Below are 70,877 nucleotides of genomic sequence, written 5' to 3'. Positions count from 1 at the left end.
TTTTTATAATAATGGCAATTAAATGCATTTTGCATTTTTTTATTGATTCAATAGAAAAAAATTATTGTTGTTCTTTATATAATATAAAGATCTGTTCGATGTGAGACTTGAGCATAAAAATAAGTATATGAATATAATTTTTTGACTAATAAACTATATAACAAGGCACCTATTTTAAGTGGTATATTTAAAGATATTATATATATACATATATATATGTTAAGTGACATAGTCATACCCCTAACTAATATATAATGTTGTGCCTACACTTCGACACTACCATTTTTTATTGTAAACAAAAGTTCAGTAGAGCAAAGGTTGGAAATGACGCCTGCAAATTGCAAGCCCAGCAATAATGTATCTTTTATGAAACATTGCCTTTTATGGTAATGTTCAGATGCGAAGCTGGAAGTGATACTTAGATCATATGGTTTAGACATGAATTATTATTTTCATGATATACATTCAATAAAGACGAATCAAACTATTCGATTGTGTTTTATTTTTATTTAAAAGAAAATACAATTTGTAACATATATTTTCTCATATAATTTCAATATAGATATATATTACTTTATGAGAATAATGATTATTAACTGAACTTAATAAGCATAACAGAACCACTATGCATTCGCTTCTCTATCCATGTAATCATCTTGTATATCCTTTGAAGGATATACCTTGAAATTTTGTTACTAAAATAAAATTTTAAATATACCAATTTCTTTTTTTAGTCAAATTAATATTTTTAGATTTAATATTTTGTAATGCAAATAACATAAAATGGCTCCAATTTACTAAACGTACAATATTGAATATATCAACTTATTTTAATAAAGAACGGTGTCGTTTAAAGACTATTATAAGTTTATTCTCTACAAAACTACTACTACATTTATTACAAATTTAAACTGAATAAATTCATAAAGTTCAAGAACTTGTATCTCAACAGAACAAAAACCAATAATATATTTGGAACAACTGCATGTTAGCCCGATAAAGAATAATATTTGATTTTTTTTTAATCTATGTATTTCAAAATCCTTTTAATTCTTATCAAAAAGCAATTATCACTGAATGGGTAAAAATAAATTAGTTTCACTGTCAACCAAGCCAATAATGTAACCTTTAAACTCGTATCTATGACAGTCAACATTTTCTTCACACTTGCTTAATATTAAGAGTTATTGTTTAATATTATTATAATGTTATGATATTATATTAGGTTTTATGCTCTATTATGATATTGTGTTTTATGTTCTTTTATAATATTGTGTTTTATGTTCTATTATGATATTGTGTTTTATACTCTATTATGATATTGTGTTTAATGTTACGTTACTTACTTATTCCAAAACTATTCCATATTTTATATAACTAAATTATTTTTTTGTGTGATTGTATTATATTATATTACGTTATTATATTATGTTTTATGCTCTATTATGATATTGTGTTTTATGTTTTTTTATAATATTGTGTTTTATGTTCTATTATGATATTGTGTTCTATGTTACATTACTTACTTATTCCAAAACTATTCCATATTTTATATAACTAAATTATTTTTTTGTATGTTTGTATTATATTATATTACGTTATTATATTATGTTTTATGTTCTATTATGATATTGGGTTTTATGTTCTTTTATGACATTGTGTTTTATGTAACATTACTTACTTCTTCTAAAACTATTCCATTTATAATATAGCTAAACTATTTTTTTTTATGTCTATATGTATATGATTACGATTTTTATTGCTTTTTGTTTTTGTTAATAACAGAGATTAGAACTCGATACTAGTGTACATCAATAATAATAATAATTCAATGAACAAAAAAAAATCAACTAAAATTTAATAGAATTTTTCTGTTCATTTGTAAATTTCTAAATAAATTGTTTTTTTTTTCACAAAAACTTTAATTAATTTTAAACTTATAATTTAATTTATTTGTGTCATATATTGACTTCACTAAATCGAAAATCGCTTTTATGTAACTGAACTCGGTCGGTTGGCGTATCTGAAAAACTGGCAAAAACTGAATGAGTTAACCGCCGCGCACACCATACACTGCACTTAGCCGTTCTAACCGAAACACTGAGTGAAGTTATTGCCCGCTCTTTCAGTTCCTTCACTGAATTACAGAATACTACAACTAAACGAAGTCGTTCGTAAATAGAAATTTGATAACAAATTAAATGTGATAAAAGAATAAAATTAAAATAAAAACAAAAATAAAAAACTTATTAAAAAACTGTAATAACAATAAACAAATTTGTATGAAAAATTCACTTAAAACGACTGGGTTTGTCGCTTGCTCTGGCATTCCATTCTGAAGCGGCGATAAGTACGTGAACTAAACTATTTTCAATTTCATTTCTTGTTTCTTGTTCTTGTGAGTTGTGGGTTTCGAGTTGTGGCAACATTTCGATAAGATAACGAAAATTGAATTCTGTTGTTCACTGCGAGACGAAAACGTAGATATTGGATATAACGTGAAGTGTTCAGTGTTCAGTGTTCGAAGTGTTGGAGATAAACGAGTACCTATTGGGGAAAACTGGTGCTATCTGTGGGAAGTGAGTGTATCTAAGGTTGATAGCGCAATCAAAAACTATTCAAAATTTCGCATAATTAAAGATTTGATGCTGGAATTTAATTGAAAAAGTTATAATCTACCAAACATATACATAAGAGATAAATTTTCAAGAAAATAAGAAAATAATTTGAAATTTATGAGAGAGAATGTAGAACATATATGTAACAAAATTAATCAAAAAATATTTTGGCGCCAGTTTTCATAAAATTATGTCACCTTTTTTAGTTTTTGGAGTGAAAACTTTTAAAAGAATATTATTTTCAAAATTTTTGATATTTTTTATATGAATGTCACAAGTTAGGGAATGTACTTAAGGAAAATTTATTATTCTGTGTAAGACACTTTTTACATTTGACTACTTAAAAAACTTTCCCAAAGTTGGTAGTATTATTAGTAACATTCATGTCAATTTATAGTTCTATCTCGCAGTTAGTTTTTTTATAGTAATTATATTTGAGAGTTAAGCACAAAGCTTTGTTTTATTCGTAATAATTCTTTGAATAAAGGTTTTTTTATTAGAATTTTTAAAAATACTCGATATTAGAGTTTAATTTGTTAGAGTTCAAATAATATCAATTTGCAGTTCATTTAAATAGTTTTTCTAAACAAAGTAATCAACTAAAATAATAAAAAAAACCAACTTCTTCGAAATATCATGATTATAACATTCAAACTACAAATTCATATTTTCTGATTGATATTTTGGTTGCAGTGGCTAATCGGAAAATACCCTTATTACTTATTACTTAAATACTTATTTAGCAATTATTTGCCATTTTAATACCAGATTCATGGCTAAAACAAACCTCTGTGAATAAACTAGATCCATCAATTTAAGTTTATGTCGATTAACAGATTTTTAACCGAAATTTGTAAATAAACTAGATCCATTGAGTTAAGTTTGCGCATTTTAACAGATCTTGAAACAAAATTGTAATTTCTACTAGAAAATATTGGATTACAATTTTTTTTATTTAACTTACATAGTCTCTTCAGTTGAAATATATGGAGACTGCAAATTTTTAGTTTTGTTCCTTGACTTTTGAGAGAAGAAAAACCGAACCCGCTATAATCACCAACATAGTTTTTCTCCTACACCAGTAGGTGGAAAGCATCGAAAGCCACAGTGTGAGACATGAATTCGCTTTAACCCAACCCCCTTCACCAACACGCTATCTCCCTTATTTACGTCCCTGCTTTCTGGCTTAGATGAACCTAGCTCGCTAGGTATTAAACCTATATGTTCGCATCTCTCTCCACTGATTACTGAAATAAAGTTACCTCAATGCTGTGGAAATCTTCTACATTCACTCCTAAGAGGTAGTTTTAGTGAATGCATGTTTTTATTTTTTACATTCTGTATTATACCAATAAAACAAAAATTAAATAAAAATTTAGTAAATACAATATAATATAAATTTTTGATTTTAAAGAATATTGAAATGTTCACAACAGCAAGTTTGAAACACAATATTTAATAATTTGTTTTATATTTGATGTTGAAACTTCTCTAAGTATTTCATTTATATTAAAATATCCGTTCTTCTGTTGTTTTCTTAATGTAAAAATACTTGTTTCAAATTTTTCTTATGCTTTTTGTTTATTAATTCATAGCTAAACAGTTTTGTAGTTAAAGGACAGGATATCGCAATTCGCATATCTCATTATTTCAGAATTTCCATTTCAGAGAATAATAAATGAATAAATGGAAAGCTATTTAAGACTCTTGTCTGACAATACCTTAAATAATATCTCAACAGCTGACTTTTTACGCCGTGCACTTCATTCCCAACGGTCTATTAGAATTTCCATTACTTCCGTGCTTTCGTACATATTTCATGAAGTCTAAAAGTTTTAAGAACTTCACGATACGAAATTTAATTACAACACTATTATATCCGAAATGGCATAAATTATGCCAAAACTTACAGTGGATTAAAGAACAACAAAGTGTTGAAATTTATTTTAGCTCTGGCCTGAGTGAATTTAGTGGATTTATATGGCGCGTCAGCGCTGGGGAATATTCTCGCAGATGCAGCTGTGAAAATAATTGCTTGCAAAATAAATTGTTTAAAATTATGAAAATTGCTTTTACTTTGTGTTGCATTTTGTCTAAATTTCTTCAGAAAACCAACAAAAATGTAAATTATGCCGTAATTGGTTTATGAAATTTAACTTTGCCTCACTCTACTTCTTGTCGCTTTACCCAACCACTTTCGAACGACTTCAAAACTTTTTAGAAACTTTAAGTAGCGAACTTTCCACGGAGTACATTTCAAACCAAAAACTTCGAAGCCAAATGCAGTTATAATCCGCAGTTTTGTTTGACATAAATCAGCCAATTTTTTAGTTCAAATTCATTAATTGTAATTTATCTCTATTTCTTACCTCATCTTACCTTACCTTACCTTGCCGTACCGTAAACAGGATATCATAAACTTTTAACCCATTTAAGACAATTTTGTACAAGACTAACTGTAAAATTTACAGTTGAACAAATGTTGTACGTGCATAATTGGTAGCAGCGAAGCATATTTTATCAATACGAAATCAAGTAGGTGAGTTGAATCAAGTCAAGGAATCAAGTTGCTGCATCAAGACGGGGAAATCAAGTTTGACTCGCTTTACGGAGAAGACCAACTTGAATTATTGATACGAGTTTATACAAATTACAAATGTTTATGGCTGCCATTCTGTGCATGTGGGTTTCTCCTGATTAAACCGTTTCTTCCAGCTGCCACAATGAAGCATTTCAAACCGGAGCCACTACTAACACTGCCAACTTTACCAACTTTGCCAACTTTTCCAACTTTGCAACTTGAATCTTCAATAAATGTGCAATTGCCATTCACAAAATATTTTGATTAAATTTTCACTGTCAAGTGCTGCCACAGCAGCTTTCTTTATTTTCTTTTATCTGTTGCGAGCTGCGAGTTGCCGGTTGCCAGTTGCCGGTTGCCAGTTGCCAGTTGTTTCAAGCCAAATATGGATGATACTCGTTAACGGCTGGCTGTTGCCTGTTTCATGTTTATGTGCCATAATAACATTTACTCAAATATCTACTCATTGTTTCTCAATATAAACGAGCCAAGTTTACTCGTAAAGCGGCATCAACATGGTAGCATCGTTTCCTTGATTTTATGGTTATGATGAGATACTTTTAAAAGGAATGCCACAGTTCCATTGAAAACTGCTGTTGCCGCACTTGAAACAGTTAAAACAGTTAAAACATTAAAAACAGTTGAATTTGTTTAGTACGAGTTTCTTAATGTCTTGCATGTACACATTTTTCCTCGGCGCTTTCGAATGTTTCCTCTGAAATGTCTTCTTACATCTTAATTGCAGCACTTAAAGATTAATTTGGCATGATTAGAAATAACAGTGCTTTAATGGAAGCATCTATGAACAAAATTACTTTTTCAATTGTCTTCTTTAAAGGTTTTGTTTTCTAAGTTAAAGCGATAAAGTTGTCATATATTTCATTAGGTAAGCAGAAAAATGCGAACTTATTTCCATAATTACTTCAGGTTAAATAATACCATATAGTTCAAACTAGGAAATTCTAATTTAAAAAATAAAATAAAAACAAATGATTCTAATATGGATTAAAATAAAAACATGAAAGAGGAAATAAAGTCTATTAGAATAGAACATACAATTTAACCCGTAATTTAGATTTAACTTGAAACAAGAAGAAAGTTAGGTAGAGTTTATAGCTTCATTATTAAAACCATCTGTACTTCACTGAATCATACATACAGACACATAAATAGAAATTATAAAACGAATTAATCTTAATTTTAATATGATTTAATATTAATCTTAAACGCAATGAAATGAAGAAGAAGAAGAATTAATCTTATACACCAAAAATAAAAAATTGATTCTTCCTGATAGATAGATAGAGATATGAAGGAATAGATAGATTCCTTCATATAGGCGAAGTTGCAAGTGACCTATTATGATACCATAATTTTTAAGTGCTTTTCAAATCTAAAAACAGTTAGTAAAATAATTATGTGAAAGAATACCTACAGGTTATCGGATTTCTGGGTGTTAATTGAAGCGCAACACCCACCAACCTTTGAAACGAATGTGAGAATATCCTATAATAAGACTTTTCTAACTTTAGGTGACGACATGAGCATACATTCCCATACTTTCGTTCAATTCCAGCTCACAACCGACATATTATCCTCTCACTAAGACTCAGTTTGTTTAGATGATATCGCATGACATGGCAATATCTCAAACTTTCCTTAACTGAAATGTCTTACCGCAATTGGAATTATTTGTCAACCTTTTAGTCTGATTGTAACGTTTGAGCCAGTATAAAGTCCTAACAATTAAAGGAAGGTTTTTAAAGGAAGCTCACAACCGACATATTATCCTCTCACTAAGACTCACTTTGTATAGATGATATCGCATGACATGACAATATCACTAACTTTCCTTAACTGAAATGTCTTACCGCAATTGGAATTATTAGTCTACCTTTTAGCCTGATTGTAACGTTTGAGCCAGTATAAAGTCCTAACAATTAAAGGAAGGTTTTGTAACAAAAATTAAGTTGTCAGTTTACAGTAAGGTCCAACCCACCAAATTTTATCATAATTTTTAACTTGCAAGAGCATCTGCAGATTCATTATCATGAATTCCAGCATAACCATTTACCCAGTAAAGGATTATGTTACAACCCACTGCCATTAACCTTGGATTGGATGTCAGTTGGGTTATGTGCCCGATTAAACGATGATCTGATGTTGAGATCAAGAACTCATTCTTTAGTTTAGTAAATAAGTAAGACAAGTGAGTAAAATAAGTAAGTTACAAAAAGTTGAATAGAATTATTTGAAGTAAGCATCTAGTTACCAATGGCTTCCCAATCTATATTTTAGCTTCTCTTTTTCTTTCAGTTACATAAAACCCCAAATTCGATTCAACTTAGAAAACTTTATAAATTCCATTAAAAATGGTAATTATTAGTGACATGCAGTTAGGTGAAATTGTTTTGGACTAAAGAGCATTGAAACATTGCATCCATTAAATGTGCAACACACGGTGCACACTGCCAATGGCAATGCCGATACCGCAGCCAGAACAAACCATAAAAATTTATCCAAAGTTCATAAAGCTTCAATGTTAATAGGGGCGTAAAGCTTTCCTGTTTATTTGCATCATTTCCGCTGTACCAAATGTCTTCTGCTGTGTGTCCCGTAGCGCTGCCGTGTACCATAGTTCAGAAGCCTTCACCTTGTGTAAGCAGCGAATTACACAGAATCGTGGCCGTTCATTTTTCTCGTTTGTCTGCAATTTTCCCCGTTTTCCTTGCAGGGCAAGACAAGGCGGAATAACTGCAAATGAATTTGTTGCCGCAAGGTGCACCTTGTATTTTGTGAACCACAAAGTTGAACGCTTTTCATTGTGTTTCGTTCAAATTGATTTGGTTACTCCATTCCGTGTGTTTTTGCTTAGTTCGAACGCAGTCGAGTGCTGCGGCGGGCGGATTTATGATGCTATAAATTGGAACATAAAAACAGCAGGAGCTGGCTTATTATAACATTAAAAAGACCAATTTTATGACCTTAGATGCGGAGCTGTACAATGAATTTTAAATAAATATAAATCATTTTGTATTTCAAACCAGAAATATGTGCAAAAACTGAAAAACCGAATAGTTAGTTAAATGATTTTAAAGCAACTTCAGGTAAAACATATTTCCAAATGAGTTTACAAACAAACAATAATAGTTTAAATCCAAAACAGAGTATTTGCATATGAAATTACACTTCGCTCCAATATGTCCTTGGTTTGAAGCAATGCATCCACCCTTGACTTCCAGCCAGGTAATTAAATTGACTGCATTGAGTACATTATTGAAATTCTGAGTGAGCTGGCTGGTGGTATAGTGTATGTCGTATATAGTGTTAGAGAAACTGACCAATATTCAAATCTCAAAATAAAAATCAATTTCAAATTTGCATTTTGCATGTTGCGCTATTGTTTTCCTATTTTTGCTTCAGGAAGATCCTTTTTGCATATCAGAATATTACTTTGGAAAGCAATGTGAATACTACTTTTCCATTCCCATTTCCATTTCTATTTCTTTTAATATTTAAATATTCTTTGTTTAGTATTTTACATAAAACGTTTTAAAAATGTTTTCATTATTTGTATTCATTTATTTCTTTCTCTTTTTGTTTGGCTCTGAGCCAAAAATTCGTTTCTATTCGTACTTGAATTCATTCTCATCCTCGTACTCGTACTCATCCTCGTACTCGTACCCAGCATTCCAATTTCGACTGTAATATGGAAAATGCAGTTTCAGCATTTCAAATTTGCAAAAAACTTTAATATTAAATATCGTGTTTTCATTTTTTTCCCAAAAACAGAAAAGTATGAAACTCAATTTTTCGTGGTACATTCGAAATGTAGTTGAAAACTTTTGTAATTTGTAATTTGTAATTTGAAATTAAAATTAAAATTAAATGCCAACAATTTCGTTAAGTAGTAGTTTTAGAGCAGAATTCCATCTCTAATAGGTGCAAACGTTGTGTAAACTGTGTTATATGACATATGAAATTAATTTTCAACAAAATTAAATTTAAAATTTTAAGTGAAGTGACTGAATATTCTGAATGTCCTTAATAGTTGTGACGTTTTAATGAATTGCTTTTCACAACTTTTCTCACCAAATAAAATTATGTGTCAGATTGTTGGCAGAAACTAATGAAATTTAATGCATGAAAAGGTTTAGATAGGATTTTATAAGGAAAAGTTTTAAATATTGCAAATGCAACAGAATCACTATATATTAAAAATGTAAACGTTTTATGTTTGTTTATTAGTTAAATTATTAATTGAGAAATTTTTATTATTCACAGAAAAAAAAAATAAATCTTTAAAAAATAATTATTCACAACAAAGTAACAAAACTCCAGAAAAATGGGCGAACATAAAAGTCAAGTACGACTTTCGGTCAGTGCTGACTCTGAGCTTCAAATTTGGCAGGACACGAGTTCGATTCCTTCTACTTGGAGTCTCAAAAAATTATTTACGCATAATTAAATACAAGAATTATTTCCAAGACCACTGTTGATGAGTATTTGGCAATACTCGAAACAGCTGTATGGTCAACCAAATATTCAATTAATTAAAAGTAATTGTTGTAGTTCACTACTGTTCGAAAAAGCTCTTTATTCTTCAAAAAAAAAAATAGTAAATAAATAATAAATTCTTTAATAATTTGCTTTGAATTCATGATTTTTTGCGAAACATAGAGAAAGTAATTTTGTTTGGCCAATACAGCTATACACTTTCTTATATAAGTGCATAGCTGTCCTTTATCTTATTCTTGGAAAACTTGATTTATTAATAAATCATAAGGGAAGTATAGTATGTTAGAAGAATTATAAATAGATAGTTATATATGTACAAAATGTAAAAATAAATAAATATCTAATATATTTAACTACCATTGGATATTCATCTAGAATATGAGAATATAGCCTGCTCTACGTCAATATTTTTTATGACTTTTTAGGAGCTATTGTGACACCATGCTTTTTGTAGCAAACATGGATTGTTTGGATGATCAGCTAATGAGAGAAGTAAGTTGGATCTTTAAAAATGTTATCAATCAGCACACAAATCTTCGTGAATATGGAATTCTGGTTAGTACATATTTTTACCTGGACACATAAAGGATCTGAAAGATTTTATTTAAGAATAAAATCGCGGTAACATTGTATTTTGTTTAGCAGACATTCTTTTTCCGTTCTATCCGAGTTTAGTGAAACTTAGTAATGTCCCCAGCATGTATATTAATGGACAGACAGACAGATATGAAGACTATTGGCAATGTTGAAGACCGTTCTACACTGTGTACATATATTTCGTACACTCTTTTTATACCATCTGTATGAAAAATTATAATAATTAATAATAATTTAATTATTTAATAATTATTAATGTAACCTTACAGAAATTGGAAAGTAATCGCAAATATAATTTACTTTTTTTAAAAAAAAGAGGTGATCATATATGTTAATATTTTAATTCTTTCTTATTAATACTGTTCCAATTTAAAGATAGTTGATAAATTTTGATTAAGATCCCAATTAGAATATATACTGATACTGCACTTTTCAGTACTATAGACTAAGTTGTCAATTTTTTAATATATTCAAAACATATATATTTATTTACTGAAGAATATTTTTTTGTGACTATAGGCGTCAACCATTAAAGTACAACGGAGTTATTTATTTTCTATGCTATCCAACTCTATTTAAGTAAAGCCAACTTAGATAAATTAAAATTTAGAATTTTAAGAAGATGCGGGAGTTCAAGGTAAGGAACTCACAAATATCCGGCAAAATTAAAACTAATTTTATATTATTAATAATTCGAAATATTAAAACTTTTGTCATTAGGTATATATTTTCCTTTATATCAGCAACTGTATTATTTTTTACACATACTGAAATGACACCCATATAATCTTCACTACTTGTCATTTTTCGCCACACTTTCATTAGGAAAGACAGAAACTGTCAGAGGCAATCAGGAGAGTTAAAAACTCCAAAATTTTCAGTTACGAAAACTTTTATCAGTTTAACATGTTAAAACCAATTTCGAGATTCGAGATTCAAGATGCGAGAGACTGTAAAAGTAACATAAAATTACTTAAATTTGTAAAGAAAACTTTATCAAAAAAAAACATAAAAGGAAAAATTTTCTAAAATAAGCGAAAGAAAAGTGCAATGCTTTGAATCCTTAAAGATAAAAGACAGCTGCGTTAGTAGTTTCCCTGGCAATACAAACGATAAATGACAAAAACAGATTAGAAGTGATAAAAAAACATGGAAAGTTTGTATCTTAGCAACACGACGACATTGCATTTATGGTAATCAGTCAAGTGCAGATATGAGCAACTCAGAGCGAAGAAGAGCCAATTTGGCTTTGTTGTTTCCCGCGCCTGTAAAAGTGTCGCTAGCAACGTCAAATTTATGCTGAAATGCACCGCATTGAGAGTGTCAACTCAGTAGGGATTGGAGTTGGTATTGCGATTGTGATTGGAATTGGGTACGTTTTGCCGTTTTGCCGTTTTGCTCGCTTTCGCTTTAACTCCACTTTTGATGCACTGATGTGGCGCAGCAGAACAGTCATGTCCTATTTAAGGATACACTAGTATATTGTTGCCTTTGATATCGATGTTGTTGCCTTTTTGTTCCTTCCTTTTTTCTATACAGCAATGATATTGTTGTTGTTGCTATTATTGTTGTGTTACTGATTTTATTGTTACTGTCGGAATGAATTATTCAATAGTTCAACTTGAAATACTGGATTGTTTCGTTGGATCGTTGTCTGTTGTCTGTTGAAAATGCGTGTGATTTAATTTATTAAAGTTTTTACTTTTATTTTTAGAAAAAGCACGAACGCCAATGGATTAAACAAGTAAATTGGAATGGTGAAATCCTAAGCAATTGCTTAGTCATGATGCCAAACGCTTGTTGCAACTATTTTTATGATGAAATTTCTTTCATTTAATGAATTTGTTACTTTATTTTAAGAGAGTGAAACCAATAATGTAAAAATATACTATAAAGTTTTCGTAGTAAATATTAAAACAAATATTGGAGATAAAAGTAGTTGTAGTTTAAAATTAAATTTATAGTACAAGTATAACACTATCAACAAATGAAATTGTAGCAGGCATTATATTGGATGGTATAAAAAATAACTTTATAAAGCTATTCTAATTTTCCTTTTACTTCCCTTGTTCCTGAATGAATGATAAAAAATTAACTAGTCCAACGGCACAGAATGGTTCCGGGCCTACTAGTAACATATGCTTTCCTGGCAAATTTGCAGATAATTTCATTGCAAAGAACTTTTCATCATAGAATATAAACCAATTTATTTTAGTAATAGTGTAACTGCCTAATTATCTATGCATTTATATATATGCATCTATAAAGTTCTATATATACTCATGTGTAAATTATTTATTATAAGAGATATCAAGGATCACCACAATGTTATGGAATGGGACAGAAAATGTTGAACAGAATCAGTTACTTACATGAATGACTATAAGTATACACAACATTTATCAACAAAATTTCATTTTTTTACACGAACTTTAACCATGAGTATTACTTATTTATTCTCTGAAAGATGTATAAAAATATATAACCTAATAACTGACTAAGTAAAACCTGAAATAATAAAACATCAAATCATTAAAGCAAAATGTTATAAGTAGGCACGACGAAATACTAACATCATTAGAGAAAGCCACTGAATGTTATATAGTGTGACTACTTTCCAATCAACTCAGGTGCAGTTTCTAATTTATAATTAGACAAATTGAAATAAGCTAAAAGTAGATACGAAAAACAATTTGAAACCTTAGTAATAATATTAGTTTAATATTATAAAATGAAACAATAGTGCAAAGTAATTAGAGCTGCGAACGGTTACATGATATCAAAGTACACATATAAGTATCTGCAGTATTTGCTATTATGCAAAATGCACACCATAACCCGCTCGTTCAGAGATTAAATTAATTACATACTTGAACATATATAAACAACCTTAATAAATATATTACTTTTAAAACTTACATTTACGCGTAGAACCGTTCACTTAAAAGTTGTAATCTTGGGCAAAGGCTTGTCGCTTTTTTGCATCCGAAATAACACGTTTGTGCAGTTTTGCAGATACTCGAGTGTATTGCAGAATAGACAGATAAAGTCGTTCAAAGTTGATATCAAAATAAACATGTACGTGAATTTGAAAATAAAAATTAAATATAAAATATCTTGTTTTTTGATTCGCACATTATTTCAAATTATATGTCAAGGGTTGCTACATACTAGTATATTTTATATTCAAATATTTGAATAAAAAATAATAATAATATATAATAAAAAACACAAGTTAACTTTGACTTTGTGAAAACATAAGTTCCCTTCACGGATATATACTCGTATTGAAGATTTGCTAACAAAAGTTTTTGGATCAGGAAACATAAACTTATGAGTATATAATAGAATAAATTCCATCACTAAAGCGTTGATGATGATATTTGATTAAATTTCAGTTACTTAACAATTAAAGTAATACTTCTCATAACAATATTTCGCGGAATAAATAGATTATTTAGCAACTGCACTAAAATCTACACCAAAAAACTCTATTTATATTAAAAAAATTTATAATTAACTATTAATATTTAAATCCAAATTTGAGTGGGATCTAATGATATACCGTATATATATAAATGTTTCCCTTCCCAGTAAATAAATCATCCTAGGCTTTATGGTAACTATGGCGTAATTCCGCATGGTCAATCCAAACTTAATAGTGATATACAATAGTGGACGCATAAACGTCTTCCACTTAAGAACATTTTTAATCTAAAATGAACGATAAAAACTCTGGGTTAATTGTACTCCTCGGGTAAATATGATAAGTAGTCGGTATTTCTTTGAACACATTTATCTGTAAATTACTGTATACTACACTAAATATCCATATTCAGACACCTAGAAACTACAGTTTGTTCTGTACAGTATTTTTAGCAAAAACAAAAAACATATTTTCCGTTTTCGATTTATATAAGGAACGTATGGACTACACTCTTTTAATTTCGATGCCAAGAAATGTGGCATCAAAATCCAACAGGTACTGTGCATGACTTCATATAACTATCTAATAGGCAAAGAGTTTGCATTGAAACAGAGAGACTGAGTGACAGCACCATATAGCACAATAGACTACCTGAATCTCAATGTATAGTATCTATTATTAATTAATAATAATAATAACATCGAAAAATTGATTTGCCTGTTTGAACTAGCATTGGACATATGCGGTATTTATGGCATTATAAATAAATCAGACAGCTCAAAAGATTTACATAGTATATATGATTTTCAAAAAGAAGTGGCTGTGATTTCATATATTAATAATGTCAATTTGATGCGCAAAATACAAAATAAAAGAAGAAATTGTTTTCTTCACTTCTTCATATATGGAAACAAAGCTAAATAATTGATTGTTTAGTATACCCAAGTCATTGCTGTCCTACATTCTTAACCTTTACCTAATTTTTCAATCCTAACCACTCCTATAATTTCAAAAAAAATTTCCTGAACTTAATTTGCATATAAGCACACTTGACTTAACTCAATACAACTGCAAGCCCAACTAATTTGACATTTAAACATTTTAGTCCGTTCTCATGTAAGCATTTCAGACATGCGAATCGACATAGAAACACTGGATTAAAACCAATTTTCGCACAAGGTTTGTCATTTAGAGGCAACCCAACATTTTTTCCAAATGTAAAAATTAGAAACACTTGTCACGCCTTAAAACCACAAATTACAAAAACAACACACAATAAAGTGTTAGCCAAATTGTGGATAACAAGGAAAAAAGCTTAAATCGCACAAACCAACATTTTTCAGGCACAACTGACCTAAATCTTCACTTACTCAACCACAAAAAACTATTTTCCGTACGTTTCTGAAGCCACTTTTTATGGTTGTATTTTTCTTTCACATTTTCATTGTCGCAGGCATAAAAGACTACAGGCAAAGAAAACCGAGATAAAAAACTAAAATAATAAAGTCTTATCTACTTTTTATAGAGAATGCCATTATTTTGAACAAACAATGATAAACATTAATAAAGAGCCTTGGACTGAACTTAGCCAGTCACAGTTCTACGCCCACACACAATCCCCAAAGTAGTTTGTTCTGCTTAGCAAATGAAAATGAAAAAATAGTGAATCCGTTTTCTTTGCATCTCGTTTCATTCAGGAAATTCCATGGCAATACACAATATATAGTAAGCCTACTAGGAATACGAACAAAGGCATAATAATTTATCAATAAGCCGATCACATGCATTGAAATTCTTTGTCTGTCCGCTCAACGCTGTGAAGTGATTTGTCGAATAGCACCTCACCGACACATTTTCCACCCGGTGCTTATAGCACCGTGAAATGTATGAAAATGATTTAACCTAATGAAGTTCATTAAAAGGACACCTCGAAAGCCTTTAAGGAAAATTACTTTTCTCCACGCTGGATAAAAGCTTTATAGTTTATTGTGTCATTACTAGTAAATCACTTCCTTACCGATTTTTCTTTATTGTATAGCCAAATTAGTTTCACTATAATTTATGATCGTAGCTGGCAGATACTTTCGAGGTGTGTGAAAGATAAAAAATTAACTTTCTGTTATCAGTTATGCTACGTTATAAAAACGAATATATTTAGCGGAATATAAAAGATTGAACACAATACGATTTAGTGAAGTACAGCAATTTACTAATAATAATGAATAACACAATAGAATAGCATGACAGAGGACATATAATGTATGGGTGTGTAAGGACAAAATTATACTTTTAAATCGGTGAATATATGTAATACCATACAACATTATTTTTTAGAATAAATAGCAAAACAAAGGTACTCAATTTCACTAAAAGTTGATTTTTAATTTTCGATTATATAGATGATGAATACTACAGCTGGGATACTTTCAAAAAAGTTTACTTCTTTTCACAGCTGCACTCACACATTAATCGCATAATCAATTAATAAATGAGACCTTCATCTGTGCTACTTAAAATTAAGAGAAGACGATAAAACAACAAACAAAACTCTTGAGTTCCTTGAAACCCGTGACTGAATTTTGAAAGACTTTGATTATCTGAGACGCCAGACTTTACCAAAAAAAACATCAGCCTATAGATTCAAAATAAATCACTATTGTCAATAGATGCTATTTCGGACTAAGTAGATACGTATATAAGTAGTCTCTTATTAAAGTTAACATGCCGTCATACGCATTATGTCATGCGATTAATATGCTCCTATCAGCAAAATCTTAGATTTGGTATCTGTTGTTGGAAACACTAGATTATAAATGATTTTAAGGTCATTTCTCGGTACTACCAGCTGGCGACAGTAAACTGCTCATCAGAGTACCTGGACAGCTCGAAGGTCTATAGCTATATGTCTATAAAGCCTAACCTACTAAGTTGGTAAGTTCAGTTTAAAGACCGTACAGATCATACTAAGGACATAATGATTTTAAATCAATTCTGTAATATTCTGAAGATTTATCCTTTGATATCGGTCTTGAAAATTAAAAGCTTGACTTGAAAAAGAAGGATTTATCTCTTACAACAAGTTCATCATAATAATAAGGTTTGACACTAAGAATTTTTAAAAGCTTAACTGAATATAAAGTTATTAATTAGTTAGTACTAAAATTAGGTGCTACAATACAAACATTTTTTTAAAAACGAATTAGAACTATTCGACTGAACACTTCAAGTTCTTATATATATCTGAAGATATTCAATCTTTTCGAACAGATAAAGTTTCGAATCGTCTATACTTTTATTTACGTTATATATTGCATTAATATTAAATAGATATATATTTACATATATCCCTTTGATTCATTTCGAATGGAGGGTTCAAGCTACCAACCACTCTTCTCCCAGCTTGCCTACTTGTATGGTTAAAACATATGGCGGCTCGCTGTGTTTGAACATCAACATATTTGAGAACAGTTTGATTACAGTCCTTATTTGTCTATAATACAGGTTATAGAGTGTTTTGTTATATACTAGATTTATTTATATATTTAATTGCCAATCATTTGCATTTGTGTTTGATTTGTGCTTAACACAATGCAAATATTCATGATTTACTTCGACGTTCCTAAATCAATAAATTGACGCAAATACAATATAAACGTTTTAACTATTTGGTAGATATTTACAGATTAAGTAACTAATATTAAAAATATGTGTATATTAGTTTGAAAGTAAACAATACATTTTATTATAATTTTAACTCACTTTTTGACTAATTAATTCCTGTGCTGTATTGTTCTTCCAATGAAGGAACACATTTTTGCTGTTGTATTTCGAGCTGAAAACAAATGAATATTAATTTAATTTTATTGCAATCATCTATGATATTAAGACAATTAAGAAATTAAATATATGTAAATGCAAAATTACTAAATATAATAAATTTTATTTCTCTATGCCTTAAATTTTTGTTTTATGTCATAAATCTTTTAACTTTGGTGTAATGAAAACATCAACAAAATATACAAACTGCTTAAATCTGCTGAGCAATTTTGTAAAACTATATACCTATATATATTTTTTTAATTTTTTATATTTTTACACAATAATGATAATAATAACTTAATTAGGTAAATTATTCCATTTGTGTTTTATATACAAAATTATGTTGTAAATGAGTTTTGGTGTTATGTTATATAGCTTATGCCTTTGACATGGAAACCTAAGTAATAATTCCAAATGTCAATCTAATTAAAAATAAATTATTTATTGTTGCGAGAAATTTGTTTATAGATATATCTATCCATATCCATATGCAATTGTAGGCTTTCTTTCTATCGTCGCTTCATACGAAATAATTAACGTTTTAATTAAAACATTAAAATGCGTGTTTTTATATTTCTATTTGTGGTTCGTTAGTGAACATCACACGAAAATTCCGTAAATATTATCACGCCTCATTAATAATTTAGTTAAATTAATTAGTCAGAAAAATGTTTGAATTTAATTAAAATTAAAAATAATTGAGAAATTCCGGTAAATAAGTGTATATCCTGTGGGAAAATGATTTAAAACATTTTGTGGTTGACAAATTTTTAATGAAAATTTATCATTTTCTCCTTAATAAATTTATTGAAAGAATTGCTTCGTAATATATACTTCTACTATTATTAGGTTGATATTGAATTTAATACTAGAAATCGTAAAAGTAGTTTATGAAATTTGTATCCGGAAATTATAAGTTATCTATATACAAGTACCTAATAAACAAAGAGTAACTCTTTAGTTCTGGATGTGTTATTAGCAATACGGTAACCCCACTAAACGTAACATTTGCAAACACTTTTTTTCCCCGAAAACTGTATGCAAAACGCACTTTGTATTTTTAGTACCATAAACGTTTAAAAAATGCAATATATTAGGTAATATAAATAGTATCCATCGTTTTTGGCACATATTACCGGCGAAACACTTGGCCAAATTATTCATAGTGGCTCTTTGGTCAGTCAACTTTTGCTATTAAAATTTTTACATAGACTGACGATTTTAATCTAGTACCGACTTCAAAAGACAGCTGTGCTACTACCAATCAAACCCACAAAAATTTTAAGTATTTAGTCACTTACTCTTAAATATTGTTTATTATCTCTTCCTAAAACACAAATCACAGTCAGATAACAAAAGGTCTAGCCTGTACAGTAGATGCATCAAAGCTTCCCAATCAAGTTCCAACAGTTTGTTCCGAGTTATCAAAGATTTTTGGAACTCCCTTTCTGTCCACCAATGCTGGTGGTTTTTTCTTGATTATTTCATTCTAGCAATCGATTTGAGCGCAGTAGAAAACCGTATTAACCATTGAACTAGCTCTTTTTTTTGCTACTGCTTCGAATTATAATGAAATTTTTCTGACAGTTGTATGTAAATCTATCATTACAATGCCAATAACTGATGCTAATGTGATGTTTCAAACATGTCATCAACCTTACCTACAATACAATTCTTTTTTTAATTTTCAGTAAAAGTTCATCTTCAATATATCTATAGTAATTTGCTATACCTAATTGACTAAGTTTCCTGCATTTAGAAACCAAGCTATACTTTCATGTGCATGTCTGTGAAGAAACTTTGTTTCGTATCATTTTTTTTTTAATTCACTTTTTCCAAATGAATAAAAGTTTTCTTTTATAAGAGCAGAGCCTGTCAATACTAAGAACTTCTCGGTCAAATGCGATGACAAGCAAAACTATTTGTATTTGCCACATAGCCGCCACCCACTGTGCCAGCAAGACGGCTAGTTCTATAGAAAAAGAAGTTCATTAATAGAATTTAATATCTTCAAAAGCGATTACAAGCAAAAATCAAAATATTAAAAGTGAATTTATTAAGTAATGCCTGAGTTTTTAAAGAATAATAGCAAATTATAAAAGCAATCTCAGCCTCAAGAATATCCCAAACTCATGCTGTACATTAAGCAAACTCATCATTGAAGCTGCAAATCAATTTTTTCCTCTATCCGTACAAGAAAAATGTCGTAATCTTGTAAAAGTGCTTGAAGTATCTTCCAATGAACAAGCAATTATAAAAGTTAATATCATAAATAAAGTACAAACGAAACATACAAAAAAAACATGAAAAATTACTATGAAAAATTCGCAAAACAAATTAAAAGTTAAAAACGTAACAAATCGGAGGCGGCAAACTTCGACTTTAATAGCTTTGAGTGTGCTGCGGTAGTGCTAATGATCACAGATACAAACTTTTAGTTAAATGGCGATTTATTACTTTGAAGGCTTTTTAAAAAATATTTATAGAGTTTTTATTTTAGACATTATTTTTATACTCATTTGCTTGTAATTACTGAAACACTACAATAATGACAATAATTGTGTTTTACGAATAAGTAAAAGTTCCCATAGCGGGTGTTTAGGTGTTTACTTCAAAAGGTTGAAGGGCCTGGCTTGATTGGACTTTATCTAGTTTTGAATATATATGAGTAGTTTTGAAATCAAATCAATTATATCGCAGTACGCACACATTATTCCTAATGACCTTAACGAACATCTTTGTTTTTTTATTACTGAAATCTAAATTCGCACTTTTTACTTAGCACAGTTTGATCTTTGGCACTTGAAGGCGTTCCGAAGTAAACATGAAGAATAGCTCAGGAAACCACATTATAGCCCGCAGTTGATTTATAAACTCAAACCAAAGCTTTAATTATGCTAAATTAATGTTTTCTTGTTATTTCCAATTTTTGGTTTAATTTATTTCGTAATTTGCCTATAGAAAAATATTTGAAACTTTAGCACTCAGTATGCTACTAGCATTTGAATAAATTAACAATTTCTTCGAAGTATACGTAAAAATTTTAAAACAATTTTAATTGCTGAAACCTGATATTAATAAGCATAAATAATCAATTATGATTCATTTGACTGGTTTATGCCTAAAGAACTTTTTTAGTTCATCCAAATTTGGCAGTCTAATAGTATATGTAAAGTAAAGAAAATGCGTACATGTGTTTCACCAAAATAACATATTTCTGAGTAATCAGAGTATATTAGTTAAGAAACGAAGACGAAGGGTAATTAAAGAGCATTGTATCTATAAAGTATATGTGGTTGCATTCTTACCAAAATTACAACTCATTCCAGATACTACCGCAAATAATCGATAATTTATGAGTACTTCAGTTATAAAATTAAAATTTCTAAATTCAAATGAATTTTCCCATGCATCCCAAGAATTAATAAAAAATGAAAGCTTTTTATAACAAATACGCATATATTAAAATCATGCATATTTTCATATACTCGTACGTTTGAATAATTTTTACTGCAGGTTCGCATCAATAATGAAGCCAGCATAAATTCTAAACATTATTGCCATAAATCACAGTATTTCATGTTGTATCCGCTGGCAGGTGTAATTATAATGCGCCATTTAAGCAATTGAAGGAAGCTTAAAGTCATTGCGAAATATGTTTCGAGTATGCTATCATCTCCTTTTTGAGCAACGTCATCAGAGCACTGCGTAAATATCGCATGAAACGATGGATGGCTTCATGGTGAGCGCCACAGAAATGCCATTTATTGCAACAACCAACACACCAACTCCACTCATAAGACTTAAAGACGCTTTATTTATGGTTAAAAGCATGCGCCCGCCATCCATGGCACAACAACTTCATTCTGAAATATGAGCATTTTTATTAAATAGTCTCTACCTGTACATTTCTCTGTTGACTACAACAACAAATGTTAGTGCTACACAAAGACCTAACCACACTCGCCATAGTTTCACAAAGAAACTGCGTTATAACCGAAGACCTGTGGTTGAGCTATGGGCGCTTGTAGTCAGTTTAGAGCATGCCTTTTATACCGTAATCCGCATGAATACCATACTTTGTAGTAAATTAAGGGAACAGTGTATCTCATTGCCTGGCAGTCAAACCAGCAATTTAATTTTATTTGTAAATGTCCTTTAGACTCAATTCTCCTAAAACTCTTTAAACATCGAATTACTTTGTTGCAGATTGAGGCAATACTTCTCATTACAATGTCTTACTGTCTTACTGGCAATTAATTGTCGTTAATGATACCTTCGCTCTGACTTTAGTCTTGAGATTTTGTCTTACCTGGAAGCTTCAAACTGTGTTGCATTTAATTGGTGATTCCTTTTATTTCTTGTGATTTTATATTTAAGATTCAAATTTATTCGATTCATAAATTTTTCTTCAACAACTTTTTTATGTTCTAATAAAATTTTAATTCTCTTTTGTTTGCAACTTTTTTTTTTATTTTAAATCTACTTTTAATTTGCTAACAGTTTTCTTCATTGACTCGCTTCCTACAAGAGTTTTGAACTACCACATTTAAATACAATAAAATCTTTAGATCGACGACAGTAAAAGTACTTCAGATGTACGCGTACATAAAATATATATTTTCTTAATAGCGCTATATACTTTCATCAAGTGTGTAATCCATCACCGCATAGTACGAAAATAAAATAGTAAATTTATGATTATTATAACAAATGAATAAAGATTACATTTCTCCTAAAATTAGTTACAGTGTAGTAAAAATATATCATGAGGCCCTATGCTCCACTGGGAGAAGAGGACTGTAGTAAGTAAGAGTATGTCATATGAAAAGTAATATTCAAAATTTTATGATGAAAAAAGTGTAAGGAGTGGTTAACTGTTATATTGAAACTATAAAAATGTGGCTACTGAAACTATGAAATGTAGTATTTGTAAGTATGTATGCGCATATATATAAATAATATAGAATATAAAATAACTATCAACGTTTTAAAGTCAAAAATACTGATGGTCAATTTAAAGAGGAATAAAAATATTAATTTTCAATTAATGTCCAAGTTTTTAGTTTCTATTATTGTTGATTTTAAGAATTTCTCGCAGATATGTATCTCAAGGTTTTATTCAGGTTTTACGTGTATTGCTTTTGAGTGTAATATCTCACATAAATATTCCGAATACCAAAAGTTTATTAAAACTCATAGTTACGAAATCCATGAAATAGGTGCGAGTAATACTAATTGAATGTAAGACGTAATAGAGGATAAAATTTTTATAAGAATCAAAATGTTGCTACTCAACCAACTAAATGAGACTAATATAACATCCATAATCATATAATATATAATTATAATTTTAATACCAGTACTGAGTTTCAGTTGTCTTTATAAATGCCTCTGGCTGGTTCTAGCTTGAGCTTCTCTCTACTCGAGGACTCGTTCCTCTCTCCACCACAACTAACCTACGGAGTTTCACAAAGGAAAAATGTCAATATATATAATTTTATTTTTGAATACTTTGTCAAATATATTACATTAGAAACAGTTCATTAAAGGCATTCATTGAAGACTTTCCGGCAAATACTCAACACAAAACAAAAGTACAAATATCATCAAAACATGAATCTATAAGGATCCATTCTTCTTGCGAAGGTACAACTACTACGGTAATAGTTAGTAACACTTGTTATCTATGGGTATAAAAGACATGTGTCGAGAGGTTCTTGAATTCTACATAGAATGCTTTGGAATGCATCGAAAATATGGCTGGCATTTTATTGTTACTTTTATGTATCAACGCAAAAATGTTCTTTATATAATCTCTCTTATTTTGTTGTTAAGGAAATATATTCAATTGTTCAAACATAGCATGTATTTTATAACTATTTATACTTATTATTATAGTTAAGTTAAGGTTAATTTATTCAAATTCAAATACCGTCATGGCATTTGATCTGTCGTGCACAGTTGTTGAAGGTATTTACACACCTCAAATGATTAAGCAGCTATGCTTTATCACTTAGAACCAGCTGCACTTGGTTAAAATATATTTTCCATAGTTTTTATAATTCCAAAAACTAAAGTTCAATATCAATTTGTAGGGAAAACTCTTTATTAACTGATATTGTTCGCAATCCGTGAGCATGAACTTATGTACAGCTGCAATTGTTTAAGTCAAGCAATCTCTCAATTGACGTGAGATACATAAATAAATGAATTTTATTTGCAGGTGCATTTCCTCTATATCTCTATTTAGATTTATCTATATTTTTATATTTCACTTTTCTGATATTGTATGTCATATACAAAATATAAAAAAAAATTGACATGTTGGTTGTATGTTAGTTTTATTGACTATGGAATATTGGCAACTAGTTGTAAACCCAAATAAATGCTTTATCAGTGAGATAACCATAATATCAAACAAATTTGATGACCGCAAGATATATTAAACGATAAATCTGTTTCACTACGCAGTTGATTTTTTATTATTTTATTGAGGACAAATACATAAAACATTCTAAATAGTGTAGATATAGACTATATGCAGTTAAGAATAAATATTAAACCCATGATGTTTTACAACCATATACTCTGCATATAGAACTATTGATCAGATATTTTAAATATAGCAAAAATAATTTATAATAAAAAAAACCTACTTGAGCTTGGTGTCATGTCAATTAAACTAAACATAATTAGATATTATAAAAATTAATGCAACTATCTATCAATTTCTCTGCAAAACTGCTGTCAATTATTGGCAATGCTGCAAAATAAAAATAAATATTTAAAATTAAAATATAAGATCTAACTTATGCAACGAAGATTTTACAGTTGAACTTTAAGTGCATAACTCATAAATAATTTTTTTTTTTTTATGAAAAGCCATTAAATGCTAATTTATTTCGCTTTGACATTTTAATAGTCAGCATTATGCACGCCTTGGCTTTTCACAATTGGCATTACGAGTATAACATGAAGATGGAAATGAAAATGGAAATGTCAGAAGATTAAAAAATGAATATCTCAGTGATTCAAAAATATCAAAGTTTAATTGTTTGCCAAATGGCGTTGCGTTGTAATTTGTGGGTCAACTTCAGCACAACTCTGAACTTAACTGCAAATATCAAAGCTACAGCACACGGCAAAACTTTGTACATCTTCGAATGCTTAATGGTTTTGCAGCATCTTTGCACTTTCCGCTTCCGACAACGCTGCATCTGCGCAAAAACGGCTACATGAGTGTGCACTTTTATGTGATATACTTTTCCGTAACTCACCAACAACAATTGATTAAGTAATAATTGCAAATAATGAACAGTAACTTTGTTACGTTGTGTCATTATTATTTAATGTATTGAAGAAATACTTTCGAAGCCACTCATTTTTGCACTTAAATAAACTCATAAAAAATTGTTAACTTTCACTGTAGACTACAGATGAACTCGTCGATGTGCGCCCTATCTGCACATGCACTGCCAACTCATATGAGAGGCTGTATTTATGCATATAGTATATAATGAATATAAATAAATAAAAATACTTTCAATTCAATAGTTATTTTTTGTTTTTTTGTGTATTAATTTTCATTAAATAATTTTTTGTTTTTTTTTTGTGTATTTTTAAACGGCAACAGTAGCTTCTCCAGCGCCCAGTACTCAGCACTGCTGACCACAGATGTCGACGCATCAATTTACGACACGCGCTTAAATTGATTTCTTGTATCTCATAGTTTTTTTCGGAAATCTGTGCTTTGTGTTTTATAATAAAAATTTATACAATAAAACAGTGAATATACCAAAATAAATTTAAGCGATTTAATTTGTGGCATTTTCTTCTTTGTTTAAAAAATAATTTATATTAATTATTACTTCATTTTTGCAAGTTTTCATTTCAATAAACAGAAATGAGCGCGCAAAATTTATTTTATGCAATCCGAGCGGTGAAAATATCATTTCCGCTGTTGAATGGTTTTATGTTGAATGTATTTTTAAAATTATTTGCATTAAAATGCATAAAATATTTTCAATTTTTATTAATTAAAATATGATGTGTTTATTCAAATAAAATAATCTATCTGTACACTCGGTTATATTTATGTGCTCGAAAAACAACCGACCGAATAAAATTTTATTGAGTATTATTTAATGCGAAAGGAAGATTGTAGGATGTTTGGATCCGATGGGTTACCAGTTGATATAACATGAAATAATAAAAATTTATTTTTCACATACATTTTCTTTAAAAATAAAAAGTAACATAAGCATAACATTCGCAGTATTACGTTTCTAGATTAGGTTCTATACAGAAGAAAGAATATGTAAATCATGCAATAAATAATGGTAGAGGCATAGTATAGAATACAGAATAGTATTGAAATTTAACAATTAAAAATGAAAATATAATTAATTAATTCAATCATTCTACAGCTGTTTTATGATTTCGTTCTAATATAAACAAGCAAGTGGATTTGTTAATAAAACTTTTACAGCAAATTAACAAAACTCCAGAAAAAAGTGCGAACTTACAACTCAAGTACAGCTTTTGGTCAGTTGGTTAAGGAGCGCTGACTCTGAGCTTCAAATTTGGCAGGACACGAGTTGTATTCTTTCTCCTTGCAGTCTCAAAAAATTATTAATGAATAATTAAATACAAGAATTATTTCCAGGACCACTGATGATGGGTATTTAGAAACTCGAAACAGCTGTATGGTTAGCCAAAAAAATTCAATTAATTAAAATAATATAAAATGAATTTTTGTTGTTGTAGTTCACTACTGTTCGAAAAACCTCTTCAAAAAATTTTATTAAATAAATTTTTTTTACCAAATCTATGATAATTTCAATACAGGGATATTAAGGAAATTAAGTAGTCTGCTATAATTTTTTATAACGATATAAGAGTTTTTATATTTAATATAATAAATATTTTTATATGCAAAAAAAATTAATGTCACCAATTTAATTAGCAGAATAGAACAAGCGCTACGCTGAAAATTAGTTAGTTCATTGTTTATAAAGTATACCGTCTTTAAAACACACTTTCCTCTTTAATTATATAAGAAAATGAGATTATGACTTAAAAGATTGTTACACAATAGTAAAAAAGTCAGTTTGATAAAGCGAATTTTAATAATAATTATTTTCTATATTTAAGCGCATTTTATTGGTATTGTGGTCAGTTTGTCTTAAATGTTTTAATCGCCATAATTCAGCACCGCTGTCACATCACATTTATATAGACAAGCTTTTCCCAAAAAATTAATCTGAATTTATTCAAAATACAACATCTGTTTAAGATGCATTGACTGTTTTTCCTTTCAGCTACATTACACAAACTGCGAATTTACTTATCTATGTTGTTCATAATTGTTAATATTTAATCTTATCCAATCACATGGATTTCTAATCATCCATTATATGTTATTAGGGCTGTACCCTAAGCTTTTTGCGTTTAATCTATAATTCCAATACTTGTAGACACGAGTTAATGAGAGATATAAACAGAAATAATACTTATGAACAACGTACTGAACATTTAGAAATTGAAAAAGTTAAGTTAACAAGAAACAATATAAATAAAATACAAGAACTAATTGGTACAAGAGATCTATATAGAAGATACATTAGAATAGCGAAATAATGTGCAACGAAGCATGTAGATGTAATAATACTAAATTTATAAAAATAGACAAAATTATATTAAAAAAATTATTACCATAAAGCAATTTTTTAGTGTTGTTTTAACAATAGATTTGAAAAAAATATTAAAAAAACCAATCTTCTATTTATATACATTCTTTGTTAATCTATTCACATTATTTTGATAATTTACCATTCACATATATTGCACCCATATCCTCATACCTCAGTCCCTTCGTTATGCGACACAATTTTTTAATATTTTTAATTTCAAATTCACAGCATCTCCCCTCTGGCAATATTTTTGCATGCTACTGGCAACGCTTTTTCCGTTTAAACTAGTTTACTATATAATTATTAAGTTTTTTATGTTATTATTTTTAATTTATTAAGAGTTTGAAACAAAAAAATTTAATTTATTGAAAACAATGTAATTTAAACAAAAGTTAAAATTTTATTCGTAATTATTACGAGTAAAGCTCCAAGTATTTAATGCTATCAAATACTGTTAAAGTACTCATATTGCATCCACACAAAAACTTTAAAAATTATTCAATTTAATTTAATTCAATTCAATGTTTGTTTTAATAAAAAACTATATCGTAATAGTTTAATTAATTTATTTTTTAAAAACAAAAAACAATTTCATGCTTCATCAACATAACGAACAACATCAATAACTTTCGAAAGTATTACACAAAATATCCTGAACTCATGTGGAGTTGTGCGGCCTCAGATCCGTGAAAAAATAAAATAAAAAATATTAAATATGAACTTTGGAAATTGAAATTACATTAACTTTTATGCACTGTGACATAATGCGATTAAAATTAAATTACAAAATCAAATATCCAATAATAATGCTTGAAAATATGTGTCTGTTTTACAAGCTCTGAGCAACGATATATCAATCAAAGATAAAAATGATTTTGGAAAATGTAGTTGAGATAGAAAAAATTAGCTGATGGAATGAGGTTAACAGTAGAGATTGTTGTTATTATAAGGAAGATATAAGAATACGACTTTAAGGTGTATTATGCCCCTTTCATGGACTTCTACTTTCTCAACAAATACTATTACTTGTCTCATTTAATCGAGTTTCAATATAGTTTCATATTATATCTAGTAACAGTGTACCTTCTATTCAAAATGATTGTTTTTAATACAATTTGAATTAGAGCTTTATCCTTAATTTTTTAAGGCTTATGCCAACCATGAAGTTAAGTTAATTGCTAATAAAGTTATTATAATATTTACTATAAAATATTATGCCTAATAATATCAGATTCAGTATATGTTGTTTTCATATGTTTACCATTTTTCTCAAAATGAATTTATTGTCTACTATTTCAATGCTTCTCGATGGTATAGACTTAATTCAACACATCTCTGAACGGCTAAGAACTTGTCGGTCACAAGAATTTCTCAGCAACGTAAAGATATATCTCAAGGCGTATCAGTTTCCATAACAAATTTTGTAAAAATATTAACTCATATGAGAAATTAATAGACATAAATAAAAGCATTATGTACCCAACATAATTTATGTATGCATAAATTCATTTAATAAATCTATATAGTTCCAACAACTATTCCTTAATTTGAACACGGTAGAAATATTATAAAATACCCATTACTTGCTATATAACAGATCTTAACTGAATATACTTTTACTCTTTATAAACTCATCTTCAGATGTAATGAACCTTACTAACACATACAGATTATATATTAGATGTTATTCTACGTATATTTTTACACTCTCAGGAAGCATTGCAACTACATCAGAATAAAGAAATTAACTACTTACTAATTTAACTAACAACGCCTTAAAGAATTTTTTTTACTTCTAAAACTTGCAGCACTCTTATAAATCCTGAAAAGTGAAGTAAATCTTGAAATGTGTCCTTCGTTAAAGATTTTTAATAATTTTCCTATGTATTCTGGCATTTTTATTCACTACAGTCCGTCTATAGCAGATAAGTCGTACTTTTATTCAAACTGTCTGGAGTATTGAGAAGCCTCTGGAAATCTGTTAAATTTTTATTGTATGAATACAGAAACCTGTAACCATAAATTAAATTCAGTATATAGGATTCATAATTTAACAGATCGTAAGCTTACTGATCGTATAATCGTAGAGATATAACTTACTATTATCAACTGTTTTATGTTGACTAAAAGGCTTTTGTTTAGGACATTAGTCAAATAGCTAATGTAGTAACATTAAAATAAAATACCAACATAATAAGAAGAGTAAATTTCCAATTCTCTATTGGAAATCGAAACTTTGAAAGACTAAAAATGTCTCTAATGTGTGCTTTCTAATTCCTCATTTAACACTTATTGAAAAATAATTATAAATAACTATTCCATTATAAGTCAACGAACCACAGCTAATTCGCTTAATAATTTACTTCAAACTTAAAGATGTCTTTAAACTTAAAGATGACAGTAAAATAAGTTTCTTCATTTTTTTCCATTAAAATGTTTAGTGTTAAGTGCAGCATTTAGCATTACTAAATAAAACAAAGTTAGACATTAGTTTTGTATCGGGATGTTTTCAGCTGGATGAGAACTTAAAATGATAATAGAAGATAGAAATATTGTTGGAAGAAAATTTTTTATTATAATCTGTTAAATAATTTCATAGGATTTATTTTTTGAATATAATTTCTGGCATATATCCCCCTCGACTATGAATTACATGTTCCAATCGATCAGTCCAATTTTTTACTACTTTTTTTTAACGGCTATAAATGTGATCGTATGGCGTTACATGAACATTGGCATAAACCTTGACTTCCAAAGCTTCAAGAGTTGCGGGTTTGTCGACATAAAAAAAGTATCTATAAAGATCTGATACCCCGGCCGCAACAATGTAAAGCAAGTTTACCATATTTTCTAAAATTATTTTCACTTAAAATGGCAAGAGAATAGAATTACTTTTTAATTTCTAATAGTACGAATACGAATAAACGGGTTTTCAGCTCCAAACGGAGCGGAGCACTACGACCATGATTGATCTTTAATGCTGCAACAGACCCTAACCGAACAGAAGACATTCCAGCTTTCGAATAAAAACCCCGAATGTCGGCTGTTGAGGACCTCCTAATGTCAGAAGGGGAAAGTAGTTCTCGACCTAGTGATCTCCACCTGGCCCAGATCAATAATTCTAATATTATGTGTGTAGCTAAATGAGTAAATGAGTAAATGATTCATGAGTAAAAATTCATAAAATATTATTTTTATATATCCTGTAAGAGTTAAGAGAAGATGCAACAATTAATTTTCTACCCTGACTTTCAGAGACTTCGCAGTATTTGTATTAAAATTATGTTGTTTTCAGATTTTAAGTACAATTAGCAGAGATTTTTGTTTTCCGTGTGTCATTTTTAATGTACTACAGAAAGAATAATATAAACGAACATAAATATATACTTTCTATTTTCTTGGGATAAATTTTAAAAATCTATTTCTAAGTTTTTTTTTTTCAAACAAAAATTTTATTTCTCACGAAAAGGAGAAATCCATTAATGTCACTAAAAAGCGAGCCGCACAGCCCACTTTTCTTACCATAAGTAACGAAAATAACTAAAATTAACAGAAATTAACAGAAATTCACTAAAATCAATATCATTAATTTTAATATCAGCATTTAAGTAAAATTAAAAAATTATTTGCGGAAACTCTACGCATTTGAATGGGGTTTTTAACCCCGCGAACGACTGCAGACCTTGCTTTGCTTTTCGGCAATTTTTATTTAAGGCACTTTCAGCAACAGAATGAAAATTAAAAAAATTAAAATATTACTAAGGTATTTTTTATTACCGCAGAATTATGAGCATTTAAGAGTTTTAAGTAAAAACTTTTTATGTAAAAAAAATGCAAACCAGGCAATTTATTATGAACTTTAATTATCACTTAAACCATACTCGAATACTCAGAATTTAAATTACCATACACACTCGTATAATTGCTTATATATAAATATATGAGCATTAAAAAATATATTTAATACATATATAGTAAAAACGTTATATTTGCATATTTATTTAATCATTTATTAAATATTTACCCTAACACAGTACCATGTATTCGAGTCCGTATTCGTGTTTGTTTCTCTTATCGTGTTAATTTGGGCAATTTAATCAATTATGGCAAGTCTGTGGTTACTCCACGGTTAAGTAAATATTTAACAACTAACCTACTTTTTTTTATTAGTACGGGTGCAAGGTACTCTAGGTACTCTTTTATTACAAGTTTTGTGTAAATTTTATTTTTTTAATTTTACTTTGAACTTTGTTTGAGTTGACATGAAAACACAAAATTTTATTGAATTTATTATTTGCAGTGTAACATTCCATAAGTCAACAACTACAAACTATTATTCACCTCATTAATTTAAAACTGCTCATTTGGACCGTCTCATGCTTACTCGGCGGCATGTACCGCACCACTTGGCCGCAGTTTTAGACCCGTAATTCTACAGAACTAATATTTAAACACAAATTAATGGCATGAAAATGTGACGCTGATATTCTGTGAATGACAATGTTGATTTGATAACTACAGCATTGGTGTTGACGATGACGACGATGACGACGTTGACGGTGTTGACGATGTTAACGATGATTTCGAAGTTGTTGGCGACGACGACACGTCTCACATTTTTCACTGCACCTCAGTGACATTTCAGTTGTGGTTTCGTTGGTCTTACTGCCTGCTTATTTTTAAGGAGAGTTACGACCACGTCAAAAGCAGCTAAAGAATTGTTAGTTCTTAACTACCTGCAAATCAGTGTTAGTATCTGAACGAGTAGTTTCGAACAATAAGCAGCAAATGAGGTAGGAAAGTAATGTTTAAATGCCAACGCCAAAGAATGCCACTACAACAACCTGGGTGAGATCTTAGTTGACATATTCATTTGTTTACATTTGTCTATTTACTTGTTGCTCTTACTCTTACTTCTACTCCTCATGAGGAATGTTAATACTGTATACGCAGCTTTTATATATAAACAGATACGAGTTTTTGCAGTGTAATAAATTTTAATGAAGCTACTGTAACATTTTTCAATGTAAATATTTATATTGTGAAACACTCAGATATAGACTAAGGTTTGCATAACATAAACAATTCGAAATTTAGCGAACCCTTAATTGATTAATTTCAACAATGGAAAGATTTAGAGGTTTACTATAGAGCTTTTTTCTTTATTTACGAGTATATTTCATATTTTTCATCTTCACAGTATAGAATAACCAAAACAAGTTGGGATTCAGTATTGATTGAATAGACAGAGCTTGTAATATGAGTGTTTTTTTCCATCACAACTTTTCTTAAAATTAAGAGTGAAATATTTCAGGCCATAATCAATTCAGTGTGAGCACTATTGATACATTATCTTTATATCGTTTTTTTTCTCCTGATTTGTTTGTACTTTTTATTCGACGGTATATCAGTATATGCATATTGGTTGCCTACAGAGAAAACAATAGTGATCCTAGTGATGACAATAAACACCGTGTAAATATTTTAGAGAATGAGAATTTATTATTAATTTCTACGAGGAATATTTCTAATCCATTGCGTGAGTTTATTAGGATTAACGAAGGCTTTAACCAACTTTATCCTTAATTTTATTCAACGAAACTATGTCTGTCGATTATATGTGACTACAGAGGTGACTGGAATATATGGAATACTCTTACTCTTGCTCTTCCTGTTACTATTACTCTGCTATGATTAAATAGCACTAAAAGATAACCATACACACCTGATGATTAATTCTGATTTTATTTGGAAACGTGTTTTCAAAGAGGATCGTACAGAATATAAGTAATTCTAAGTTTATAACTGTAAATTAAACTAATGTACTGTAAATTAAATTTATATAATGTTAATATGCATTTAAGTACTGTAAATTTTAAGAGTTTTTACTATAAAATTTAAAATTATTTATTTGTAAAAAATTGATATAATTTCAACTCTTTGAAAACTAATATTCTGTAATATTTTTTAAACTAATTTTAATTATTTATTTTTGTATTGTATTGCCAATAATTCCCTTTTGAATTGAGTTATTTATTTATATTTATTTTTAGCAGTGTAACAATTTATTATATAATATGTAAATAAACTGTTGAGTTCGGGCCCATGTGAGTAAGTGTTTGGGCAGACCCAGTTGAGTGCATTGACAACAACTTTGAATACAAGTTTTATACATTTTTATTATTATTTTTATTTTTATATTTCGCTTTATACTCGTATTTTATCTTGCATGCAGAAATATTTGTCTTTTTGGGTCTTGGGTCTTTCATGTTATTTCAAATTAACTGTTTTACAAAGCCACATGAGTCTCGGCTTCAAACCGCAAATATCTGATGTCATACGTGGAAGATATTTTCAAATATGTATTTTTTTTATTGATTACACAAAGAGCATCTTTAGCTTGTTTGGTTATTCCAACACGATTCCTTTGTTGGCATTATAAAATGCAAATTGAATAAATAAAAATCGAAAAAAATGTGTGTATTTATATTTATTTTATTATAATAACAACAATAATCAAAGTTAAACTTCCTCTTAGGTTGGCTATAAACGATAATTGCATATTGAAGTTTGAATACTAATATGTGCGCCATGCAGCTTTTGTATGAGCTCACTGCAAGATCTAAGCTGATATTGGATCTAAACTTGGCATAAACGTATTTGATTTAAACATAATAATTACTTAGAATGTTTTTTTTCTCTATTGTTTAATGTTAGAACTTGTTTTTAGACAAGTTTAAATAATGTATATATTGTGGAATTCATAACTCGATATTTCACTTGAAGGTTACTATTGCTTGAGAGGTCAACTGTAATGACAGAATAGAATTAATATGTCTTAAAAACTATTTTATTGAACTGTGTAGATGGTTCAAGGGATTCATATCAAAAATGATATTTTATATTAATCGAAACATAATCGTAAATATCGATGATCTCATGAAAAATACATTTATTCCCTTCATTTTCTCATTAATTACAAAATATTTATAGAATATTATTATTTATAATTATAGTTCGTGAGAAGATAAAATAAAATATTTCTGATGCCCATTATTCTTTTGACTTCACTAACTCTTGAATTATAGTCTGAAGTAAATATTAATGAATAATTGAAATATTTCTGAAAAAATCTACTAAAAATTTTATGTTTTAAATTATAATTTTATTCACTTTTCACATATAAGCCACGAGTCTCAACAATCAAAGAAGAAACATCTAAAAACTTGAATAAATATTCCAATCGCATAAAGAATTATCCAAACCAATATGCAATAGACTTGATATCATTTTTTAATAATTTTACAAAACTAAGAAGAAAAACTCCTAAATACCTTTTTTAAATAAGAGTTTAGTTAACGCCATTACACATTAATATGTATGGCTATGCCACTAAGCATATTTCATCTAAGTAGGCATCCAGATTAGCTTTACGGAACACATTTAATTGTTAGATTCTAATAAGTTAATAGCACTTAAAACTTACGAAAATAAATTTATATATTTTAATTGAAAAATGGTTGAAACTAAATTAGTTCATTCAAGAATATTTCAAAGAGTTAAGTTTCTATATATAATTGCTATATACCCGTGTTTGACTTTTATAAATAAATCTAAAGTTATATCTTCCTATTCCACTTATATCGTGTTACTAGTACTTATAATATATGTTAATTGGTAGTTGCTTAGAAACCTTAGTTGTATTGATATATTTTTATTATATATCTATTTTATCAGCTTTCACAAAAACATTTACACTAATATCTTTTTGCTGAGATCATATACCTGACTAAGATTACTATTAATGCATTATATGAACATTTAAAAATGTATGGAATTAGACGAATATATAATACTATATCTCCCACACGTACACTGAATAATACTAACAATACTTCAAAAGTATCTACAAAGTATTATCAGCACTAAACGCTAAAATGTTATAGTCAGTTAATAGTCTTGTTAATATTAACACTGCTTCACTTTATATGTTTAGATAATAAATTTAGTTGTCCCACAAATAAAAACCACTATTCTAGAAATAAGTCTATAAATTTGAATAAGTTTATTTCCAATATCTAATTTTGTTTCTTCATTCCATTTTAAAATTTGCTGAAACTAATGAATTATTCAATAAAACTGCAAACAAAATATTAGTTAAAGTAAAATGATTATTTTTTAATAAATTTGGCAAGAAACTAAACTACTGTCTTTAATTATATTGTCAAGTGTGTTTTCAAAAAGTACGATAACGTGGTAAATGAGATTATATCTGTTAATAAGAATGTTCACGATTTCTTTGTATCTTTTTCATGCTAGAAGCAAAGCAGAATTTATCAAAGAACCGCTACTACAAAACCGTCTGCTTTCATTTTTGAAATAAAAATTTCAACTTCAAAGTTAATTCTGTTAAAAAAAGAAATATTTCGGATAAAAAACAAACCTGTAAACCTTCTATTTTTTCTATAAAATAAAAATAAAATTATTTTATTATATTAAAAGACTCATATAGAAACCGTTTTAATGAATTAAAATTATATTCGCTTTTTATTTCATTTAATATTTTTTTATACACAAACAACTTAACCATGTTTAATTCTTTTTGAAATCTTAGTTTTAAAATTTATCTGCATTAAATTATTCGCCGTGCTTTGACATTTATTCAGGTCAAGGCCTACTATATTTTTATAACTTTTATCAAAAACTTTGCGTATTTAATACGTCAAACTGCGAAATGAATGAGTTGACATTCCATAGCGACTTTCGATACTGCATTTGTATCTACAATATGTATCTAGCTTTGAGTATTTAGTATTTCATTTAAGCACATCTTTTCTCTTTTAAACAACAATAAATGCAATTTATAATTTTTATAAAACATAGGTGCATTCAATGTCTTCAAAAGGCAGTGAAAGTGTTTACATTTGTAAAATTAAATACAAATTAATTTATGAAACTTAACTAGAACGAATTGCTGCACACGTAGACTTTAGAGATTTTAGTAAATATATTTCAAAAAATTTTACTTAAATGTTACTAGTTTATTAAAAAAAAATAATGACTCTTAATTTATACTTTTTTTAGTTTGATAGTGTTTCTTGTACAGAATTGAAAGTAATCGTTAACAAAAAATAAATATATTTATGGTAAACTGATGCCATGTGATTAGCGATGAAGAATTTTACTTCATTTAAGTTTAAATATAGATACGAGGAATACTTTGATACTGCAGCTGTTACTTCACAAGAACTTAATAAACAGGACTAAAGAGTAACTGATATAATCTCACGAAAATTGTCTCTTATAAGGTAAGTTCGAATATTTAATGCTTCCAATTAAAAATTTTAAAAAATTTTTATTTAATGCTAAACGATTCATTTCACAGCGTTGTTTGAAAAGTTACAGTTCAATCCATCATACTCAATAAATTCTCTCACAACACGGTGATGTATTCTCGATTACAAAGTGTTAAAACCAGAACATGAAAATTAATTAAGATAGTTTTTTTTTAGAAAAATTAGTAGAAGAAATACGTCTTCGAATCTAGCCCTGTGCTTAATGGAGTAGTCATTAATGGAGTAATCATGCGATATTAATCGAATGCATGATTGCTACCAAACAGGACATCATCTTGTTTATCTGGAAAAGTCCCGTTTGGCTTCGGTAGCCCTCAACTCCACAAGGGTGTGCTCGTTCACTTCTACTTGAGCTACTAACCGGACCACACGTTCGAAATTTGTTCAGTTTGATAATTATTTATACACGTGAAACAAAAGTACGTTTTAAAATTTAGAAATTCAAGAACTAAAATTTATTATTAACTTGTATCATGAAGGCGGTTTTATGAAAGGACATATTTTTAAAAGTTTATCAACCATATTATACTTAGTAAACTCAATAGTTTTATATATCGAACCCTTAAACCATATCTATAATAAATTAGTTATCTAATCCATAGGTTTACAAATAACACTATTTAAAATGTGAGATATTAATTTATATCCAACAGATTGTATGTATTTGTTGTTTCTACTATAGGCATTTTAATGGCAATGATTTAGTTTTCAATAGGTACCCAACTTATAGTACTTATCTGCAATTATTATTCATTGATTTTATAAAATTTACTTTTGACAACAAAAATTTAACACTTCAACACTAAACTAATTAGACAACCTTTTACTATTGCTGTTATTTCAATAAATTTTACACCCTTTCACTGCTGTACTCACTTCCCAGTGAGTTCTGCTGTAGATGAGGTGTACAACTTATCTGTCAACCCATCTTATGTTGGCTTAGATAATAAATATGGGTACAGCTTTAATAAAATTTTATGAAATGTTTTTCAAACGTAAATAAAAAGTTCAAATAAATGAGTGTTTTTTATATATGTTTTATAGATATTTTCCACTTAATTTGAAATCAAAATTAGACATTCTCTTACTGCCAATACTGGAAAAAATGTAGCTTTACTCCATAAGGAAGTAGAAAACGAATGAAACTAATGATAATGAAAATGATGTACATAATTTAAAAGACAAATATCTAATGAATTTCAAACAATACAAAAGTTGAATATAAAATATAAAAAAAGAAAAGAAAAGCTTTTAGCACTATTCTTCTAATGCCAAAGAAAATACGAGTACAAACAAACACTTTTAGCAGCAACGACTGACCACTTTCAAGTGCACTTTTAGTCAATTTTCCGAGTAACAATTTGTGTTGCATTTTTATTGCACAGACAATAAAAAACTTCAAACACCAAAAACTAATACAGCAGAACGAATTGTAAATGAAGAAAATCATCTACTGAATTCGAATCTGTGTCTGAAACTGAAGCTGACGCTGACGCTGAAGCTGAAGCTGAAGCTGAGAAGTTTCTTTTATTGCTACCATTCTGCATTTAATGTGAGTGCTTCTGGTGCCAACTCTGCCATTCATTCTGGTGATACCAACAATAATACCAACCAAACGAACGATGGTGGTAATGATGATGATGAAGCAGATACAGATGATATATATGATAATGATGACGATGATGATGATAATGACGGCGATGTATACACATCATAGAGATTTGAAATGCAGTTTGGTTTACAAACATTGATGCAATGGTAACAATTTCAAAATGTCATGCCTATAAAATGCATAAAGGAAATGAGAGATAGAACATATGGAAATGTGTAAGAACAGCGCAAAACTGAAGTGGCATTAACATGATAACCACGCATCCACACATATGAAATACAAATGCCAAACAAGACAAATGGAAGATAAGCCAGAAATTCAATCCAATTTCATTCAACCCAAAGTGATTTTTATGATGCGAGCACAATAAGCTCAGTTGGTTAGAAACAAAGATACAAATGCTGTTAGTATGGGTGTATCTGTGTGTGAATTGAAGTGGAATGCAGTGAGAGGTGAAGAGAGTGATTCCAACAATGTGTGTATAGTGTTATAACAACATCCCGAATCTGCTGAAATGCCTTAAACGTTATGAAGAAGCAAAGGTAATGGAAAAGTGGGTAGAAACAACGAACCTGTTTTGGACATTATTTACGAGTGCAGAGTCAAAAGAATTCAATGAACTCACATCAGTGCAGGCTATGAAGTACACAAAAACCAAAACAGCACAAAAATCAATGTAAGAAAAAAATTTGTGTAGTGTTTCAAATAAAATGAAAAAAATGGCAAAAAAAAATGCCAACAAGAACAGTAAAAACCTCAGCCAGTCAACAAAAACATTATTAAATCTCTAACAACATGTGCAACATGTACCAACAACAAAAAAAGAGTAGAAAAGATTTAATGTTTATATAAAAATCGTACGACAACAGCGGTAGCAGCATGTTAATACCGAAAACAAGCAACCTGCGAGTCCCGGCAACTTGCAGTTTTTGCGAAACACGGTACTCAGTACCAATAACATCACCGGGATTCCAAGCCAATAGAAATTTGCATTTGGTGCGCTGCGCTGCGCTGCTCCATGCTGCTCTGCACGAAAGATGCTGCCATGTCGTGATTTCGTTACTGATCACGATTTCTGAATTTTACCACAAAAAGCAAATCGAATATAAAAACGTACTAAAACCTGACAGGAGAAAATTGTTAGTTAAGGTTGTTAGGAAAGCAGCGGGGATCTGGAACGCAAGTAGCTGCAATTCAATTGCAAGTTATTTCACCTAAAAACTATTTTTTGTTATTGTAAATGCAAATGCAATTAAGTGTAAATGGATAAAAAATATTTGAGCAAACAATTTACAAATTGTTGACAGCATAAGAAATATGAAAATATGAAATATAAAGCATTTGAGGCAACAGCATAAGGAAGTATGAACCGAAATTTCCTTTTAAAAAAAGTATAAAAGTAAAATTAAGATGTATCTCAGTATTTTAAATAAATACACTAACACCCAGATTTGTGTCGTTAATTGGGACCGACAGTTCTCCACATATTTAATTTCCAAAATTATTCTGCAATTTGACTATTTGTTGTTGAATGATTACCTTTTAACTCATTGAATACCGACAGAGTCTGAGAAGTCTGAGTTAGCATTTGGTTCAATAGCATCTTTCTTTCATTTGATTTATTATCTAAATGGATAGAAGAGACTCGATTCTTATAATTAATGGACTTCTATTTTTGTAACTTGCTTTACCTACAAATATATGACAGCTTTATTTTATCCGTATCACGATATTAAATTGTTTTTACAGTAATTGAGGTTTCTCTTCAATTTTAAAACGTTTTAAAATATCTAACTTTTGCTTCAAGGAAATTTATTTTCGCTTTAAACAAATACTTCACCTTTTAACTAAAAACTTAATACGTGTAAAATTCGACCTACAAGAAATTGAAAGGGGATCCCCTCTGTACGCATGTATTGAAAAATGACGCAAATCGATACACTATGGATGCAATTCAAAGACAAAACTTATTTTTTTCGGCGACGCTATTCGAATCAACGTAAATCGAAGCGACGAAAATCGGAGTATTAGTGTAAAATAATAAACATCTTAGCATTACCAGTACCAGATCTCTGTGCAGATTTCTAAAATCTATTATGCACGATGGCTGCGATTTTCGATTCTAATGAGTGTTTAAAGTGACATCTTACTACTCTGTAAGTTGTAAGAGCACATTCTATATAATATGTAAGTTAATAATAAAATTATAAAATTTTACTAAATACTATACTGAATACTAAAATAAAACTAAGTACTAAATATAAAACTTTATATTCAGAAAACACTGTTTTCACTGTTGTTGATGTGAGTTAAATGCTCACCAAAGCTTAATGAAACTTTAAAAAAACTAGTTTAAGTTTCTCATAATCTATAACACAAACTATTATGATATTATATATACATATATCATGACTTCATGCATAATATAATTTCACTGAATCACATCTAGGTATACACAATATGTGATATGTTCCCATATGCAAACCTAAAAATGAAGCACTTTTGATGAAGCAATATTAAGACAATTTTATCTGGAATTTTCGTGAGAACAACAAACAAAGTTCATTTACAAACATTATAGAAACCTAAAAGCAACAATATTTAATTTTTCAATATTTTAAACATTGCTTGAAATCATCTTTTAGATTAAAAATCCTTTTAAGAAATCTTCCCTACAGTTCTAGTAACCATTTTAAATTGATATATATTGTATAATATATGTATGTCATCCATTTCATTAGATAATGCGATTCTTTTTGTACTTGTGCAAGGATAATGGCATTTGAACCTTAAAGAGGAATGAAATCAATTGTCTATGTATAGAAGAATAGAAGTTCTTAAAAAGAAGCGCTAACCCTAAAAGTATAAAAGCTGGACGATACAGACAAAAATAAAATACTGAATTTCTAACGATAAAGTCAATAAAATCTTGAAAGTCGAATTAAGGCTTAGATATTTAAATAGGCTAACCATATAGCACTACCATAAACACTCCAATATATAACACATGAACTGTGCTCCAAAAAAAGTATATGGCATCTATGATCCCTCTAGCGTAATGAGGTGAGAAGAAATTGAAAATGTTTGTGAAGAATCGTAGTAGTAATATAACTTATTTATGTATATAATTATAATTACTGTTGTTTTTATGTAAAATATATTTATGTTTAACAAAAACACTAACCTTTGTTATGTTACAAATTAATGAATACACTTTATTTAATGTTACGCATCAGGAAACAAAAACTATAAACAACACAACATCTGTTCATAAGTATTTATTATGTTCTATTGCTTAATACAAACTGTCGATTTTTATTAACAAATAATAAAATCATCTGCATACTAACCAAACATAGCTATAACCTTCAAAATATGCAAAAAGCCAAAAACTATAAGCACGAAATTCTGTAAATCCAAACCCAAGTTCACACAATGAAATTCTACTGAAATTAAAATAACAAAATTTCAGATATCTATGGAGACAATGATGAGCTATGATGAAACCAGTTGCATCTTTTTCAGTATTTTAATCGTTTTAATTTTAATATATCAAATTTTTTATAAAACACGAAATCATTGCTGAAAGTCGTCGGTTACAGTAGTGACCTTATTGTTGGATTTATCTGGCCTGCACAGCACGCAACACTCCATACAGCTTTTATTCAGAACTGAAGCAAAGCCCAAAAGTAATTAAAATCCAGTAACGGAGGTCTTTCTGAATGGTGTGAAGTTGCTTGTACAATCAAACCGAAACATTTGTAATAAATTGAGCGGAAATAGAAATAGTACAACTTTAATGGAAATTTTTTTTTAATCTACTGTAAGTTGAGGCACAAATATATTTCTATATTATCATGCATTTAAAATACAGACTTACATACATTGTCATATATGTACTCGTATATATCTTTAATTGCATAATTGTTATAGCATTTCTCATTGGTTTGGTTTTTTTTGTTTGTCAGATACTTTATCTTTCTTCCATTCACTTCTGAACTTCTTCGATAACAATTTGATTCTTCATCACAATAGCAATGAAAAATGATTAAAAATTAGGCAATTAATTTTGTAATGATCACTGCATTTAAGAGATACTGGGTAAGTAAGATATGGAGGCAAGAAATTAAAACTACCTGTACACGCAAGTTATTATCATCCAATGCCATTTATCAACGTTTTGTATCTGGTATCTGAATGCGGCGAGAGAACAGTGAACGTTTTTATTAAGTGCTTAACTGAGTTATCACACTTGTAATTTGGGTTTTATATGAAAAGGTTAATTAAATTTCAACTCAGTCGTTTTAACTAATTTATAAATCAAAGCCTCTAACAAAGTGAGTGCATGCGGCCAACACACCATCAATCATTTTTGGGTCAAACCGAGACCTTTAATTACGGAGCGTATAGAGTACAACACCCTCATGGTGTAGCCTACAAGAAAATAACTCAATTTCTACAAATAAAATTTTTAACGCATGAAAAATTTGCCTCTAGAAGTTCATGCAGTGGCATAAATCTTCTCTTTTTATAATTAAAGTAGCCCAAAGCATTTATCATTTCTTTTGGTTCTTTTGGTTTTTTTGGTTCTTTTTGAGATTTTTCGATATTTTATTCGCCGAATACCAAACGTTGCCGGCATTTGAAATTTCGGTTGGAGCAGCAGCAAAAAATCGCTAATAAGTTTACATTATTTCGTACGGCAATTGTATATGAAATTAGGCATGTAAAATACGTGATCGACATACTTTATCTGGCAGTTGTAGTCCGGGTAAGCAGGGCAGGGCAGGGCAGGACAGGCCCAGGCTATTGCATTCAGAAGTATCGAATATTTATTTTAATTTATTGTAAATTTGCTGTGGATTTTGACTTTTGTTTTGTATTTGTTAAGAATTTGAATTGTGAATTTCGGTGAAGAAATGGTTGATATTATGCAGATATCGTAACGACAATTGCTTAATAAATTAGCTGAAGTATTCTAGAAGTACGTAGCCATTGAATATACAATTCAATATGATATGTCCAAAATAATTAGAGAAAGTTTATCGACAAGTTCGATACTTAAAATAGCTACTGAAAAGCAACTGGGAAAATAGAAATCAAACAAAAAAGCGAAAGTTCTATTAGCTTCTGTTTATCTTCATTACAGAAAACTGTTTAGGTTTGCAATCAAAGTTCAAATTAATAAGAATTAAAAGAACAATATCAGATAAATAAATATTCACAAAAAATGGTTAATTTGGTAAAACACAGTGAAGCTTTAATGTGTAATTGTTCTCATAAAATAACTATTTATAAATACAAAACTCAATTACTAAGATAAGATGTGCAAATAATCAGTACTCTTAATCTGAGTAACGAATATGGATAAATATGTTTTGTAGTTTGAAGTATACACTATTAATCTATTACTCAGTCATCGAGCTCATTATTCGAGATCATAAATACCACTATTACAACATACTATAATATAATAACATGACTCATGCGTACATCATTTAACCATTTTATTTGTTCCGAAAATAAACATAAATAAAACAGAAATGATTAAGATATTGATCAAACTTTTGTTTAAGTTATTATAATTTGGACGTTTTTCTTCAGATAGTTTGGACATCTATCAGAATGGTATACTTTGGAGTTAATTTTTAGATAACTGATAATAATTTGAAGACTGGTCACATAAACACGGTTTCGTCTGCAATCTCACCAAGACCAATGATGACAGTCACATAATGTTAGTGGTATATTTACAATACCAAAAGTTGGTATAATAGAACCGGAAAACTTCTCACACAACAAAACCAAAATAGAGTGTGTTGTAAAGGAGCTGGTGCTAACGTCCTGCCCCCTTCACACTCATATCTTTAATTTCATGCACAAGGAGCTCGATAATCACTAAATTATAAATAGAAAATATTATCAAGTCGGTTTTATTTTTTCAGAATTTTACCTTTTAGTTCGATCGAAGTTTTTAGTATATTTTAATACATGTTTCAGCAAATTCGCTTTTGCCTTCATTAGGAGAATTCCTGTATTTAAAAAGTATCTATCCCAGATCAAGAGAAAAATAAGCTTTACTTCTATCTATCTACCTACTACCTTATTATTAAATGGTTTATGAAACATCATTTTTATATGTATAGATAATTTTAATACATTTAATAATCTTGAAGCGATCTATACTATAAAATCAGTAACCTTAAACTAAACATATGAATTGAATCCATGAATCGTTTGACATATCTTACTGAAACGGTACCACCAAATCAAGGCCATGAAAATGTATAGGGTTAATATATCAAAGATTACATTATTAATATGGCTTAATTATTTCCACCAAGCCAATGATTAAAATGCTTTCGAAAGTGAACGCTCTTATTTATGAATTTCAAATCATTATTATCATTTATCATTATTACTAATACTTCTGCTACACGACTACAGATACAAAAATATCTTTTCTTTTGGTAAACACGCTATTAAGCCCGGCGAGCACACCTACAATTATTCTCTGCCGCAATAATAGAAATATTGAGAAATATGGAATAAGGAGGCTTCCTTAGTATACGTAAGTAATCATTTACTGAAGGTTAATTGAAAAAATTTTTAAAGTGAATATTTTGATTATATATACTGAAAACAAAATGTATGTTAAGTAAAAGATCTTCGCAATAAATTACAGGGATGCCCTAAATTATTTTATCCCGTTTAAGTTATTTAACATTCGATTGCTTAACAAATCTAAAATTCCTAAAAATATAAAACCTGTTCTCATATGCAGAGAGATTTAATAATTATCACATCTGATTTCAAACCCTAAAAGACAATAATAACACAAAAGATTACTTCGAAAAATTAGCATACATAATGATTTCATTCGTTCCAATTATGTAAACTTTTCTCATTGTGTAAAAGTATCTAAAAGTAAACCGAATCACGGCATTAGTTAATTAAAACAATTCCGTAGCCGAACGAACTACTTTGTGTGCATAGGATACATTTTTGATGTTAAGTACTAAAATAAAAACATAAATAAATAATTTCACATTATGTGAAAAAAAAAAATCTTAAATGTACTACTAAAGACTCAACATGTGTCTACATATGTGGACACCTATGGAGTAACAGATTTTGTAGAAAACCATTGAAATAGATACAAGTTTGCTGGAAGGAAGGCTGCGAAACTTGTTTCAACCACGTGAGCATATGTATGTATATCAACGAAATATTAATAAATGAAATACTTAGTTTCTTAAATCAACTTAGTTTATATTAATTAGTTTACTCACCGCTATGTTTAGTGGAATACATGAATATATGGGCGATAAGGTGAACGCAGACGCATTCCAAATCGAACGAAAGTGAAACTTTCCGTTTATAGCGCAGTCCGGCAGTACGTATACATTTGTATCTGTCAACAACGGGTTTAATTAATTAGTTAAAAATACATAACCAGTTATGACAAATATTTCAAAATACAAGCTAAGCAATATACTCATAAATTTTATTAATATTTTATATATTTTTTCCTTAAAATAAAATTTTATTTATTTTATTTTAGTAAATATTTGATTCGAAAATAATAAAAAGATGAAGATAAAAATTCACGCTTCGCGCTGAACTTAGGAGGAAGAAAAAGCGTTCATTGTTAGTCATAATTATATCAGATTAAACACCACAAACACCATAACAACATAAATTTAGAAAGAATCCGAATAGTCGGGGTCATAACATTGCTCTTTTGCGAAATGAAGTGTGAACGGATATGTTTATATTAGAAGAATACAAATATAATTATTTATATAAACAGAAGTTTGAAAAGTCTAAGAATATCTACAATGACTGTTTAGATACATGTTTTTATAAAACAAGCAATTTGTAGATTTTGTATTTGTTGAGATACATTTCAGAAAATTTAGATGATAGGATTGAACTGATCAGTATAGCTACCTGATAATCTTGTAAGGTAAGTACTATTAAGTACTTGTAGAGGAAGTACTCACACACTCAGCGACAATACTCAGCCACCAAATCACATTTTTCTTTGTAAATTTCATCTATGATAAGATTGAACTGATCAGTATAGCTGCCAGATAATCTTATAAGGTTAGTACTATTAAGTACTTGCTGAAGATGTACTCAAACACTCAACGACAACAGTGCCACCAAATCACATATTTCTTTGTAAATTTCATCGAAAAGGTGAATGTCTTTACTTTTTTTATCTCCTTATAAATATCAAAAAAATTTAGATTTTAAAGTAAAGAGTTAGTCTAGATCATGAAAAACCCACAACAAATTTTAACTTATGAGATTTATAAAAACGAATTGGTTTTAAATTTGTGTATTTAAGCAGACTAATAAATAAGATAGCGAGTTTCCGTTATATTTCTCCAATAAGAATGTTTCTATGGATTTTAATAGAAGTTTACCGTCCTAGCGATAATTTTATTCACAGTTTTTATTTTGATTTATATGGTTAGATTGTTGGAAAATATAAAGCATGAAAGCCATGGCTTAATATACACTCGATTAATTACCAGTATGATGCGAAATATAATCTCTAACTCTGATTCAATATAGCCTTAAGTCCTACCATTCTGCGTTTCTAACTAGGTTTAGTTATTGTTATTTTTATTTTATTTTCTACAACTGTACAATTATCACTGCTAGAGTTAATATAGTTTTTATAGCTGTCGTAAAACATACTTTTGAATGCATTTTGACGTCACTGGAATACAGGGACTTACTTTGTCATCAATTCAATTTCATACTGCAGTCATTATTAGTTGCGAAGAAATTTTTTTTATTAAAATGTGTCAATTAAAATAACAGTAGAATTTTTTAGATTTTTAATTTAATTTTAAGAAATAAAAAATTAACAACAAGAAATACTTAAACCCAGATTGAATTCAAGCTTAGGGCTTTACTACTACGAAACTTTGAAAAGCATGGAACCATTGCCAGTTTCATTTTCTGTATCGTACTATCTTATCCCATGATAGTCATGATATATTTTTAGAGCCTCAACTATTTTTAAATATTAACTTTATAAAAGAATTTCTTAAATTCCTACAACTACAACTGATGATGCACTTGCACATTTACTTGTGCAAGTAAGCATTTTTTGTGCTTTTTTGTTCCTTATTGACTTGTATTATGAACTGTTTAATAGTGTTCCTATAAGCTAAGATTATTTATCTTCCATCTAGATGAAATTATTTCTACAAGTATACACAAGCCGATAGAACAAAATTTATTTTAATAATTCAAATGAAAACTTTTCAAAATTCCTGCCGCGGTATGGGTTCGTATGAAGTATTTTAATCTAATCAGATTTCGCATGAAGTGCAAAAACTTCAAACTTCTTGAAAAACTTCTCATAACAAAGAATTTCGTGAAATTTCTTCACAAAAATCTTCACTGCTTGTATCGCATCAAGTTGTACGGCATGAAAATAAACATGTACATACGGCGTACCTAGATACGCAGATACAATTTATGTTTGCATTTATATTTTATAGCTTCACTTGCAAGCTGGCAGCAAACTTGCTTGGCTTCTATGTATCTACGAAAATAAAGTTTACACGACATTAAATAAAAAGAAATCCAGAAGACATGCAAACCCGTAAGAAACTGAAGGAACCACGCGACTTCAGCGCGATAGATAAGCACTTTTTCCGCACATAGCCGCAAATTTTTTTGAAAAATTTTTAATTCTACTTTTGTTTGAGAATTTCATTTGCGAATTTTTATGTAATTTTTTCATGTTTTTTTTGTTTTTGTATTGTATGAGAATGTTTATTTCAGACGTTTGCGTTGCGTATTTTGTAAAAATGTTGATTAAGTACACAAGAGCCCGTTTCCACCTAGCTTTCATAACCAATTGCTTTCTCTCTTCTCTTGTTCTGCTTTTATTTATATCTGCAATTGTATCTGTATCTGTATCTGCTGCTGTGACGGCATTTAGCTGTGCCATTCTTGTTATTGTTCCCATAATTCATAAGGTTTTTATTTACACGTTCTATTGGCTTCCCATGGAGCAGCATAATTGCAGTGATGAAGCTCATTTATTGCAAAGTACCATGTGAACACAATTCCTGTGTGCCACTTGGATCAATTACGAATTGTATTTGTATTTATGGACTCGAACCGCGAAGTTTTAGAAGAAACCAAGATAAAATTAAGTGAAATTATTAATATTAATTTTTTATTGTGTGGAAGTAATTATTCTTCTTCTCTAACAATTAAATTGCACATTTTTTAATGGACTTATTTTATAGGTATTAGGTACTTCTTAAGAAACATATAAAACCAAGTGTAGTTTCTCGTCAGAAACGTATTAAATTTAATGGAACTCTAAAGATTATTTTAAGGAATATCTTATTTGATATATGAAGAAGTACATAGTACCAATATTTTTAATTTTCATGTATCTTATGTTAAAAGAAGTACAACGCATAAAATAATAGATATATATATTATAAATATAAATCCAAAAATAAAGAAGCATAAAAATTATAAAGAAATGATTTCAATAGAATATCTTTATAAAATAATTTCAGAATTTTAAGACCGTAGATACTCTGTACAAAAAAATTAAACTTACTTTACTTAATGAAGTTGTTTATATATATTTCTTTTGGAAATAAATAGCCTATTATGTGAAAATAGCACTCATAATTTACTCATGCTTATATAATGCTTATAGGACTTATATTTTACTAACACGTCAAAAAAAATTTTTCTGAAACATCATATATTTTAAAATTGTAAATAACACTAAGCCATTTAGCCAATAGATCATTGGTTGAAGATATCAAAAAAGACAAAAGATCTAAAGAATATTTAGATAAATAGGCACTTAATGCCATTTTTAACCTTTTAAAATTTGCCTTAGAATATTTATGTATAGATTTTATATAAAAAATGACAATTATTAATGCACATTTATCGAGTTAATGCTCATCATGTAAATGAAGTTAAAGAATTGTTATGAATGTTATTAAGATTATGCATTTAAGTATATTAGAAGAGATTATTTTGAGGAAAACGAAATTAGTTGAGTAAAGAGCTCAGTAAAAACCATATTTCACAGACAAATGTGAAATTCTTATTGTTTTCAAAATAAATAGAAAAATTAAAAATTAAAGGAAGAAAAAAATTTCGATTAAAATATGATTGCGATGACCGAAGACTTCTGCGACTTGCCACATTGGTGAAAACAGTATTTCTCAGTAACTTTGATTTTAACGTCAATATGACAGTAATGACTTCTTTAAGTAACAGAAACTATTGTAGTTTTTGAGGTTTGGAAAAGTAGTGAACTACAGCAACATATATAATTGTTGAGTGGTATAAACACCCACTGATGATGGGTATTTGGCCATACTCGAAACAACTGTATGGTCACCCTAAAATTTAATTAATTAAAATAATATAAAAAGAGTTTTCCTCAGTAGTGTATGTCAGAATTTGCGCCGATTAAGATCAAAAATTTGAATTTTTGTGTAGATATGCTTTTTTTTAGTTTTAACCACAAAAAAAGAAGTATCAAAATAGTTGTCAGACCATGTTTTTGGTCATTACTAAAAAGAGTGTGAAACCACGGTGACCATTCGTCAAATGACTGTCAGTATAAAAGAGCCCTAACCGTTGCGCTGTGCTATATTATTCGTTTACCCAGATCATTGCTTGAGGTTTTTAATATCCCTAATATAATATTCGAATAATTAAGACTACTTTAATTTACTGATAGACAGTGATTAGTGGGGATTCTTGCATTATTAAACTTATGTGAGGCGAGTAAAATCCTTATCATTAATATCAGTTATTGATTTCAAAATTTTCTTATTTCATACTATTTAGATAACCTCTCTATCTTATCATATTTTAATCGAATTAAAAATTTAGTCTCTTAAGAAAAACCTTGTAAAATATACAATAATTAAAATGTGACTATATGTTTCTTAAGGAAAAATCCGCTCTGAATTTATAAGAGTCTATGTTAGGCTCATTCATTGTTGCTTCACAACTATAGACAAACTAAAGCCTCTCCATGTACTCGTGGGGTCAAGAAACTAGTAAAATTCTATTGTGAACTTCAAATATAAGTCATAGTTTAATTATTTACGGAAATTAAATAATTTCCCAAATTTCAAAAAAAAACATTTTTTTGCGATATTAAAACGAAAAAAATTAAAATTGAAACGACGTTGCGGCTTGCAAAAATTCAGTTATGCTTTGCTCTGTATTTTTCTCCTCCTCAAATTATTTTCCATTTAATTTTAAGCACAACAGGAAACATGAGACTTTGATGGAACTGCTTGACTTCATGGAGGAACCGTTATGGCGTAGAGATAAGAAAAGAAAATATGGTGAATTTAATTTCATGCTTCGCAACGCCAAGACTGACACGCGGCGTATCCAGCGTTTGTAGGGTCGGTGGAAGGCAAGAAGCTATCACAGCGACACAAAGAACAAGAGCGAGAAACACATGAGATAAATATGAAATAACAATAACAATAAAATAAAATAAATACGAAAGGGCAGCACACAACGAAAGTAGCACAGGCGTTAAGGCTATAAGCCGGAATGACTATAAACAAAGCGTAATTGGAGCAACTTCAACGAAAGTATTCCCAGCGCGAGCGCAATTCTTTTGTGTGTGGCTTCTACGCTTAATTATTTAATTTAACTCACAAAAAAAAATTGCTATTAAACCTATTTGCCATTTTTAACATTTTTATCATTTTGACCATTTTTACCATTTTTACCATTTTTACCATTTTACCATTTCTACCAAGTCTTTAAGAATTGTAAACATACAATTTTACCGGCAACCGGAACTAAAACACACAATAAAACAACACAATGAAATGTCGCACTTGCTTGTGTTTATAAACGTGAACGCAAGCAAATGTTGACGGAAATGGTGCGGTTATAATTTGTGGAATGCAGCAAAGTGTTGAAGGGCACACAAAGCAGCAGACTTAACAAATTTACACACAATTCAAATTTAAATTACAAGCAAAATTAAATAAACCAACTGCTGAAAAATCATATTTATAATTTTATTACCAACATTAATAAAACATATATATATTATTTTAGCAACATTTAAACTATTTTGTTTAACAGAACATGTTGCGAGACACAAATGTTGCCATAGAAACAGAAAAAAAACTAAATTTATTGATTTTTTCACAATATCCAAAATATGCACAACCAATTTTATTTTGGCAATGCAAGTGTGCATTCACCTCAATGCCAGCAATGCCAGCCATCCCAGCTGAGCAACAACAGAAAAGATAAAGAAAGAGAAAAAAAAACAATATAATTCCAACTAGTAATAAAAATTCCAACTAGAATTAATTCGTTCTATGCAAATAAATTCAAGCAACAAAAACAACAATAAACGAAATTAAGAAACATGTAACGGTAAAATGCATGCTATTCATGCATACGACATATCAACTGTCAAACCAAAAACCGGCATGCACAACTAAAAAACAACAACACAACATCACAGCAACAACACTAAAAACAACTACAACAACAACAACAGTAATAATAATAACATTCAAATTAAAACCGAAACTAAATTAAGCGGAGCGAACGCAGCAACATAGCAGCTAGCAGTCAACTTAACAACAACAAAAACACAGCAGGTGCGCTTTGCACTTGTAACTTTACTATTATTTGTGTTTGTTTATTGTTGCTGTTGTTGTTGTTGTTGTTGTTGTTGTTGCTGTTGTTGCAGTAAATAAACGCGTGTCGGTAGCGTGCCAACATTAAAAAGAATATGTCACCAGAAAACAAAATGGCAACAACAAACAAAATTACAAAAACAAAATATGGAATTTTTGTTTTAAATAATTTCAAAAATTTCGCTTAAGTTAAAAATGACAAAAATATTTTTTAAATTTAAATGTAAGATTCTCATGAACTTGACATTTACCGTAATTTTTTATTTGTTTATTTCTTTAGTGTTTCATTTCCTTTAACAAATTTATTTTTTTTTTTTTTTTGATTTGAAAACTTTATATTTTTTATTCACACATTTTTTGTTTTATTGTTTTCACATAAAATCATTCTCTAAATTTCTGATAGATTTTTTATGCTAATTTTGCTTTGATTTATTAGCAAAAATTTGTTTAGCACTTCGTATAACATTCACTTTGTTGTTGTTTTCACATTTTTGTTTTGTTTAACCAATCACAAATGATCCGTGAAATTTTACTTGTTAAATTTTTTTTTTATTTATTTTCAATCCGCTGTTTTATATAGAATTCGTTATTAAATCTCGCGCCTCAACACAACGATTTAACCAACGCGGATAACGGCGAAACGAAGACTGTTTAAGGTAACAAACTAGCCAAAAACAGTTGCATGCACAAGATATGGCAAACAAATCAATTCGTTTGCCTTACAACATGTTGGATTCGTTGAGCGTTTGCTTTCAGTTCAGTTGTTGTAAACGATAAACAGTAATATTAGTAAACATAATACAACATGTTCGTTTGATTTGAAACTGAATTGTATGCACATTCAAGTTGTATGTTGCTTTATACTTAGAGATTGTATATACACATTTTGTAGCAACATGCTGCTAAGAACAGTTTTTAAGGCACTAATAAATATTTAATCAAAAGTTTACTGAATTTTTTGCATGAGATGGTTTTGCTTAGTAAATCTATAAAGTATTGTGGGATTATAGTAGCTTTTATAAGAGAATATTCAAATAAAATAATTGATAAAGATGTTCTGTTTAATATCTAATTTTAAATCATTTACTCAAAAAAATCCAGTAGTTGAGAATTTGATTCAACACAGTGGTCTGCAACATACCCATTAATATCTTGTCCATCGGTCTACCATTTAAAAAGGGGTCATTATTCCATTGTCAGACATTTTATTATTAAGCATTAACTAATATGACTTTCGGCACATTATGCTGTCCCATACTTTCCCGCTGGACTGGACGCCCATGTAGGTAGCTAATAGTTTAGTAAAATAAATCTAATTTTAATTAAAATTCTTTAATAATTGGAGTGAATTGAAGGTTGTTTAAATTATATTGTCAAGCCCAATTTTTTAATATTTCAATTCAATTTCAATTAAAATATACTTAAAAATTAATAATAAAAATTAATAATAATAATACTAAAAGTAATGATAACATTCAAAATTTAAATAATTTCATAAATTTCTTTCAAAACCGAAAAAAAAAAAATTTTAAAACTTTATAAAAGTTTTCTTTTAATATTGTATTTATGTTGAAAATAATTTTATAAAATTACAAAAAAAAATTCCCTTAAATCCAAGTCGGAAGGATTCTTCGTTCATTGCGAGTAAACCGTAAAATTGTAGTTGGCAAGAGTAAGCATAGTAAAATTAAAAGTTTCTCATTGAACGATAAATTCGCATTAAAGACAAACATCCGCACAATAAACCACAACACCTGACTGAACGCAAACAGATTAAATACCAGCCACGGCACCGATAAGGCACATGGCATTTCTAGCTGATACTCCAGTCGAAGCAAAGAGCAAGCAAGCTCGAGCGATGGGTTGAAGGTAAGCGAGTACGTTAAGTTGTGAGGTTAATGCTGAACACTGACACTCACGTACCGAGCAGATACAAATTCATAGATATTGGTACATGCACATTTGAGTCGTACGACAAAGTTTTGCTGCTGCATGTGCTGCTGCATGTGCTGCACTTGCCGAACTATTGGAGCTGGTTCGGTGTTGTTTCATTGAGAGAGTTTCCTTCCAGCAGGTGACGTTTTTGATTAAATTTTTTCAACGTAAACAAATTAATTTCAGAATTAATTTTCAGATACCAATTTTGAGCGTAAATGTAAACTGACAGCCACTCTGCACTTAAGTGTGCTCCTCACATAACAGAAGAAGGGAGTTTAAGTGCATTTAAATTCCTGCAAGTCCTGTCATACTTAAATTAAATTATTACCTATGATAATGAATTGAATAAAAAAAAATGTGTTCTTTGCTGTTGAGATAGATACGATTAACTTAAATAGAATTTTTATAAATAGAATTTATTCTGTATATAAAAATTCTACAACTCTAACTAAATTACTAGTATCTGTGTTTTATAAACTCTTTTATATTTTGCTGGAACTATAACATCAACGTTAACTTAAATTAACATTATTTCTCATTTTTTAAACATAACGTCTTAAAAAAAATAAATTTAATTACATATATGTACATAATCACATAATTAGTTAAATGTTTTCTCAATAAATTGATAATGTGATATGTGATATATTGCAGTAATCTGGTGAAATCACATTACATCTATGCTTCGTTTCAGCTAGTTCAAACTAGTATCGTTTTCGACCAAACTCGCTGTTGACACATAGCAGAATAACTAATAACCACCCACCGATGACAGGTCGACATATTACACGAGTTCGGACATACTACCTCGATAAAGTAAGAAACGAAATCATCAAAATTAGTCCAGTAAAAATGAGCTATCATATATTTGTAGTGTTCTACATATGACAGTAACCCCCAGACCATAAGCCACCACAAATGCAAGCATTTGCTTATTTACGAAGGCATTCAACCAGATATAAGCTTCATCACTAAAGATGACTTTATCCTAAACAAATGGATCTGTTTCAAATTGTTTGAAGGTACTATATGCAAAATTACCTAAAAAATGTTCATTTACTATAAGTCTTTAGGTCGACTGAGTTTTATAAATTTTTAAAAATCTTTCTGTTCTCTGTTCATTGTGAAATCATCAATTCAGATAGAAGATAGAATAAAATGAATTTTCCAAATATATTTGCAAACCGTTATCAAAACTTTGGTGGCTCAATTCACCCTGACATTACGATTTCAATTAAAATGCATTCCATCTTTATCTTTATGGGTTCAGCACAAGTATAACAAATTTGTTTAAATTGCGAGGAAGACGCATGAAGAAGCGAATCCCAACAACAATAAAAACAAGAGCACCAGTACCAGCTCCATCACCATCACTAGCATCACTAACATCAGTAACCACATTAACTTATTTACTTTAGATAGAAATCTTCTTAAGAAGCTATAAGCCAACTATTACGGCCCATCAACCTACCTAACAACGAGGCAATAAAAATTTTTAATGTCTCTGGAATGAGCATTTCTGAATTCCATTAACAATAGCAACACGGCAGCTTCTAAATCAGCCAAAGACCAGACAAAAAAAACGCCTGCGGACAAACGCAGCACGTACGAGTACATCTCGTACGCCGGCGCACAAATGAAAATAATTTATGCGATTTGAAGATAAATTGTAAAATTTCTTAGCTTGCAATTCGCTGTTGGTCTCGTCTCGGGTTGTCTTCTTGCCGCGTCAGTGATATTTCTTCTTCTATTTTTCTAAAGATTTCTGTGCATTTTTTTCAGATGCGCAAGCCGCTGTGCTCCACTGAATAAAGTTGCTTGCTGCACTCGCCGGTCGTCGGTGCTACGTGCATTGTTCTCTTGCATGACAAGATCGCATTGCAGCATTGCAGCATTGCAGTATCTTAGCTGAAGTACTGCAGCAGTACTGAACTGCATTGAAACTCAGGTCAATCCATGTAAACTTGCTTTTAATTACTTTACATGCTGTTGGAGCTCACATTGAAGCCGCAAATAAATCGTAACAAAGCTCGTGTTATGCAAACCGTTTTTTACGTTTATTGCAAAAAGCGGCTGTAATTTGTGTTTCGCCATGGTAAATTTCTAATGGTCTTGTAGGGAATAATAACATAAACACAAGCGCTGGAGAATTTTTTAGTAGACAAGCTGAAACCTTTTCGCATGCCTAGTAGCTGTCAATCTTCTTGTTTTTTATAGACCTATTGATGTAGTACAGATTGTAGATAAGGATCAGTTCAGGAACTGCAGTATGGATTTGGAAAACTATTTAATTATCTGCTTTCCTTTACCAAATGTATTTTTATTAGTTTAAGAATATAAGTTTGAAATATTATAAGATATTAAAATACACTGGATCTTTCTTATTATCACAATTCGAACTTTGAAAATGATTCTCTCAAGACATATTCTAAAATTTGGGTAACATATTGAAATCTCTATGCTTCAATGTATTAGAAAAATTTTCATTTTTCTGTAACTTATTAATTTCTCTATTTGTGCTCTTTCTAAAAGTTTCTTCGTCTATTTGTTTAGGTCTAAAAATTTGATGAATGGAAAATGATCTCAGTTAACCAATTTAAAATACTGACTAATAAAAAACAAAATCCAAGAAACATATAGTATGGTAAATCACGGTTGAGCTGAATATTTTTTTATTAAATAAAATATCATTTTTTATCAAGTATGAATAAATAAATCAAATATCAATTATTTTAAAATTTATAAATTAATTTAAAAACTTTATTATTGCCATATTACTGTCTTGTCCTTAAGTTTGTCTAAACAAGGCTTTTATATTCCAATTAACGAAAGCTATATACCTTAATATACATCTTGAGTAGGGAGATTGTATAGCTCTTATGGCAATATTCAAAAATTTCTATTGAAAATAGAAAACTTATCTATAAAATGTTCTATTAATGGCATTAATCTTTATAGAACTGCTCTCTAGTTAAATGCTTAAACGTGATGATGCTAGAGCTTTTATAGCAAAAGTTCTCAGAATTATTACAAAAGTATTCTGATATATTACTAATGCACAGTTGTAGAACTAAAAATCTGCACAGTGAAAAATTAGAAATAGAAGAACCACCTTAACGGCTATTATTCTCAAGTAAAGGATAACTCAATATGATTCTAATAACATCCAAAAACTTTTTTATAAAGTTTAACAAAATATAGAAATCTTTGAACAAAAATACAACATCAAAGTCACTATTTTTTATGACAGTGAGTTCTAGACTATAATCACCAGTAACGCTAAATTCCTGTAAACTTGTACCAACCGCAACCATTACTGCATCTTATAAGTATTCTGGAGATATTATATTTCGCGTTATGGTTTTGAATTTAAGAACCACCGAACTTATAAAATTTAATAACCTGGAAATATAGTCGATCTGGTTACATTCTATTCAGAAGGTGCCACTATGACAAACCAGTATTATATTCTGTAGAAAGTCTGTAGAAGTCTATAGAAACCAAGGGATTCATGTAACGCTTATTACAGATAAATTTAAACAGAAACACGAATTTTGTCACGAATAAGACAAAATTTAATTAAAGTATGAAATACATATCATAGACAAATAAACAAACCTAAATAAGTTTTACCATATTTATTTATTAAAAGTGCATCTTACAATGCATTTTAAAACTCAAAGTAACTTATCTCATCAGCTGTAATAATTTCCTATAATCGTTTCTTACACAATCTTTTTGGATAATTATTGCTGTTTAAGCTAAAAAATAACTAAGATTTACTACTAATCTTTAAGCCAGCACTAATTAGCATATTTCATAACAATCGCATAAAACTTAATTATTTAATAAAACAATAATGTTAAGATCTCTTTAAAAATAAACTATCGTAACTACCATAAAATATTATTTTTACGATGTTTTTGCGAGTGCAATTTGGAAAGAAATAAACATAATTTCAAGCAATTTTTCGCATTCCATATATATCGTTAAATATTTAAAAAAAAATAATCTAAAAATAAACCAATTGTTTTTTTAAAAATACATAATAATTAAAATTAATTTAACTAACTTTACTGAGCATTTTTTTTATTCTGTTAGCATTTGTAGTGTTAAAAAAAATGGCCAAAGATCACTCTTTATAAACTTCCCATAATTTCTAAATTCTGTTGAAACTTATTTGTTATTACTAATAAATTATTACTAATTTATTTTTTTTAATAAATAAGTACACTTGAGCACTTTTATTCTCTATTAACTGCTAGGTTTCTTCAGAACTTTTCCCTACGCCTTGACTGGATTATTGTTTATCACTTCATCAGACTAAGCAATAACTGATCTGATAACTGATCTGCATACCTCTCCGAAGAGCCTGTAACCATTCTGCGATTTGATAACGCGGAATTGGTGAGCCTGTCAGTTTTAGTAAATAATTTCAGGGCTCTATGCTTTATGTATTTTTTGATCGGATCAATCTTGAGGTCCCTGAGGATGTCATTCGTCCTAATGTACCTATAAAGAGATTTAAGTCCTGTGGAACGAAAAGTGTATTTTTAATGTTAATTGAAATATATATACTTTTTACCCACAAAAAAAAAACAATTTGTTACAAAACCCCTTAAATCCCAAAAATGATTTATATTAATTAAAAGTTCTGCTTTATTGATGCATTTGCAGTATGAAATTCTTTCTAAACTAGCTTATGTTTCTAAAAGTATAAATAATATTATGATAAAAAATATCTGCAAAATATGCACAGACGATTTTAACGATGAAATATTTGTGTAAAGAAGTGAGAAAATCTCCTCCAAAAACTAAAATAGTCATGGCCCTTGTTAAAATTCTTTGTTGTCTTACATAAATGGCAAAATAATAACAATATCCTTCTCTTCAGTAAATTTTTCTTCTTCTTTTTTTGTATTAAAAATCTCATTAGTATCTCAATATATTTCTTGTCATCCTTCTGCTAGACAAATGAGCAACAAAAATTGCTTATAACGACACTGAAAATCAAAAAACAAGAAATACCGACACGCTTTGGCGGTATTTCAACTCAGGAATACCTTCTAGTAATTAAAGAGAATATCTGGCATTCGCACATTAACTCCGTCGCTTCCTGAGTCAGCACATACCAGACACGTCGTTGCTTCGGCCATGGACATTAATATGCGAAAAATGTTTATACGTTGATGAGGACGTTAATTAAGCCATTGACGCTCAGGTAGCCGAAGTGTCAGCGGAACTACTAAACTGAAGCGAACTGAACTGAAGTGAATGTGAATGTGAATGTGAACTTAGGCCAACTTAATTAAGTCACAGCCTAACACACATGCATCCATACATGTGCAACTATTTCCTGTATCTGAAAACTGGCATCTAACGTTTCAATCTTTCGATTGGCATGTTAAACTCGCTCTCCAGCCTCTGTGCTTTGCTCCCCATCGAAAATTGCAGTTGATGCTCTTGTGAATGTTGTGGTTGTTATGTTTCTTGTTATTGACTGCAGAAAATTAACATGAAACTAACATAAAGCATTCAGTATTTTAACATTTTACTTTGCCGTAGAAACAGAAAACTTTTTGACTATTAAATTGGCAGTTCCTTTGAATTACAAATTTTGGTTGTGGTCTTCACCAGCGCCAAAACCGAAAAGACATAAACTGAAAATAAAAAATGTGGTGAAAAATATTAATGTTAATCGAAGCGCTTCGTGACATAAAAGAAAATATTTTGGTGTATAAAAAATTTTGCAGAATATGAAAATGTTAGGCGAAAAAAACGGATTTCACTTTATCGAAATTGCATCACAGACGCTGGCAAACGCAGAGGAGTGTCATCTCGACTGCAGTCTGCTCTGTCAGTTGTTGTACTCCATGTGCCAACATATAGTAGTAAAATGTCGTACATTAGCAGCAGTGGGACGCAAAGTTATGCCGTCGCAGTGATGCATCTTCTGTCTGTTATTGTTGTTTTTGCAATTTACGTTGTTGTGACTTATGCAAACTGAACTTTTTACCTTTTGGCTATGAAGTCAATAACGACAACTGCAACAACACTAAAGAGAAGATTTCAAAAAAAAAATTTCAGGTAACAAATAACAAAATGCAATGCAGCACGTAAATATGCCGTAACAACAACAACAACAACATCAACAACAGCAACGGCAATATAAACAAAAGACACACTTAACAGTGCAAAAACAAAAACTGCATTACCAGCAACTTCGAATACTTGCAGCAACATCTTGAGCGGTGTTGGGAGCCAAATCATTTGCAAGTGTGATCAGCGCCAAATACCAAGGCACATAAAAAATAAAAAGCGCCATAGCATGGATGGAGCAGAAGCTGAAGTTGAAAAACGCTTCAAGATGCACATCATAAATTGTATGCAATTATCATGCGATGCTAGTGACACTGTCAGGCAATATTGCATAAGTTAAACACACACAAATGCCAGCGAAATGATGTCAAGGGGGGAATAAACAATATAAGCAGCGGGACAATATTTATTCTCTTAAAAACTCGTTAAAGTGGGCTCACAATGCTATATTTGCAATAATGAATATTTTTTTAATTTTTAATTCGTTTAAAATAATGGGGTCTAAATAATCAAAAACATAGATAAAGGTGAATTAAAAGAGAAGTAAGTGAAAGAGATGGCAATATAGAAAAAAAATGGATTAAAAGTCAATAAAAATTAAGTAAGATTGATGGTAATAATCACGGTTGCCACTTGAAAAATTTTTCCTGTACCAAAATTGGTTTAAAAAGGTACCATTTCTGTAAAAAAAGGTCCAAAATTTTTTTGGACCTTTTGTTTTTTCGTTCTGTGTTTTTTATAGTGTTATAAATGAACAAAATATAAAATAGTGCAAAGTTGCATTTATAAAAAAAATTAATTGGAAATATCCACCATAAAGTTGGGTCGTCAAAAATGTGCCATTTTTTGAACATGAGTACCAAACGAAAAAAAAAGTACCAATCTTGGTACTAAAGTACCATAAGTGGCAACCGTGGTAATAATAAACATGAAGAAAATTAGAAACCAAGAGAGGAACAGAAAGAGATAGAAAGAGAGAGAGAATTAGAAAAACAGAGTGGTTTGAGAACAGAAAAAATATAAGAAATAACAAAAAATCCGAAAAACAAAAAATAGCGTGAAACAATATGAAATAACAGAAGAAAAAAAATAAAAGTTTGGCTATATATGGTGGATCCATCTAACAACACTGCTACTTTGACAAGAAATGTTAGAATGACTTATAATACGTATTTGAAATGTAAGACTAACATTTCAAATACGTATCGTCATAAGTCATTCTAACGTTTCTTGTCAAAGTAACAGTGTTGTTAGATGGATCCACCATATATAGCCAAGGACCATTTTATGTAAACTGTCATTGGCTCGTTAAAATAGCCTTTCTCGGGCTATGATGATAATGCATATTATGCAGAATGTAACAGAATAACACTGCTTTGCCTAAGTGATGAGCCACAGAAGCAATTTTTGAAAACATTGTTCCCCGGTCGCTTGACATGGAAATATGACTTTTCTCTCTGGGGCCACTTAAATTCAAAGGTTTGTATAAAAAAAATAATGACACTACATGGTCTTACGACCAAAATTGGCCAAGAAATAGCGTCGAAAGCAGTCGAAACATTCGTAAATACCATCGAAACTGGCAAGAAAACGAGCCCATTACGCCATTTAAGATAAGGGTGGCTATATGCGCGATTTAGTCTTCAGAAAGTCTGTTTTTATTTTGTTAAATCTACATAATATCTACATAATATACCGAAGACTTTCTATTGAGGTTGTTGTATTGAAATTCATTTAGTTACAACAATGCTTATATAGACTGGTTAAAGGATTTGGAATGCTATAATTCTGATAGGTTCCGTTCTTATTTATTTATTTTTTTCTTATTGTTACTTAATAAAAGAGGAAACTTAGGGTTTCTCAGGCCACAAAATGGTTTTGGTCCTACAAGCAAGAATCTTGTTTCTTTCCTTGATAGTTTATTTTCTAATTTCCGTCTTCTCATGTCGCAGAATGAGACATGAGACTCATAAATATTTTTAACAGTTTAAATCTTAAAAATTATACAACAACCGATATTTATATTCTTTATTTACAACATTATTTTATTCTTAGTTTCTTTTTTAATTTTCTATGTAACTTTTTTCTTCTTTGAACTGAAAAATTGATAAAATTGTCGATTTTTATTTTTTAAACAGAATATCTATATTTAGTAGGCTTTGCTTGTTTGTAAGATTACAGCGAAATGCAGAAAATGTTTTCTTTATTTCCTAATTGCTTTGGAAAAACGTTGCCTATTAGTAATAGTCAAAATCCAGGTTAACCATGCCAAAAATGCATCGTACAAAAAATGCATCATAGTTGGAATTCATCTTCATCTCCATGTCGTGTACGCTGCACTTGGCACTCACTTCATCATGCCAGTTGACATTGTGTACGTGTTTTACCAGCTTAATCACGTACGCCAATAACTTCATTCCAAGTCGTTGTCTCATTAATCTGTGCCACTGCAATTTAATCGCACTGGCCCGTTCGGCCTGGTCGGCCTGTCGGCCTGTTTGTTGCCTCCGAGTGCTGTACTGTAGGAGCAATATAGGCAAACCCAAATGACAATGAAATGTGTCTCGAATGCTGACGGGTGACAGGCGAACACAAGTGCAATTCCTGTTGCTGCGGTTGGACTTATGACTTTCACAGGTTATCGGCTTAGCGAAGCAAATAAAGTTAATTGCAGCAAAACTGCTGAGTGCAAAAAAAGCAACAAAATTAATTGTCACAAATTAAAGTGGCTCAATGGAAGAACAGCGTAGATGGAGCTAAATTTGGCCACACATTGCGTACGGGATTTGCTACGCATTATTAATAGGAAGACATGTAATTTTTTTGCCATTTGGTTTATTGCATTTTAAAAATATTTTCGGAGTAATATGAGGATATCGGGGGAAATTGCATCTATTGTGGCACACCTATTGCAACCGTTAATTAAAAATAAATTTAATAATAACACCCAAAGCCAAATCTTGTGTAGCTCGTTAATTAAATGTCGAAAAATGTAATGAAGCGAAACGTGCACAGATTATGCCATTGGATAAGACATTGCGTGTCTTGCAGCAGATGCAGCAGATGCAGCAGATGCAGCGCCGCAGTGCGTACGCGTGTTTTTCATGATTCTGCAACTCTGGAATGTGCTGTGAAAACTATGGCAATAGCCCCATCTCCATTCCGTTCGAATCGAAATTTCTAGTCAAGCTGTTGTTGGAGTTGGTATTGGTGTTGGTGGCATTACTTCGTGCTTACAATTTTCTGGAACTCATCGCCACTGACACATGAATGCGTGCGTGATATGCTTTATTTATTGTCCTTCTTACATTCACACTTTGGCGTTGCTTGCAATACCAAAGCAAACACCATACTTGCCTTCCCACAACCACATCGAACCGCACAGAATTTGCTTTATCTCATGTTGATCTTTGTAATGAATCATTTGAAGTACGGCAAATAAGTTTTCCACATGAATCAGCAAATTCATGTTCCATTGACTCTTCTAGTAGAATTTTTTTTTCTACAAACGGAATAACAAAAGCTGTCTGCGGCATTCACTCAGTGGATGCACCATGAACAGAAGGTGGAATTACAATGAGTTGCAAAATCATTGTTGGATGTAAAGTTGGTTATTTCAAAGGGTTAACTCATTATTGTTTCTGTGCCAAAACCAGTAAACACAATTAAAAGTGATTAGATTAAGGCTGATATATTGAAATGGTTGCGTTTGAAGTGAAAATAAATTTAGACTCAAATTGAATAAATAAACTTTAGCTAACCAGACAGCCTTTTAAGATCAATAATATGTTAGTAAGTTTAAAAGATATGATAACGCAAATTAGAACACAAGTTAGTTATTAGGAACAAAGTCAACATTTCTTAATCTATCAAATTTATAGTCTATTAAATTTATATATATTAAAATGATATGACTACTTTTATTATTTTCCATAGTTTGGTCCTTAAACCTTTGATACATATTAAAATTTTCAGTACTTTGATCTTTTTTGAATACAAAAAATGCCTATCGGAAGAGCAGTTATTACTTATCTGGACGAACTCTTCAGTGAACACCACATTTGGATTGCACTTCAAAGTTTCTTAGTATTGGTTACGTTGGGCTTCTTTCACTATCAATTAGAGTCTAACCAATGTGATTTGATGTGCTGGATAAAAACCATAGAGGAGAACATAGATAATATTTTCTATATGTTATCTCTGCTTAATATGCTTTTAGTAGTTGGCGTTCCTTATTATATAATTGAACTTGTGACGCGAGCTAACTGCAAACTTATCCTATCAGAGGTAAAAGTTCTACAGAAGCGGTATGCAACTTACATCTTCATACAGCTGATGGCACGGATCGATGAAATCTATGACAAACTTCCACAGATTGCAACAAACGAACAACAAAGCGATGCAGATTTAATATTAAATGAGCAAGTCATTGAGGCACGAGAGAAGCTAATTGACGTCATAAACGATTTCAAACAGAAAGCCATCAAATTATATTCCATTTCTGAAGAAGAAGCGAGCACTCCATTTGAAGACTTGTATTTCATCAATGAAAACGATAGTAAATTAGCGCCGTACTATGAGATGAAAATTTCTGTTGATCTAGATTTTATTAGTTTTCTAATGCATCGAGATTTTGTTTATATAAATTAAATCAAGAATAAAGTTAGTTTTCACAAAAAGTTGTCATAAAATAATAGTAATTTTTTATTTGTTCAATTGGAAATTGATTTTTATAATAACTATCGCATCAATCTGTACTTAAACCCCTACAGATCGTTCTACATGAAAACGTTTTCATAATTGTTATGTTTACACATAATTGTAAATTATAAAGCCTGTTGTTCTAAACTTTAAAGCATCCTGAGGAAAACATTGATTCTATCTCTAGAACTCAACAGCTTTCAAGAAAGAAAAAAACAGTTTCTCATATATTAAATATCCTAAATGAAGGTAATGTCTCCCTAAAGCAGTAAATAGAACCTCCCTTTTCTTAATTTAATCTGTACCAACTGAAATCATTAAGAAAGAATTAACATAACCTTATATGTTTGCATGATATATCTAATACGACAAAAGTAATATTATTTTTGTCCGGATAAAGTCTGAGCACGATGATTCAAATGTTAGTATTATCACCAACTCCATACACATTAAAATTGGATTCATTTTTAACAAAAACGTGAACTTTTTATTTCGGTTTAGATTCATGACCTCATTTGTAAATGCAGAATATTCTAGATTAAAAATATTACAAAAATCAAAACAACTGAGTTAAAATCCGTTTGGCTTTCTTTTCTCAAAAATAAAAATTTGACTATAGGTACGGCAAGAAGTGTAGGTCCACCTCGATATATTTTTCTCATATTCTTACAATTCGTTTGGGAGGTCAAAATTTCATCCATTGAAAAATGCACGTATTTTTTATTTACAAAACAAATGCAATCCACATGTCAACATGGGTTTGCACAGGATTGAACACACCAATTCTACATGGATGACGTTGATTATGCAATTGAACATGTAAGTCAGCAAAATAAAACTGAATTGGATACTTTGGAACTACACGTGCAGTCACGTGTGCATTGAAATTAACTCCGTGGGACGAAATAGCCATCATAAATGCAAAGCACAGGCGGTGCAGGACAACGTCACGATTGATTTTTCCATTGATTTTTCATCCATTATGATATTGTTATACAAGTGCAACGCGAATACACCGAAGTTTCTACAAAAACTGATTATTAAATTTGAAGTTAACTAAGGGGTGGATATTTTTGCGACTCTTGACTACAGGATTACAGATAACCATGTTTAATTATTACAATTCAGTTGTGTTGTTTACATTTGCAAAAATTGTTCGAAACCATACACAATCAATATTTTCTATATTTTGAAAAATCATATCACGGCACAACACAACCCTTTCAATTATTCTCCAGTAACAGAGTCAGAAATGCATTGAAAAATGTATAGCATTCAGTATTGCATAGTTTTTAAAGCATAGTTTTTAACGTAGCTCTAGTAGAATTTTAAAAAGCAGTCAGAATTTATAAATATTAAACTGATAACTATGTAGGTTGGTCATGATTTGCGCAACAAATCAACTAAAGATAGCCAAATTGTTACATAAATCAATCCATCCATATCTTTAATATGATATGCTTTCAGATCTGGTACTTGGGTGTTCAACAAATAAATACCTAACCTCTTAGCTGAAATTGAGGGAAAAGTACTATGAGATATTGTGCGCTTAATACATGAGAAACGGGTAACTTTAGAGACACCACATCTACGAACTAAACGAGATCCATCCAGGAGCAGATATATTGACATAAACAAAACTCGCTGAACATAGTTAGATGAGGTACTCAGTATATATGAGCAAAGAAAATCCGATTCGAAAAACATTTTATTGGCAGATTTTATACGCATCCGATTGATAGACCCTGCCTGCACTAAGGTGATAGTAGATAGGGATACAAAAGGTAGGGACAAAGACACAATTTAACGCGAATACCTGCGTAAAGGCTCAACACCACAGTGTTCTTACAAACGCATTGGTATATTGTGTCGATAAATGTCCCGTTGGAACTCCAAGAAATTCTGCCGGTACCAGTTGGAGGGATAGTGCAAACCAGAACTTTAAGTTCAAGCACTGCCCAACTGAATCGATGGAAAAATTTATTGAAAGGCGCTTTCAATAAATTCCTAGCCGTTTTGGTGTACTGAATATTCACTTGATATTACCAAAAACTAATTACCTATTCTTCTGAACTGTCTTTCTTATTCTAATAAAACTTAACACTCGTATGCTAAAGTTTAAGAATATGTATTTATCATCAACTTCGTTGATTTAATTTATACTTAAGTCGGTTTTGATACTTAAGTGGCGATGGTGAAATTGGCTCTAAGAGTCATATATAAATAAACATTGTATATTCTCACCTAACGGTACTTGCTCAATTCTACCGATTCCCATTTGTTTCCGGTATTTTAGAATATGTGAATATTCTCAAATTGAACAGTTATTTTTTAATATTTGGTTTGCCATTTGCTGGTTAAAAATTAAATAAATTTTGTTGAGCAAAATATTTCTGTTTAATTTATTTCGGTTTGGTTTATTTGCATATGTCGGGTAACACATGCAATGTTAAACTGGAAATATTAATTAATAACCTAAAATGCTGTAACCAAATTAAATACCAAAAATAAATTTATTTTCAAGATGTGTGTAAATATTTTACCAAATGTACAAATAAATTTGATATATGCAATTCTATTTTATTTGAACATTTTATAATTTCTAATGCAGAAAATATTGAAATTTTCAACAAAAATATTTACGAGGTAAACTTACCAAGTTCAGCTTCTCCTCGAATTTATCAAAATTGTCGAATAGGAAGAATGATCTGAATTTACTTGGTTCTCGTTTTTACTATTTTCTAAAGAATTCCATAAACATTTTATGTTTAATCTGTTTAGATATTTCAATGAATAATTTATATGCCAAAATCCTCCCACTCCACTTATATGGGTGAATTCAGGCATTCACCATACTTATTGCTTATTGCTCATTGCATAAAGATATTTGTGTTAACCTGAATTTATTGATATGTCAATACCGCAATTGGCAAACATGCCAAGTATGCATCTCCGAAACGAAAACACTCGTAGATATCTGTGAGCGCCTCTGAGGTGCAATAAATTTGCATCTCAAGCAAACATTTGCCGATGTCTGCAACTTAAGATTAATGCTGTGCGAAGACAATTTCACTGGCAAATAAATTAAGCAATAATCAAATTATTTATTGCTAACCAATTCATGGCAAAGAATGGCAAATATTCCGACATGTATGCAAACATTTCTGTTTGTATGGCACAACATGCGCATACCAACTTCATTCCTTCACACATTTTTCACTTTAATTCCCTTTTTCTACTGAGCGGTTTTCAGTTTATAGTTCAGCATTTTAAATTCTTTGGTTTCTTGGTTTTTTGGTTCCTTGGATCCTTGGCAGTGGCGTGCTGTGTACTTGTATGCTTCCTATCATAAAATTCATGGTCACTTAACGCCCATTTTCATATCATATCAGGCAATAAACGATTTAATTATACGTTCAACAATCGATAAACGAAAAATTTACAAACAACACGCATCCCATGAAATTTAATTTCAGCCACGAAACGGATTTCACTTCCTTGCCCATGAAAACCAAGCCGTCGATTTGAGCCCTCAAAAGAATTGGCCGACAGCAGGAAAATCGAAGCAACCGATGCGTTCAATCCAAGCCAAACCAAGCCAAGTCAAGTCAAGCCAAGCCAAAAACAAAGGAAACAACTAAAAATAATTCAATATGTAATTTACTTGTAAGCTGAAAACTGTTGTAAAAATGTCTGTAGGCTATGAAATTGTTATCAACGATAAATTGTTTTAAAAACAAAAATGAATATAAAAACAAAAACAAAACTGAAAACGAAAAAATTACAATAATTTTGCATTGCAGCACAAAGGCCAAGTACACGGAATAGTGGCAGCTGAAAAGTATCTGCACTTGCAGAAACAATTTCCAGTACCGAAGACGGTGCATGAGCCTGGCTGCGTTGTAGTGATGTGTTAAGATAGTTAATTATTTTAATAAAGCTCTAAAAACAACAATAACAACACCAGTAATTACCATGCAACTTCTCGCACAAATAACTCCTTTTAAGCCAGTCACTTCGCCATTATTACTCAATAAATTGAATTCTTAATTTTTAGCACGAAACTGTTTTAAAGCCCCTCTTTACTTTTCTTCAAGATAAATATTTGAATAAAAAGTCCTATTTGTCTTGAACCGCACATATAACTCTCTTTCATGCTTGAATCCATTTAAGAATTCCAATTAAATATTGAGATATGGAATATAAATAAAAATTACTAAGACACAATACAAATGCATATAATTCAAAATAAATAATAAACTATTGACTTTAACTTGTTAAGCCCGCATACGTCTGATCCTTATACTGCGTATTTATCACCCTTTATTTTTTTGTTCTCTACACATTTGTTCTTTATTCGTTCTCTATTTCAATATATATTTGCATAATGCTATTGGATTGCCTGGATTTTACAACTGTTCCGAGATATATTTCTTAAACACTCTACCTGAATAACTCATGCCTTTCCTTTGGCTACCTTTAGCAGCCGGAAACTGTTCTTGACTAAAATTGACTAAATCGTACACTTTAGAAGAGCTTAATAGTATAAATATATTCCTACTAAACCTTTCTTAATAACTACAGACTCGCCTTGCAATAATTACAAGTGTTGTCATATTTCCTCAGATAAAACTGGCTTCCAAATTTTTAAATATTGTTACTTACTATGTAATACAATTTCCGTTATTAATAAAAAACTATTTCATTAATAGTTACGCCGATTAATTACATATTGTATAGCGTCTTCTTCGAATAACTACTGTCGCAGATGTAAGTACAAGTGGTAAAAATAGATACATTCTTCATGTAGAAACTCGAATCAAATCACAATTACAGCAGACGCGAATTATTGATCTGAGCTACCTGGATCGATGATAGGGCTGCTATCTAAATGCAAAATTATTCATCTAAATGCCAATGACACATGTAGTTGGTAATGACATTTCATTCAGACATCAGATACAACAGAGTCCTGCTGAGTACTCGGTTGCAAGAGCCTCTAATGTTGAAACAAGAGCCTTCATGGGAAGACAGAGGTTGACATTAACTCATGAGAGGCTTTGAGAGACACATCGTAAGCCTTGACCCCCAGGAAAAATATATAGGATTAAAAAGAGTGGGAAAATAAGAAAAACTTATGTATCTATTTTATTACAGCACAGCATTTGCTAAAAGATATATAAATTTCATAAAAAGTAATTTACATTTGCTTATTCAAAAGCACAATTCAATGGGTAGTTTGCAGCTTCCTAATCCGCGAATTTTTAACTATAATAGTGCAAAATACTATATACGGTCTTCTGAATTATTCAATCGAGAGATAGAGCAGTCACTAGCCGTACGGGGCGGTATGCAGATCTTAGATCAGTTATCGAATAAACAGCAATGTTTGTGAGGAATACATAATTTAGTCAAATAGAAGGACTCTGGATTGTAGATATTCTGTAGAAACCCCAAGCTAACAAAGAATAAAAGTGCCCAGTTGCACTAACTCGGAAAAACCTCAACAGAAGAAGTAGGTTAAACCAAAATAAATATCTAGATTTATTGCTTTTTGCTAATTGCTTCCATAGCACAAATAGTTATAGGTAATAAGGCCTCATAGCAAACACTGTGTCCTTAATCAAGATTAAATCAGTGATATAAACCTGTCCGATTTTGAAATTATTCACTTGATTTAATTCTCTTTAAATGAAAAGAACGGCGGATTGAAATGACAGTAAAAAAACAATAATTAAATATTTCCATAAAAAAGTGAAAGATTAGTAGAAATTATACTTACTTTTAACCTTACATGAATTTAGATAAATTTCTAGGCTGATGTTGATTTAAATTTATTTTGGTAATTAACCACAGTCCTGACATTGCGTTCTGGCTTTTAAGCATATTTTTACACTGAAGTCCTTATCTACACTGAAGTCCTTATTTACACTGAAGTCCTTATTAAGGTTAACTTTTCATTTGTGATGTAATTTTGGCTTAATTCATTAGCATTGAAGCATTTCTTGATGTTGGTGCGTTTATTGTTGCGGTTGATGTATTTTTTATCTTTTGATAGCCGAAAATACAGAGTACAACTTTTATTTATTATTTTCTGCTGTGGTCTTAAAAAGCTTAAGGGGCTTTACATAATTTATTTAAATTACTGTTGACATTTCATTCTTATTTCGCAGCTTTCGTGTGGCAAGCGAATTTTAATGAATT

The 70,877-nt window shown here is 29.9% G+C and overlaps 1 protein-coding gene and 1 long non-coding RNA gene across 2 annotated transcripts; one reads left to right on the top strand and one right to left on the bottom strand.

Annotated features, from left to right (window-relative positions):
• Window positions 1-17,497: 17,497 nt before the first annotated feature.
• Window positions 17,498-52,226, bottom strand: LOC119677471. Its single transcript, XR_005252265.1, has 3 exons — window positions 52,187-52,226; window positions 45,516-45,637; window positions 17,498-17,573 (listed from the first exon to the last, which is right to left on the bottom strand). It is a non-coding gene; the product is annotated as an uncharacterized LOC119677471 (long non-coding RNA).
• Window positions 52,227-63,890: 11,664 nt separating this feature from the next.
• Window positions 63,891-64,666, top strand: LOC119683710. The gene has a single exon (XM_038097517.1). It carries the CDS (start codon window positions 63,975-63,977, stop codon window positions 64,620-64,622), a length of 648 nt encoding a protein of 215 aa, XP_037953445.1. The 5' UTR covers window positions 63,891-63,974; the 3' UTR covers window positions 64,623-64,666.
• Window positions 64,667-70,877: the final 6,211 nt, after the last annotated feature.

This window comes from Teleopsis dalmanni, chromosome 2, assembly GCF_002237135.1.
Source record: "Teleopsis dalmanni isolate 2A chromosome 2, ASM223713v2, whole genome shotgun sequence".
Classification (NCBI taxonomy): domain Eukaryota; kingdom Metazoa; phylum Arthropoda; class Insecta; order Diptera; family Diopsidae; genus Teleopsis; species Teleopsis dalmanni.
This window is presented reverse-complemented; position numbering and strand designations above follow the sequence as displayed.

Bases quoted from the DNA above. Each gene is read 5' to 3' on its own strand.
- LOC119683710 (XM_038097517.1), top strand. From the start codon at position 63,975: ATGCCTATCGGAAGAGCAGTTATTACTTATCTGGACGAACTCTTCAGT.